General features: G+C 35.5%; 5 protein-coding genes, 1 long non-coding RNA gene, 3 other non-coding genes and 1 pseudogene across 12 annotated transcripts in view; 2 read left to right on the top strand and 8 right to left on the bottom strand.

The window, feature by feature from the left end:
* The window catches only part of LOC109076995 (S-arrestin-like), a 12,072-nt gene extending 3,602 nt beyond the window's left edge, over positions 1-8,470 (bottom strand). Inside the window, 10 exon segments of the mRNA XM_042771846.1 lie at positions 1,145-1,217; positions 1,302-1,386; positions 1,527-1,662; positions 2,745-2,812; positions 3,606-3,665; positions 3,750-3,949; positions 4,023-4,067; positions 6,334-6,394; positions 6,498-6,553; positions 7,809-8,470. Coding sequence (XP_042627780.1) covers positions 1,145-1,217; positions 1,302-1,386; positions 1,527-1,662; positions 2,745-2,812; positions 3,606-3,665; positions 3,750-3,949; positions 4,023-4,067; positions 6,334-6,394; positions 6,498-6,545 — 776 coding nt within the window. The 5' untranslated portion in view covers positions 6,546-6,553; positions 7,809-8,470.
* A 6,109-nt stretch (positions 8,471-14,579) lies between these two features.
* On the bottom strand, positions 14,580-27,862 carry LOC109076966 (autophagy-related protein 16-like). Its single transcript, XM_042771748.1, has 15 exons — positions 27,800-27,862; positions 25,698-25,741; positions 25,306-25,605; positions 23,932-24,018; positions 23,797-23,859; positions 23,465-23,509; positions 21,922-22,024; positions 19,145-19,250; positions 18,614-18,684; positions 17,239-17,310; positions 16,701-16,725; positions 16,571-16,663; positions 15,353-15,458; positions 15,128-15,277; positions 14,580-14,969 (listed from the first exon to the last, which is right to left on the bottom strand). Exons 1-15 carry the CDS (start codon positions 27,860-27,862, stop codon positions 14,918-14,920), a joined length of 1,380 nt encoding a protein of 459 aa, XP_042627682.1. The 3' UTR covers positions 14,580-14,917.
* On the bottom strand, positions 16,851-17,111 carry LOC122147873. Its single transcript, XR_006161872.1, has one exon.
* LOC122147872 lies at positions 18,819-19,098 on the bottom strand. The gene has a single exon (XR_006161871.1).
* Positions 21,571-21,852, bottom strand: LOC122147871. Its single transcript, XR_006161870.1, has one exon.
* A 277-nt stretch (positions 27,863-28,139) lies between the features above and the next one.
* LOC122147841 lies at positions 28,140-30,789 on the bottom strand. Its single transcript, XR_006161846.1, has 3 exons — positions 30,551-30,789; positions 28,476-28,587; positions 28,140-28,266 (listed from the first exon to the last, which is right to left on the bottom strand). It is a non-coding gene; the product is annotated as an uncharacterized LOC122147841 (long non-coding RNA).
* Positions 30,790-31,472: 683 nt separating this feature from the next.
* Positions 31,473-38,815, bottom strand: LOC109076982 (claudin-15-like). Of its 2 annotated transcripts, XM_019092628.2 has the most exons (6): positions 38,667-38,815; positions 36,589-36,822; positions 33,494-33,658; positions 33,339-33,420; positions 32,347-32,457; positions 31,473-32,257 (listed from the first exon to the last, which is right to left on the bottom strand). In XM_019092628.2, exons 2-6 carry the CDS (start codon positions 36,806-36,808, stop codon positions 32,167-32,169), a joined length of 669 nt encoding a protein of 222 aa, XP_018948173.2. In that variant the 5' UTR covers positions 36,809-36,822; positions 38,667-38,815; the 3' UTR covers positions 31,473-32,166. The 2 variants fall into 2 exon arrangements, with proteins under 2 accessions (XP_018948173.2, XP_042627768.1); XM_042771834.1 differs by lacking the exons at positions 36,589-36,822; positions 38,667-38,815 and adding an exon at positions 34,892-35,224.
* Positions 38,816-40,054: 1,239 nt separating this feature from the next.
* LOC109076985 (presenilins-associated rhomboid-like protein, mitochondrial) lies at positions 40,055-46,676 on the bottom strand. The gene is made up of 10 exons (XM_042771816.1): positions 46,568-46,676; positions 43,852-44,053; positions 43,547-43,687; positions 43,430-43,478; positions 43,205-43,300; positions 41,976-42,125; positions 41,805-41,875; positions 41,620-41,721; positions 41,414-41,511; positions 40,055-40,544 (listed from the first exon to the last, which is right to left on the bottom strand). The coding sequence occupies exons 1-10, from the start codon at positions 46,666-46,668 to the stop codon at positions 40,430-40,432; spliced, it is 1,125 nt and encodes a 374-aa protein (XP_042627750.1). The 5' UTR covers positions 46,669-46,676; the 3' UTR covers positions 40,055-40,429.
* A 3,039-nt stretch (positions 46,677-49,715) lies between these two features.
* Positions 49,716-53,321, top strand: LOC122147820 (annotated as a pseudogene).
* A 4,978-nt stretch (positions 53,322-58,299) lies between these two features.
* Positions 58,300-72,089, top strand: part of LOC109104178 (fibroblast growth factor 12) — a 39,136-nt gene continuing 25,346 nt past the window's right edge. Inside the window, exon 1 of one of the 3 annotated variants that reach the window (XM_042771833.1) lies at positions 58,300-58,519. In XM_042771833.1, the coding sequence (XP_042627767.1) occupies positions 58,495-58,519 (25 nt within the window). In that variant the 5' untranslated portion in view covers positions 58,300-58,494. Of the gene's footprint in view, positions 58,520-66,894; positions 67,075-70,926; positions 71,329-72,089 lie in introns of those variants that run through there. The other 2 variants (XM_042771831.1, XM_042771832.1) reach the window with 2 other exon arrangements.

Raw genomic sequence — 72,089 nt, 5'->3', positions numbered from 1 at the left:
ACATCAGGTATGTGCTTCACAACATAAAACAGCTTCAAAATATTCCTAATCCTATTTGAGGAATCAGAATAATACAGAATTATAATAATATGCCTCATTTCAACCAGAAACTTAAGTAGTGCGTAATCTTCAAATTTCAGAATGCATTGCGCCAAACCAAATGAACCTTTTCAAATGTCCAAGTAAACTTCTATCAAAGTCCACGGGAGATTATTTCATATCATTTTTGCTTTCCCATTTACTCCAACAGTGAAAAAGCATTCCCACGACTTTCCAGAACAGGAAGAAAATGCGGAGGGATGGATTACAGCAGTTACAGTAAAGAATGATGTCAGATTTACAGTCACTTCCTCAGAAACTCTATTAGAAATCCTATCACAGCAAGGCTGACCCTTTCTTGGTAATTAAATGCCAGGGTAATATTACACTGGGTAATATTAATGATGTACAGTGATATATAATATGGTAAGTAACGTGATATACACTACCTTTTGGGGTCAGTAAGATTTTTTCCTTTTTATGTTTTCATTTATTTGACCAACAAAACTGTAATACTGTGAAACATATTGAAACAAGAACTATTTTCTGTGTGAATCTCTGTTAACTGTAATTTATTTCTGTGATGTGCAGCTGTATTTTCAGCATCATTACTCCAGTCTTCAGTGTCACATGATCTTCAGAAATCATTCTAATATGATGATTTGCTGCTCGAGAAACATTTCTGATTATTATCAATGTTGGAAACAGTTCATATTTTTGTGGAAACTGTGATACATTTAATTTTTCAGGATTCACAGATGAACAGAAAGTTCAAAAGAACAGCATCTGTTTGAAATAGAAATCTTCTGTGAAATTATAAATGTCTTTACTGTCCATTTTGATCAGTTTAATGTGTCCTACTGACCCCTTTTGAATGGTAGTATAAATATACAGTATATGTACATATATACATATTCATATATATTTGATCTGAAACAAAAAAGTGCAATATTGTGAATTTTTTGAATATATTTCTTTAAATCTCATTTAATTTTTTTTTTGCTTACACTATGGATTCAACATGAGCTCATTTATTATGTCATAAGAGCACGTGACATCACAGACTCCGCCTCTAAGCATAATACAGGTGTGTGTTTGTACTCACGTGGTCTCCTCGTAGGCCACAGTTTTGACGTACTTGTCGTTAGAGTAAAGCACCACGTTAGTGACCTGCTCCACTGTCACAGACAAAAAGAAAACACTCAGAAACACACCGAAAACACACTTTCTTACCAGTTTTACAGTGAAAAGTGTTTCTGTACCTGAGACAGACAAGTCCTTCAAGTTCCTGTTGGAGCTGTTGTCGATGTCCACGCTGATGTTGATCTCCTCTCCGTGGTAATACGTCTGAAAAACCCACAATCTCAGATTTCAGCAGATTTATTCATCTTTAGTTAAGGATTAACCAACATGTCTGAATATGTCTCATGTCAAACAGATCAAAAAAGAGGCGCAGAAGTCTCTAGATGTGATGCAGGACGTCTCACCTCTTTCTCCAGACTGACACGCATGTGCAGCGGTTTATCAGACATGATGAATTCACAGGTGGTTTCGGCCGATGGAGCCGCGCCGCCTTTATCTGGAGCGTACTGGATCTTTCTGATGGCCAACCGGACCGAGCTCCTGCAGAAAGGCAGAGATGGATAAACAGAGCGCATCGTGCAAACAGCTGGAGTCTAGATCCTGGGATCGTGGTCTCAGGGCCCTCGAGAACACATGAACACGGTCTGGGGCTTTACAGAAAATCACAATGTTAATGTTTATAATATCCTAATATCTTCATGCTTTAGAGTTGCATCCAGCAGATTAGATCTGGGCGATAATAGAGTTTATATTTTGCGACAATTTAAACAATCAAGCAGTTGAGATTTGCTATATAGTAAATAATGCATTACATGAGTGTACAGCTGTATGCATGCATGCATATTTATATAAAAAGATTACACTGCACTGCATCATATTTGCTGAATGAAATCCAATGCTTGTTTCTTACTAATTGTGAAATACTGTTTAAAAAAAGAAATAGTGCCTATTTTGCTCAAGCATGTCACACTTTCTCATTAAATATGATTAATATCATAGCATTTTGGCTTACGCCATTTATAAGGTGAAGAAGTATAGTATTTTCCTTTAAACAGAAAAAAAAACTTCCCCTGAGCCACATTACAACTTTTTGTTCAATTCTCAGCCCTTTTTCACATGTGACATTATTGTATGCCTAATCCTGAATTCAAGGTTAGAATTATGGCCGGGGAAAGAAGAAAATGCAAACATGAGCCAGATGTTTTCTGCTGCATCCAATCAGACACAGATAACTATAGGTTTTGTGGAAAACTGTTTTTTTTTGTCTTTAAATTGAGTATTTGAACCTTTTTTTACTCCATATTTATCACTCCACTCCATATAAGTTAAATGATACATTTTAAATACTTCTTTTTCTTTAAAACTGACTGCTTTTGTTATTTTGATGAGTGCATCAGAACTGATGCATATAATTAAACATATGTACATGTATAAAATCTGAAAAATTTTCATTCTTATTTTGTGAAAAAACTACACGAAAGTACTTTTGAATTCATCATCTTCAAATTAGTTAGATGACATATTTTGGTGAAAGTTTTCAAGATGCAGGGCCTGGTTGTGATCTTTTAGGGGGTCTTATGTTTGTCTGGTAATGAACACTGCTCGATTTGGACTTTTCTTACCTCTTTTGGGCTTTTTCATCTTGATTTTCTGCACAGAATGCCTTCACCTCAAACTCCACTGCACAATGCTGCACAAACCACAGTTATTATAGATAACTAAAACCAAAAGCATGAAAAAACTCCCTTTACTTTAAATAAACTTTAACTGAAAAAAATCTAAATACATATACATAAATAAAATATGTGTATATATATATATTAACACACACACACATATATATATAAACACACACACACACACATATACACACACACACACATATATATATACACATACACGCACGCACAAACACACACACACACTCACACAAACGCTCACACACACACGCACACACACACACACACATATAAACACACACACACACACACACAACCACACACACACATATAAACACACACACATATATATATACATACACACACGCAACACACACACACATATATATATAACACACACACACAACACATATACACACACACACACACATATAATATATACACATACACGCACACACACACACACACAAACACACACACATATACACTCATACATATATATATATATATATATATATACACATACACGCACACACACACACACATTCACACACACACACACACACACATATAAACACACACACACATATATATACATACACACACGCACACACACACACTTATATACACACATATTATTTTGAAAATAATAATAATAAAAATGATGATAATAATAATAATAATAATAATAATAATAATAATATGTTGTTGTTTTTTTCAAATAAAAACAAAAATCTAAAATCTAAAAGAATATAATAGTCACTCAGAGTTCTGAATCTGAATGTGTATGATTCTGGTGTGTACCTTTCCTACATCTGTGGGCCCCGGCTGCAGACACACTGAACACGGCAGGTTATCTGGAAACTGAGAGAAAACACTACACTTAAAATAAAAGTTTGTGTCTGTCATGAATAAAACAGAATTAAAGCTTTGCAGAAAGACTCTCACCTCGAAGAAGAAGGGGTATGCGTTGTCTCCGAGTTTGCGCAGGATCTTCTCCTGTACTTTGGTATGAACGCTGCGTTCCTTGTCCTGCAGAGGAGGGTAGACCTGTCGAGAGCACAGGAAGATGTCCCTGCGAAACGCCATCCCCATCACGTCCATATCGTCCCGACCGTACCGGAACGTACAGGACAGCATGACGTAGACTAGAGCAGACAACACAGGCTTGAACTCATCCACACAGCTCCGCACTGCCATCTGTCTGTGAACGTGTCTCACCTTTCTTTCCTTTCACCTGCTCGGGGTCGACCAGCACAACACCATCTGACACACACACACACACACACACACGAGACACAGAGAGATTATCAGTAGTTCAGATTCATTTAACCCTATAAAGTCTATTCTATCATGCAAATGAAGGCCTCTAAATGATCAACATGATCAAACTTTACTGTTAAACCTGCATCTCTTCTGTCGTCTGATTGATAGTTTAGAGTTTTGCATCCAGTCAAAGCTCTTTTAGTGTAATTGTACAATATATATTGTGCTTCTGGTGTCAAATCTGGACTGATTTTGATCAGAATAATATCTCCAGATGAACTCTTACTGGACTGAAGCAGCTCAGCTTTACTTGATTCTCCATCAATCATGTTTTAGAGTCTCAAATCTGATCATCAGGATCTTTTGAGGAGTGTTTGTTTCCAGAAGCTTTACTTTCACTGTTCCTCAGCGGAGGAATGATCTTCACAAGCCTCCAGAACATCTCACATCTTCTGAGGAGCCTTTATTTCTTCATCTCTCAGTCACTGCATTATATGTTTGGATCATTTACATCTCATCTTATTACTGGAGATATAGAGCCACGATTGATATTTAGATCATTTTATGTCAGTATCTGCTCTACTGTTATAAAGATCTCATTCATTTACATCACAAGCATCAATATTTCATCATATAAATATCAGCATCTGCACCATTTTTGCTCAGTTTGACTCTCTTTTTTCTCTATATTCTCATTCTTTCAGACTGTATGAGCCATTGAAGCTTGATGGATCAAATATGATTCTCAACAAAAAACATATTTTATTTTGTCTAAAGGTTCAATAACTTCCTCCATATTTAAAAAATTAGATTATTTCATATCTTAGGCTTCACGGTGTTAAAAAAAAACTCACAAAGTCTTGCAGTGGAATAAATGGTTTTGATTAGATGATTTTATTATTTATTTCTTAAAACATGTTTTAAAAAACTGGGCATTTATGAGTTAATGAAAAGCTAATAATTGACTGTAAAAAATAAAATGAATAAAGAAATAAATCTTATATATATATATATATATATATACAGTACAGGTCAAAAGTTTGGAAACATTACTATTTTTAATGTTTTTAAAAGAAGTTTCTTCTGCTCATCAAGCCTGCATTTATTTGATCAAAAATACAGAAAAAAAATGTAATATTGTGATATATTATTACAATTTAAAATAATTGTTTTTAAATTTATTATACTTTAAATTATCATTTATTTCTGTGATGCAAAGCTGAATTTTTAGGATCATTATCACATGATCCTTTAGAAATCATTCTAATATGATGATTCATTATCAAAGTTGGAAACAGTTCTGCTGCTTAATATTTTTTCAGAACATGTGATACTTTTTTAGGATACTTTGATGAATAAAAAGTAAAAAAAAAAAAAAAAAAAGAAGCTATGTTTTTAAAATATAAATATTTTGTAATAACAATATACACACTACTGGTCAGTAATTTGGGGTCAGTAATTTTTTTTCTTTCTTTTTTTAAATAAAATCAATACTTTTATTCAGCAAGGATGTGTTAAATTGATAAAAAGTGATAGTAAAGAAAATATATTATTAGAATATATATTATTAGAATTTTTTTTTTTTTTTGAATAAATGCAGTTCTTTTTAACCTTTTATTCATCAAATATATTAGACAGCAGAACTGTTTCCAACACTCATAATAAATCAGAATATTAGAATGATTTCTAAATGATCATGTGATAGACTGGATGTTACATGTGACACTGAAGGCTGGAGTAATGATGCTGAAAAATTCAGCTTTGCATCACAGGAATAAATTATTATTTTTAAAGTATATTCAAATAGAAAACTATTATTTTAAGTTGTAATAATATTTCACAATATTACTGTTTTTTTTCTGTATGTTTTGATCAAATAAATGCAGGCTTGATGAGCAGAAGAGACTTCTTTCAAAAAACATTAAAAATAGTAATGTTTCCAAACTTTTGACCTGTACTGTATGTATATATATATATATATATATAAATATTAATATTTATATATTTTTGTATTTTAATTTATGTTTATATTTATATATATATTTGTTGGTTTGTAAATTTATGGACATGAGAGAACCACAAATATGCAAATTTGTTGTTAAATTATTGAAATATTAAGTTCAAATTTCAGCTGGCAACAGAAGTTGAAAAAAAAAAAAAAAACATGACATCATATCCTGTTGCCCAGAGTCACTTTGCATTGTTACTATCAAAGTCTGATGTGGACGTGATTTGCATGTGAGCTGTGATTGGCTGTTTAACTCACCGACAGGATCAACAAACTCGCAGTGATCCACAAAATCCCGTTTCCCCATGTAAACGCCCACCTATGACATCACACACCGTTAACCAATCACTGATGACACTGATGTACACAACACAGACACGTAATAATAACACAAAACAGAAGTGAAGGACACAGACACTCACAGACTTGTCTCTGGAGAGCTTCTTGTAGATGACGTGTTTGGGACTCATTCTGTCTGCTGAAGCGGGAACTCAAACAAATTATGATCAAAACATACTTCCTACGTTTCTGCATTTGGCAGACCCTTTTATCCAAAGTGACTTTCATTGTATTCAAAACATGCATCTGATCAGTTCTTGTTTTCTCTGCATGGAACCCTGTGTGTATTCATATTCCTTATCAGCAGTTATTATTCTAAACACTGAAATCATAATATTATGATTAGTGAATATGTCTCTGTATCACACACTCATCAGCAGTTTCAGCTCTGAGCCGATGACTCACGACACTAATCTAGAACAACAGCTCAACACAAACACAACAACATGTTTGCTTGCCTGTTACTATATTAATTATTACTCGAATATTCATTATTAATAATCATCTATTACTGTGTTATTATTATCAGATTATTGCTAAATATATTTGTTATTTATAAGGTGTCTAATGTCCACTTTTAATAACATTTCTAATGTTGACTGCATTATTAAAAACTATAATAAAAATAAATGAATAAATATAATAATAATAATATCTAGCTACTATGTAAATAATTACTGTATATTTGTTATAAGATTTTAATACAAATTCTAATTCTCTCTATTAAAAACTAATAATAATCATAACAAAAATAAATAAAAATATAATTACTACTAAATACTTGTTATTTATATGATGCCTAATTTTACAATTTGATAAAAAAAAATTCTAATACTGACTGCAAATTCACTTTATAAAAAGCTATAATAATAATAATAATAATAATCTTCATGATTACTACTATATATATTTTTTATTTATAAGATTTCTAAAATCTAATTTTAATTCAAATATTGGCTGCAGACTCATGTGATTATAAACTATAATAATAATAATAATAATAATAATAATAATAATATCTAATTACTACTGTATATTTATTTTTATATAAACATTTATTTGTCTTATCTCCATAAATACTATTATATATTAATTATAGGATTTAATAAAAATTCTAACAGACAGCAGACTCACTTTATTCAAAATAATAATAATAATAATATCTTTGACCAGTTACTACTATACTGTATATCTGTTATAAGATGTCTAATGTCCTATTTTAATAAACTGCAGACTCACTTGATTAAAAACTATAATGATAATAATAATATCTATCACCATAATACCTATATATATATATATATATATATATAGATAATTTATAATTTATTTATTTAAATGTATATCTGACCTCTGTGTCTGAGCGGTGATGTGGTGGTGCTGCAGTAACTCACCCGTCTGTGGTCAGATGCAGGTAATGCTGTGTGTTCAGTTAAAGTGTGAGTGGACGCTGGTTTTCAGGGCCAGTTTTTGTAAGCTGTGACTCCGCCCACCGCTAGCCGTTCATTCCCCGCGGCGGCTCGGCTCTTTTCCGTCAGCGAGATTAGCATCACTGGCTTGCAGAAGTAATGAAGATGCACAGCTAATCCAATCACATGCGTATAAAGACACTGATAGGCATGCAGGAATATCATTCTTATATCACACACATTAAATAAGGAATAAGAAAGCTTATTTAGTATAATAATAACCTTGCACAGGGGCTCTGAGGACTGAAGGAGGTTTCTTCAGAGGTGAAGGGTTAACAAATATAGAGCTGGTTCTGAATGTGCATTCCAACCTTACCTTAGTTTATAAGACTAGTTTGACCACAAATAACAGCTCTGTGGTCATTTACTCACCCTTGTGTTATTCAAACCAGTGCAACTTTCTGTGCATCACAAAAGCAGGTGGATGTCAGGCTCCAGAAAAGCATCCATACAAATCATTTTTTACTTTCAAAGTCTTCTGAAAAAGTCTTAATATAGTTTGCATGACACCTAAATGTAATTCTTTGAGACACTAAAAATCTCGACTTTCAAATGTCAGATGCAGCTTAGATTTCAGTCTGTTTGTGACAAAAAAAAATTATAATATGTGGGAAAGAAAAAAAAAATCAGAAGGTAATCCATTTGTTAATGCATTAAGTAAAGTTAATTAATGAGAAATACATTTTGTTAAAAATAATAAAATAAAAACACATTAATAAAAATATGACAATTCATTATTAGACTTATATAATTAAATACAATAATTAATGTTAAATTAAATATATATCATTTTTATTTGATTCATTTAAAAATATATTTTTTATATTTAATATTTAATGATTAATAAAAAATTATAAAATGCATAAAAAATCATAAAATATGAACTTTTGCTCTTTAATAATACATATTATTATTTGATTAATTAAAGAATTTGCTTTATTTTTTATAATTTTACAACAACAAATTTTATTAATAAGTAGTTAAATAAAAAATAATAATTATTATATGATTCTTATTTTTTTTAATTGGTTTTTTAATAGAATTTTTAATTTAAAATGTATTTTTTCATTCATAATTTATGTTAACTAATGTAAATCTTTACCAGTATGTTTTCTGAAGACTAAGTCAATGTTACTGAACATTATAAAAACTTAATTTTTCTTTTTTTTTATTATTGTTATGATACTAAAGGTTATTAGTTGGTCTCTTTCTGGAACACTGGATTGGAACGATCTATTACACAATGCATGCTTGTGGGTGATTAAAGAAAGAGGACGAGAGCTGAACGATCATCAGCAGGTGGTTGTAGGTCGATAAAGCCTGCGATTTAAGACCGTGTTGTCAATCTCAGCAGTCTGAGTGCTGATGTCAGCTCATGGGATTATACACCCAGAGAAAAGACCCTCTTATCGTTCTCATCTCATTTACACGAACTGTCTGATGTCCACACAGAAACACTACACAGATAAATACAACTCCATCACTCATGCGTGAATTTCCCTTTAAAAAAAAATTCAGAGAAAAGACCAAGCAAAGGCGAGCATCGTCCCACACATTTTATGGTGTGCAAACATTAAGCAGACATATACAGAGACCTCATATACATCAGCAACAATTATCTCCCACAGTCTGTTTAAGCCGGCCCACTCTCAGCCCCACCCACAAATGCATCAGAGAGGGCGGAGCTAAACACAAGCCACACCCACAAGTCATCATAAAGTGTGCAGTCCTCTCCATCTGAAACCAAGTGCACTTGCTAGGCACCTCGACAGGCTCCAGCGTTGATCACGAGGGGACGCGAGTGTCTTAAAATCAACCAGATGCATCAGTTATAGTGTTCAGTTTTATTTTAAATGCAAGCGTCACGGCGAACCACAAGTGCACTTGTTTTCCTTTGAAAAGTAACTCAAGGAGAGTGTCTGCTTAGAGTTTGATACAGTATGAGAAACAGATGTCATGCTTGGAGGACATGAGCTTGTGTGCATGAAATAAAAATGAAATAAAAATAAGAGCAGAGCAGAGCTTTCTCCACTAAAACACACACACTCTCACACACACACACTGCATGCATCGTACACCCGTTCACCACACGCACACGCTCATCTGGGATCTGAGGGGAGGGGCTTAGGGCAAAGAGCGCTGTGATTGGCCGAAATAATAAGTGACAGTCTCGTTTTCAATTGTGTCAAATTAAATATGTTGTCTGGAAATAACTATGGTTTATAAAACATGTCAACCATAGGAAGGAATTGTGGGAGAATTATTTTTGAATCTCATGCACGGCAAAAAAAAAAAATTTTTTAAAGTGACAAATAATCAGAGCATCAAAATCAACATAAAAAAAAAAGTTTATGGGTAAATCTCACAAAATTAAGTGATACTTTACCTCTAAAATTCAAATAAAGAAAGTAATTTTGCATAAAGAAATTTATGCCTGTTTTAAGAATTTTTTACAGTAAAAATGTTTATTTTTATTTCAGATTTTTAATATTATTTTATGCCATGTACATTGCTTTTTTTTTTTTTATTCAAACATTTTCACCCAAAATGTTTGGCAATCTAATACAACTTATGTTTTACATAAAGAAAATAAAGCCTATTTTTTGAATTCAGAATTATATTTCAGATTTATTTCAGAATTTTTACTTTTATTTTAAATATTTATTATTATTTTATACATGGACATTATTTTTTTTATTCATATTTTCCCACAAAATTTTCATTACTACAATCCAAAATAATTTGGGTCTGATGTAAAATTACTTTTATCTGGAAAGAAATATATAAAATTAATTATAATAATATATTTCTTATAACTATATAATAATGGCAGCCGTACTGGCTTTAATTAATGCAGATTTTAATAAATAAATTAAACACTTTATGGACAGGATGATCATTACTGTATAACAGTATGAGAATTCATTTTTCATTCATTTTTTGCAATACAGAATACGAGGGTAAAATGTGTTTAAATTCCACCAAAATGTCAATGCAAATGATCATAAAAACAGAATGCCTCCATTTTCTTTGAGCAAAATGTTCTTTTGATTTTAGGAGAAAACAGAAATTTCTTTGTGAGACTCACCCTCAAGAGAATTGGGTCACCGTTCAATACATGAGTTTTATTCAAGACTAAAAAGGAGATATGTGATTTCTGCTCTAGGAAAAATATTTTGGGAACAGTGCCATCCATAGAGTTCAACTGGAACTGCATCCAACACACACACACACAGCCACACACACCCCAGACACACACACACACACACACACACACACACACACACACACACTCACACACACACACACACACCCCCAGACACACGCACACACACCCCCAGACACACACACACACACACACACACAACCCCAGACACACACACACACCCCAGACACACACACCCCAGACACACACACACACACACACACACACACACACACACACGCACACACCACACAACCCCAGAACACACACACTCACACACACACACACAACCCCAGAACACACACACACACACACACCACACACCCCACACACACACACACCACCACTCACACACACAGACACGCACTCACACACACAGACAATTGATTGAAATACACACACAAACCCATACACACACACACACCTCACACACAAAATCAGAGACTGACAACCACAGACACACACACACACACACAACAGACATGCACTCACACACACACACCACCTCACACACACACACAACGCACACACACTCCCACAAACAGAGCCACACAACACACACCCCTAGACACACACACTCACAGACACACACCACACACCCCAGACACACACAGACAGAGACACAGGCACACACACACACACACACACAACACACACACACACACACAAACCACAAACAGAGACACAGACACACACCCCAGACACACACACCCAGACACAATTAACACACACACACACACAACCCCAGACACAATTCACACACACACACACACACACAGACATGACACACACACACAACTCACTCCCACACACACACACCGCACACACACTCCCACAAACAGAGACACAGACACACACCCCTAGACACACACACTCCCCAGACACAATTACACACACACAACCCCAGACACACACAGACAGAGACACAGGCAGACACACACACACACACACACACACACACACACACACACACACACTCCCACAAACAGAGACACAGACACACTCCCCAGACACAATTACACACACACACACAAGCCCAGACACACACAGACAGAGACACAGGCAGACACACACACACTCCCACAAACAGAGACACAGACACACACCCCTAGACACACACACACACACTCCCCAGACACAATTACACACACACACACACAAGCCCAGACACACACAGACAGAGACACAGGCAGACACACACACACACACACACACACACTCCCACAAACAGAGACACAGACACACACCCCTAGACACACACACACACACACACACTCCCCAGACACAATTACACACACACACACAGACACACCCCCACACACACAGTTTGATGGCCTGTATCTGTAAAAGGCAGAGCATAAACTCTGACCGTAAACACACACAAACACACACTATTTTAAAGGCGTGTTAAAATGAGCAGTAAGAGTCGTGTAGGACAGAGAGAGTCACAGTGATCTCCATCAACTCACGTCGAGTGTGTGTGAGACAGACAGTACATGAAAGCTGATAGAAACATGTATAACACGTGTACGGTGCTGTCTGATCACACATACACAGACAGCCAAACAGAGGGCATTGTGGGAAAGGTAGTTCAAGAGGCCAGTGGGACGTGAGGGTGGGCTCACTTTCCTTCTGTCTTTACAGTCCGTTTCATCCAATCACTGCGGAGGAACAGAGCGGCCGCTCACATGTCAGACCAGAGCACGGCCTTGCTTCCTTTCTCAACGCTGGCCACGTACGCACCCGACGGAGACCAGGACACCGAGTTTATGGCAGAACTACAAACAGGACGGAAAGACCAAGTTTAGCCAAAATGCATTTGTACAGCTGTAAATTATTCACAAACACAAGTATGTTCAGAATGGCATACGATGCACACTATTTTTGCAGCGTGCATATACACAAAACGTTAATAAAGTCTCTAGATGTAAATGTCCTGTATTAGCAAGACTTCAGCGTTTGAAAATACAACATCCAACCAATCTCTATTACTATTTAATTAATTTTACAAAAAAAAACCAGAAAAATTGTTGAATAAAATCATTACTTTTGTTTTCTTTGTGCACAAATAGTATTCGATGAACGAAGGTCTAACGGGTTGGGAACGACATGAGGGTGAATAATTAATAACAGAAATTTCATTTTAGGGTGAACTATCCCTTTAAATGGCAGAAGGGTGAATTTAAACTAAGGCCTTTTTGTCTGTCTGTGTGTGTGCGTGTGTGTGTGTGTTTGTGCATGTGTTGTGTGTGTGTGTTTGTGTGTGTGTGTTTGTGCATGTGTGTGTGAGTGTGTGTTTGTGCATGTATTGTGTGTGTGTGTGTGTGTGTGTGAGATTGTGAGAGTGTGTGAGTGAGAGAGTGTATGTGTGTGTTTGTGTGTGTGTGTGTGATTGTGCATGTATTGTGTGTGTGTGTGTGTGTGTGATTGTGCATGTATTGTGTGTGTGTGTGTGATTGTGAGAGTGTGTGTGTGAGTGAGAGAGTGTGTGTGTGTGTGTGTGTGTGTGTGTGTGTGTGTGTGTGTGTGTGTGTGTGTGTGTGTCTGTTTGTACATGAGGTGTGTGTGTGTGTCTGTGTGTGTTTGTGCATGTATTGTATGCGTGTGATTGTGAGAGTGTGTGATAGTGAGAATGTGTGAGTGTGAGAGTGTGTGTGTTTGTGTGAGATTGTTTGTGCAACTATTGTGTGTGCGTGTGATTGTGAGTGTGATTGTGAGTGTGTGTGTGTGTGTGAGTGAGATAGTGTGTGTGTGTGTGTGTGTGATTATGCAATTATTTTGTGTGCGTGTTGATTGCGATGTGTGTGTGTGTGTGTGTGTGTGTGAGTGTGTGTGTTTGTGCATGTGTTGTGTGTGCGTGTGAGTGTGTGTGTGTGTGAGAGAGAGTGTGTGGGATTGAGAGTATGTGTGTGATTGTGAATGTGTGTGTGTGTATGTGTGTGTGTGTGTCCTGCTCACCTGTGTCCCTTATCAAGGGTTTTGTCTAGTTTCCCCGTCAGAACGTTCCAAATGTACAGAACACCGTCTGCAGAACCAGCCCCGCCACATAACTCCCATCAGACTGAAAACACACACCACTCAGAGCTCATACACGCGCACCACAGATGCAGTCAGGTGATGATGAACCAGCCTTCCGAGCTGATGAGAGCTAACTAATTCAACCAAATGATAAATAACCAACAATCTGGCTAAAATAAAAGCTCGTGGATTTGAATGTTTGAAAGTAAAGAATTTAAAACATAAATACTTTATCTATACTTTATTAACTATATCATTAAAATATCATACTGTCATATTTTCATTTGTTTAAAGTACAACTGTAACTGACATCACATTTATATAATTAGAGCACTTAACTAATAAATTGTAATAATATAATAATAATAATAACAGTTCAAATCGCAATATTTGACAAAGTAATTATTTTTATGCCAGTTGTGTAGCCATATATATACACATATAAAAATAAAAACAATTTAAAAATATATTTTATCTGTTTACTTGCATGTAATGTGACCATTATTAAAATATTAATTTACATTTTTAGGGGGCTTCGAGTAAATATTTTACATCTATGGCCTTCAGCTGACAAAAAGTTTGGGAACCCCAGACCTACACTATAAACAACCGTTTTAATGCCTTTAGCCTAATTATTAATTGAATATGTATTAATAATTGAGGATTTGTGCCTAGCATCCATATAGAAGTCATTAGAAACACACCTGTATAGTTCAAATGACCCAAACCAGCCTAATTAGACAGGATTTCCTCAAGCTGCTTACTAACTAGTCAATTTTAAAAGGGTGCATAAACGATATGAAAAACAAACTCACCTGAACGTGACCCTGGTGAAGTCTGAACCGCACTTGAACCCTTGAGCACTGCAGAAACACAGGAGAATCTCCATGCATTTTAAGTTGGAATACCAAACATTTAGTCATTTAGTCACAGCGACTTACAAATGAGGACAACAGAAGCACTAAGAGTAACAAACAACAGACAGAAAACAATCACACAGTAAAGAGTCAGAGCAACGCACTTAAACGTCTGTCGCACTGCAATACTGCGCAGGTCGATGATCTTCACCAGATCGTCACGAGAGCAGCTCAGCAGCTCGGTCCGGTCGTGATTGAGGTCCAAAGATGTAACGCGTCCCAGCAGCTCCAGCTCACGCACGATACTCTCCGACCTAAGCACCAGAAACATTAGTGATCTGAGCACTGCATCCTAACTCCACGTCTCCTCCAGACAGATCACGACTCACCTGATGTCCCAGAAACGAATTTTCTTATCAAAGTGTCCGCTCATCACACACTGCTCCGTGCAGACGATGTCATTACAGCTCGAACCAGCGAACACCGTCTTCATGCCTGAGAGAAAGACAGCCTTATTAGAAACTTCAAGACAGTTAAGAGCAACCAGCAATTCTCACCAACAAAATGTGTACAAATTCTACCATAAAACTACTGTTTCACATTTTAGTTTTGTCTGTTTCTGCAGGAAATAAACAACTAAACTAATATTAAACATAAATGTAGTTAAAATGAACTTAAACGTGAATTAATATTAAGTAATTTGTACAATGCTCATTTGAAATTATGATGCATTTAAAGCTGAAACCTGTTGAAAAGTTGAAAAACAAACTAATAATTTAATGTTAATTAAATCTGAATCAAGTATTCATGTAATATTAAACTAAATTTATATTAATTTAAAAATAATTTAATAAATTAAAACAAAATGAACTAATATTTAATATTAATTAAATATTAATTAAATAAATATTTAAAATTAATTAAAATTAATATGTTGTTCGTCATTTTTAAAATTCTTATTAGAAATTCTGATGCATTTAAAGTTTAAACCTGTTGAAAAGTTGAAAATGAACTAATATTTAATCAAGTATTAACGTAATATTAAACTAAATTGATATTAATTTAAAAATAATTAAAACAATAATAATAATAATGTAATTAATATTAATATTTGCCTTTTTTTACAATTCTTATTAGAAATTCTAATGCATTTAAAGTTGAAACCTGTTGAAAACTTGAAATTAACTAATATTTAATGTTAATTAAATGTTAATCAAACATTAATGTAATATTAAATTATTATAATATTTAAAATATAATGTAATATAATATTAAAAAATAAAAAATATTTTGTCTATTATTTTTACAATATTCACTAGAAATCCTGCTGAATTTAAAATTAAAACCTGTTAAAAAGTTTTTAAAAATATTATATAAATAAATATTAAAATTAAAAATATTTTAAAAAAGAATTAATTAAAAAATGAATAATGAATATTTAATTTAATTAACATTAATTCAACAGTTAATATTTAGTTTGCAACACAGAAATGGACAAACAAAAGGACAAAAGGACAAAAACCCAACATCATTTTCAAGCACTGTTTTGCATCTTACTCTCAGACAGCGGCACTTAAGAAGAAGTATAACTACTAAGAGTCTCTTACAGACTTTGCTGCGTAAGTCCCAGAGCTTGAGCGTTCGATCGTAGCTGCCGGAGACGATCCGAGTGTTATCGAGGAGAAAACCGAGCAGCACATGGGTAATAAAACCGAATTCCTCCGCTGTGCCCTCACATCCCGCTGTGCCCTGTGAGCGTGTGCTTCGGGAAGAGACAAATACAATGAATTAAACACTTAAAGTGTGTGGCTTCTAGTAGCAAACACACAGATTCAGGTCTCAGATGATAAAACACCACAAACCAGCTAACCAACAACACACCAAAACGGTCTCAGAATGATTTTTGAGATCAGCTGACCAGCCTCCTTCAGTCCAGCCCTCCTGTGTGTCAAGTTTCTGTGGGATGCTTCTGTCAGAGTCTCAATGGATTCTCTAAAACAAGAGAGAAACATCCATAATATCAGCCGCCACATTAAACCAGGACTGCACAACTAGAGCATGCTGGGAAAATTAATAGGGCCGGCTGGGAGGGACGAGGAGACTGGAGGAAGAGCTGGACATCAGACCTTTTACATCACATCACTGACCTTTGAGCCGACAACGATGCAGCTGCCTTATTTTTTTAAAGCAAGCCAAACTAAAAACTGCACATGTGCTCAGACTAAAACAACTGCTCAAGTCTTTGGTTATATGCTAGCGTGCGTGTATGGCTCACCCGCAGTCTGAGGTCATCCACGGTCCAGATTCTGCTGGCGAAATCATTCGACGCAGCCAGTAGATACGAGCCCTGCGGAGCACAAGCACACTGCTGTCAGACTCGCTTTCATCTGTGTTCATCACTGGCTGAACACATGCATTACATCTCACTCATGTTATGGGATTTTGTGGCTTTTTATCTATATATGACAATGAGCTCCTAACATTTAGCAGATACATGCATTATTTTAAATGGATTCATAGCATTTTGTTGTGTGCAAGCATCTGCTGAATGAACAAAACTAAATAAAAATGCTCGTTGAATGAAAATGTCCCGTAGCGCCCCCGTTAGCCGATATTATAAACAATGACTGTATCCAATGAGTTATATTAAGTAGCAAATTGTGTTGTGAATTGAAATGAAAAATTACAATGTTAAAAAAATAAACGTATGCATCACAATTAGATCAATAACATGCATTTGCTAAAAAGACCTACAGAATTTTCACTTCATGCTGACTTTAAGGATATTTTCCAGTAACAATATTTGAAAATATGCAGAATTTGCATTTGTTAAATCATTTCATGAGGTCTTTATGGCCTTATTAAATACATTTTTATTTTCCCCCTAATTCTGTGTTTTCTATTTTATTTTTCTGGGTTCTGTTTTAAAGAGTCACATTATTTTTAATAAATCAAATATCACGTCTAATAGGTGAATTCATAAAACTTTAATTTAATATTCTAAAATGTAATCAAATGAAAATTAAAAAAATTATTTTAAGACAGAATATTGTTTTTTTTTTTTTTTTTTTTTTTTTAAGTGAAATATCTGGCATAAAGTTAAACCAAACTTTTAATTTGCTGGCTTGCAGTGAAGAACTAAAGAGTTAAATATTAAACATTAATGTATTAATAATAATGTAATTAATATTTAATTAAATAAATAATTTAATTTGTCATTTTTTACAATTCTCAAAAAAAATCCTGATGCATTTAAAAGTTGAAACCTGTTTGAAAAGTAAGTTGAAAATAAACTAACATACAGTTAATTAAACTTTAATCAAATATTAAATGAATTAATATTAATTGAAAAAAAAAATAGTAAAAAATATTTAGTTTGTATATTTTCTACAATAATCAATCTTGCAGTGAAGAATTTAAGAGTTTTAGTGTGTATTTGATGATAATTTGTATTAAATAAAATGGTGAAATTGATTTATTCATCCAAAAATTGGCCAAAAATCCAGCAATTATATAGTAAGTTTCATCAGTAAATGATTCTGTCTGTGTTTTCTGCATTGGGGACACATCAGAGATTCTTCTCTTTTATAAGCAGCTGTATCCTTATTAAAAGATGTAATGTTAATAATAATGTAGACAGAATAACTCACCGCACTATCAAACTCTATGCTGGTGATTCCAGCATTACTCCCCGTCAGCGCACCTTTAGGTTCACATCGGCCTGGAGAAGCAAAACAAGCTTTTAAAACCTCACATCTACTGAATCTTTGCTTCAGCAGGAAACAGAATCTCTGCAGTCGTTTCATTAAACCTTGTGAAACTGAGCTGGCATGATTTCTCTTTGAAACGAGTGAAGGTCTCAGCTTGAAAACTTGAGATCACGAGCCTGTCAGGCGTTCTCCTTCAGTCCGGCCCTCCTGTGTGTCGTGCTTCTGTTTGACGCGGCTGCTATCAAGTCTTCTTATTCTCTAAAAGACTCTACATATACAGCAGAAACGTCCAGAATATCAGCCGCCTCCTGAAACCAGCGATGCACGACTAGAGCACGCTGGACCACATGAAGAGAGGCTGCTGGGAGGGACGGGAGGACTGAAGGAGACGGAGGCTTCAGACCTTTTACATCTCATCACTGACCTCTGAACCCTGATGAAACTGTGAGTGATAATACAGGAGTACAGTACCAGAAACGACCTCCCAGAGCTTCACTCTGCGGTCCATTCCTCCCGTGGCAAGCAGACGGGAACCTGGACTAAACCTCACCGCGTTCACTTCTCCATCGTGGGCGTCCTACACACAAACACAATCAGTTTTGAGTTTTACGGTTCTGCTTTTAGAGACTCGTATTAAACGTTTGAAATTCAGAAAATGTGGGTTTTGTGTTGATCTCCATGCAATTCATCCAAAAACTAAATAAACTGACAACAGATTCATGCAAAAACAGAAAACTTTTATTGTAACCTGCCAGAGACTAAAAAACGAAATATGAGAAATAAAAGGATACATAATACCCTTACGGTTGTGAATTTTGGTCGATTATTTTTTTTTGTTGTTGTTGAAAAAAAACTTCAAAATGTAATGTGTGTGCAAAATACTACGGAAGAGGATTAGGGCCAAGCATTAATAAAAAAATAAAACCATCTCGAGATTAAAGTCATTATATTGCGAGATTAAACTCATTAAATTTCGACAAAAAAAAAGTCGAAAATACAATCTTGAGAATAAACTCATTAAATATCGAGGAATAAAGTCGTTGTGTTTCGAGAAAAAAAAACCTCGTTAAATTTCGAGAGAAAAAGTCGAAAGCAATATTGAGACATAAACTCATTAAATTTCGAGAATAAAAGTCGTTGTGTTTCGAGAAAAAAAGTGCGAAATGAAATGTAGAGAATAACGCATTCGATCAGTGTTCATTGCATAGCCTATAGAGGACATGGCAGAGTTGGATCACTTAGTCCAAGCTATATTTTAGACTTTCTTCCAGTTACAAAGAAATACTGCAACTTTAGCTATTATGACACAAAGAGAATTGCAAGCGGTCCAGGTCTTTTTAGAAGAAAAAAAAATCAGGTCCAATTTGCGCGATGTAGGTACTCGCTTTTGTCCAACGATGAAAGGTTATCGCTGGCTTCACCCACAACTGCACTCTGGCACCCCTTGGACAGCTATGATAAATTAAACCGTACGGCATGTGCCATTAATGGCGTGTAAGGTAATGAGTTTATCCTCAAGATTGTATTTCTCACCTTTTTTTTCTCGAAATTTAAAGAGTTTAATCTCGAAACACAACGACTTTATTCTCGATATTTAATGAGATTTTATTTCAGGCTAAGATGAGTATTTAGACTTTTTTTTCCTCGAAATTTAACGATAGTTTGTTACGATCATATCTCGCAAATATAATGACTTTAATGCTCGAGAATGATTTTATTTTTTTTATTATGCTTGGCCCTAATCCTCGTTCCGTAAAATACAGGAGCGCGAAAAATGCAAATCCTATAGAAACTTATAAATAAGTGACATCAATCATTATTTGGAGAAATGTGATTTAAAAAATTTTTTTTGGATGGTATGTAACTTGCAGTTAATTTTAAAAATCAAAATAATCCCACACAGATATTACAATGTATATGACAACTTAGTAGAAATTTGCTGATACTAAGTTTGTCACTCTTTTATTTGATTGATTTGCCACGTTTTCAAATTTCACTAAATTCTATAGCGTCAATCTGACCCCCTATTTTTATGTTTATTAATTATCTGCAACACACAAAAAATACAAATACTTCTTATTTTTGTGAGATGGATTTTGGCAAATTGCATGGAAACCAATGGCGGGAGTCAATATGAGCCCACATTAAAGGTCCAAAAAACACACCCGGACCCTGGACCTAACAAAAACCAGTTATAACGGTCAATATTTTTCAATAATTTTTTAGATCTTTCCATAGATGTATGGTTTGTTAGGAGGACAATATTGTCTGAGATACAATATTTGAAAATACTGGAATCTGAGGGAGCAAAAAAATCTAAATATTGAGAAAAATCAGCTTTAAAGTTGTCCAAATTAAGTTCTTAGCATGCATATCACTAATTCAAAAATTAAGTTTTTGATATATTTACAGTAGGGGAAATTTACAAATATCTTCAGGATACTGATCTTTATTAATATCCTAATGCATTTTTGGCATAAAATAAAATCTATAATTTTGACCCATACAATGTATTGTTGGCTGTTGCTATAAATATACCCCAGAGACTTAAGACTGCTTTTGTGTGTTGAAACTTTCCAATCACATTAATGACTCTAAATGAGAAATATTCATAAAACTGGAAAAAGAAATAAATAGTTCAAGCAGTCTGAAAATCAAGTGTGGGTCAAACTGACCTGCAACACAATAGAAGGATTCAATTTAATTTGATTAAATTACATTTACAGTGTTATTAGTGCACTGATATGTAGTGGGGCTTCCTGGTTTGTTGCTTTTAAAACTTGTAGCATTCAGACTCACCAAACTCTGACTGAAAATGAAATGGAAATTCAACCAAATCACTTGCTCCGAGTCTAAAGCAAAATGACAGCTTTCTCCCGTTTTGAGCTTGTTTTAAAGGTCTCAGCTTGAAAACTTGAGATCATGCACCAGTGTAACGTTCTCCTCCCGTCTGGCCCTCCTTTGTGTCGTCGTTCTGTTGGACGCTGCTGTCGAGGTCACAATCGGTTCTCTAAAAGACTCGTATTCAGCAAAAACGTCCAAAGTATCAGCCGCCACCTCGAACCAGCAATGCACGACTAGAGCATGCTGGGAAATAATTAAGAGGGGGTGCTGGGAGGGGCGGACGGACTGGGAGGAGACCTGGGATATCAGACACCTTTTACATCACATCACTGACCTTTAAAACCCACCTCAGCAGATCAGACGTGAAGGATGCATGAAAGAGAAAGAATGAAAGTGACACTCACAAAGACGTGGAGCGCAGTGGAGGGAACTCGGACATCAGCGCAGGCCGAAGGCACCTCTGCGCCTTCAGGAGACGAGCTGAACGAATTCACCGAGCGACGCCTTCTGAGAAAAAAAAAAAAAAAGCATGTGTCCGCACTGGGCTGAGCTGAAGTCATCCTGGAGGTAAGTCATAAGAGGGTCATTCACGGGACTGAAGCGCTTATAACTGCATCTGTAACACTGATTATAGCACGGCAATGTTTGAGGCGGAATATAAAACTCGCCTCTTTGACTCACAAACAAAACTGATGCAAATAAGACGCTTCAAAGCAAACTCAAATCTATGCAGCCAATTTGGGTGGGTGATGATTTTGATATTTAAAACCATATTTAATTTTTATAGATTAGAATGTGTGTAAAATACAAACTAAAAAATGCTTATGTCTATATTTAAAAAATATATTTAAGTTTTATAAATTATTATACGTGTGTAAAATTTTCATAAAAAATTGCGATGTCCATTTATTTTGATGTGCTTTATAAATAATTAGAAGGAAAACGCCAAACTCAAGTAAATTGCAATTTAATTCAGACATCTAAAATAAATCCTAACTACAAATATTTTTAATGCCATAAATGCACAGAAATATTTTTACAATTTGATTATGTGATTTAATAAAACATGTAAAAGGCTAAAACATTGGTTTTAAAAAAAAAAAAAAAAAACTTTATATATATATATATAATATATATATATATTTATTCTATATATATATATATATATATATATATGTATATATATAAATAAAGATATCTAATGTTAGATATTATTAATGTTTTATAATTTATTAATTATATATTTATTAATGTTTTTATATTTTGATTTTTGCTATATTTAATATATAATATATAATATATCTATATATATTATATATATATATATATAGATATATATATATATATATATATATATATTTTATGTTTTATTTGGCATTGATTGTAAAGCAATATATATATATAATATATATTATCTATATCTAATATATATATATATATATATATATAATTACGTACGATAAATGCACAATTAAACCAGACATTATCAGATCATTCCTAATATAATTCCCGTCAGATCACTGAATGCAAAACCAATATAAAATCATAGAGGATGTCTCTCCCAGCCTCATAGTTTCTTCTGGCAAATCACCCACCCAGCCAAAACTCACACACAACTACACACAGAGCAGCGGGCAGCCTGCAAACATCACAGATATCTCCAAAAAACACAGCAGCATCCTGCAGGAAATGACACGTATACGAGGAATGGGGAGCATTCAGAGCAGTTACCCACAATCCCTTTCACAGCCCTTCTGAAATATAATTCTGTTAGCATGCTTCTGGGTTCACATCAGCACAGAGTCCCTCTCACACACAAACACACACACACACACACACACACACACACACACACACACACACACACACCACACACACACACCAGCCACACACCACACACACACACACACACACACACACACACATCCTGACACCACAGTGCATCACCTGGAGTCCGATGGGACGAAACCAGGTTGGACAGAATCAGACAAGCTGCAGACACAGAGAGAGTGTAGGAATCAGTACACACACACACACACACAACACCACCACACACACCACACATTCACACTCCTCACACACACAAACAAAAGAGTGTTACAAAAACATGTCCAGGCCAAAATAAGAAACGTTTTTGGCACATTTTAGGATCATTACGACAAGTCTTGCTTTAGATTTTGAGCTTAAATATGAGCTGGAGATGTTCTAGACAAGTTTTGTGGACAAAATGAAGAAGGAAAGAAACTGCTTGTGTCCATACACACAGACTGAGACGTAACCCAAAGATAGTAGAGATGGAATCCAGCAGTCCAGCAGGAGGAGGAGGCTGAGACGCTCGTCTGCTGAGAAACACACACACAGCATCAGTTCCTGCATTCAGTCGTGTGTGTGTGTGTGTGTGTGTGTGTGTTTACCTGGGTGTGCGACTGGTCTGTCTGCCCGGTGACGTTTCACCCGTTCCCTTCCCAGCATCCTCTGAGAGAACTTCGATGTCATCATCTCTAGACCAATCAGAAAACAGCATCCAGAGGATTTAACAGGATTCCCAAAAGCTACAGAAATTAACCAGGCCTTGAACTCATACATATTAAAAAAAAGAGTTGACATAAAAGGATGATGTGTTGTATTTCGATATGGTTATAAACAGTATGCCCTCATAAAAGGCAAAAACTACCCCCAAAAAATCCCAAATCAACGAGCACAATATTAATGGAAATTATAATATCTATGACTTTGGCAGGTATTTGACTACTAGACCTGTGTTATTAATGTTTACTAAAACTATTTAATAAATGGTAATTGAAATAAAGCTAAAATAAAATAAAATATAAATATTGGATGAAAAACTTAAACGTAAAACACTTAAATTAAAAATGCTGCCTTGGCATATAACTTAAATGAAAAACTTAAACTTAAAACACTTAAATTAAAAATGCTGCCTTGGCAAATAAATTATTGTGTAATAGAAAGCGAATAGCTAAATGAAAACAAAACAAAAAATTAAATTATGATGAAAGCTGAAAAGCACTTAAATGAAAATGAAAATGCTGCTTTGACAACTAATGGAAATAAATCAGTTTAAGTACTAATATTATAACAATCGAAACTGAAAAGAAAAAATATTTATAAAGCTAAATGCTAAATAGAAATATTTTTTAAAAGTTACCTAAAACTAAAAAGTATTTTATTTTGTATATACAAAATTACTAAATACTACAATAGTATCCAAATAACACTGTATACTTGTATAGATACAATTGTTTATAATTTTAAAAAAGTGTGCTCAAAAAGAGTGTTTTCACTATGACTGTAAATCAACTGTAACAGTATTACAACCAACCCTTAAATTCTCACTGGAGCTTTTAGACATATTTCAAACCCCAGACTCCTAAAACCTCAGACAAACTCACTGAACTCAGAAGAAATGCTTCTAAACACAAACGTTAAAACCTCAGTCTGAATGGATGTCAGTGTGTTAAACACTACACACACACACATTTAAACTCTACTGAACCCTACCAGCCTGTTTCAAACAACCAATCAGGACGAGAATCACAATTGAGCTCATTTCTGCATGGAAGTCAGGAAACGAGCCCCTTTTTTTTTCAGCATAGATGGTCAGAAAACTGATGTGTGGCGGCCAATCACACATTTCCATTGTTTTTAAACGACCCTTAACGACCGATCACTCAATCAATCAGCGAGATGGAAGAGTGTTCGGCTCACACACATATACGAGCCGTTAACGACGTCGTTTAACCAAAACACGATGAACTTAAAGCGTGTACAAAAAGAAAGCGTATTTTAGAAGCATCCAGATTGAATGTGTTTGTGACCTGGAGTCCTTCTCGTTCTCAGCGTTGAGTTTGTTGGCCTCCTGCGCTTTCTCGGCCATCCAGCGTGTCACCAGCTCCTGATTGTCCTCTGTGGTTTTCCGTAGTTTCTCCTCCAGGGCGCTGAACGTGATCTGCAGGGCGTCGTACTCATCTCGCAGCGTCTGATTGGCTCGTTCCAGATCGGCCAGAGAGTTGCGGAGCTCGCGACCCTCTCCTTCCAGATGAGAGACCTGCTGCTGATACTCCAGCATCCTGACACACACACACACACACACACACACGTGAAGCCTTCACACGCCGCTGATCTCAGTCAGATTCATAAAGCATCACTTCACTGAACTCACTTGGCTTCATTACTCTGGATCTCTTTGTCTTTCTTCTGCTGAATCTGGTTGTTTAGTTCAATTCACGCTCTGATGGCCCAACTACAAAAACACAAAACAAGTTATTCTCATTGCCAGTTTTTCCCACCAGTGCTATTTTTACTATCACTGAGACTATAGTTATTTCTTTTTTTTCATATTTTGAATTCAATTTTTATATGTCCTGTTTTCACTATATTTGAGTTAAAGTTTTTAGTAATTGTTGTATGTTTGTAATCTTTTATTAGTTTTTTATTTTAAATAAAACAAATAAAGCTAAACAGAAATATAAAAAACTAAAACTGAATAAAAATGACAAAAGCACATAAAATTATAAATTTAAACTAAACTAACATCAAAAACTGAAAATATCAATAGAAATCACTAAAATAACAAGTGCCAATTGCGTGTACAGGGGGTTGTTTAGTTTCAATTTAATAATTTGGAAAAAACTATATATATTTTCTGTTTACACTTAATTTGATCTAAAGTTTTTGTAATTTTGTCAAGTGTTTTTTTTGTCATTTTATAAGTATTTTTTAAATGTGTGTACACAATTTTTTTTATTTATTAATTTTAGTTATTTTAGTATCATTGACACTATAATTTGTTCTTTTTTTCATATTTTGAATTCAATTTTAGTTTTATATTTCCTGTTTTCACTATATTTTGAGTTAAAGCTGTAGTAATTGTGTCATGTGTTTTGTAATTTTTTTTAAATGTGTGTGTAAAAAAATTTTTTATACTATGTTTAAATTTAGTTATTTTAGTATCCACTGATACTACAGTTTTTCATTTTTTTCATATTTTGAATTCAGTTTTATTTTTTATATTTCCTGAGTTAAAAGTTTTAGTAATTTTGTTGTGTTTGTCATTTTTATAAGTTTTTATTTTAAATAAAAACAAATAAAGCTAAAAAGAAATATAAAAAACTAAAACCAAATAAAAATGACAAAAGCACATACAATTATTAATTTAAACTAAATTACCTTAAAAACTGATGATATGAAAATATCAATATAATACTAAAATAACAGTGGCCTATTGCTTGTACAGTTATAGTTTTCTTTACTGAATTTGGAAAAAGAATATATTTTATATTTTCACTTTAAATTTTGATCTAAAGTTTAAGTAATTTTTGTCAAGTGTTTTTTTGTCATTTTTATAAGCATTTTTTAAATGTGTGTACACAAATTTAGTTTTTATGAATATTAATTTTAGTTATTTTTAGTATCACTGATACGATAGATTGTTCTTTTTTTCATATTTTTTATTCAATTTAAATTTTTTATATTTCCTGTTTTCACTATATTTTGAAATATGAAAAAAAACTAATAAAAATGACAAAAGCACATAAAATTATAATTTTAACCAAACGTAAACCACAAAACTAAAAAATATAGATATATATACTAAAAATAGCATTGGCCTACTTGTTTGTACAGTTATAGTTTCCTTTAATAATGTGGAAAGAAAAGATATATAAGAAAATATATCTATAGTTTTAGTAATTTTGTCAGTGTTTTTTTGTCATTTTATAAGCATTTTTTAAAAATGGTGTACACAAATTTTTATTTTTTTATTTATTCATTTTAGTTATTTTAGCACTTCAAAGTCAACTAAATTAAATTAGAAATATCAACTAAGTTTTTACAATTTTATTTTAAGTTAAAAATGCATTTCAAATTAAATAAACTGTATTATTTTAAGTAACAATTTTTTTTTTAATGCTTTTAATTAATTATAACAACCTGCTTCCCACACAGATTTGTTTTTTAAAAACATTTATATACATATAATAAGCCAGGCAATATTTACCTAAATAAAGTTTTTTTACTAAAACAGTTAAAAATAAAAAAATGCCACACAGGGAAAATGTTTGTGTGATAACTCAAATGAATCTTTAAAATATGAGTACTTAATTGATTTTCATGAAATGCACAGTTTTAAACTGATTTACATGAGTATAAAGGTACTGATTCTAATGCTATTATTGCTGTCGAAGTTTAAGCAGTGAGCTATCAAGATGCTACTACTATTGAAATGTAAATGTAAGTCTAAGTGCTGTTATAACAGACGTTCACCTCTCCTCGTTTCTTGTGCAGCTCCGTCAGCTCCTCTTGATGTTTGATTCTCATCTGAGCCATTTCCTGCTGCAGGGAGTCACTGCGGCCCGACCGGGGCCCTCGACGCCCAGGACTAACACACACACACACACACCACACACACACACACACACACACACCACACACACACACACACACACACACACACACACACACACCACCATGTTACTTTTTTTTGTATTCATAATGCAATAATTCATAAACGGATTCCTCTTCACGTAATGTTCTTCTTCGTACACGTTATTTAATGTTACAACGGATTACAAAAGATATCACACATTCAGAGATCTAGATTACATGGTATAAAGTCTGTAAGTGTTCCCATGAGCACCTGAGGTCGTGTCTGTTCTGTTGCTCATATTTCTCGGTCTGGAGATGTTCAGAAAAAACAACCCGAAGATCAGACTTCTCTAACAGCCGGTTATCTGCAGACGGAGAGAAATTCATTTATTATCAGTTTGCAATCAATGCAATAACGTGTCAGCAACAAACAAACGTAAGTTAAAATAATTTATTATTAGTATTATTATTAATGACAATAATAAGTAAATCAATTCCAGCTCACATAACAATACCCTAACTAAATAAAAAAAAAACACAAATAAATAAGTTAATAAATGTGTGTGTGTCTTACACTGGTGTATGATCTCCTCAAAGGCCTGACGCTGAACTCTGTCTCTCTGCTTCAGCTGCTCCACGACGTGATGTTTCCACAAACACTCGACTCTACGGCCCGCCATCTCCTCCTGCACACACACACACAGAGACAGACACACACACACACACACACACACACACACACAGACACACACACACACACACACACAGAGAGACACACGCACACACACACAGAGACACACACACACACGCACAGAGACAGAGAGACACACGTACACACAGACACACAGACACACACACACACACACAGAGACAGAGACACACACGCACACACACACACACACAGAGACACACACACACACAGACAAAACGCACACACACACACGCAGAGACACACACAACAGACACAACGCACACACACACACATCACACCAGACACACACACACACACCACACACAGACAGAGACACACACGCACACACACACACAGAGACACACACAAACACAGACACACCGCCACACACAGACACACACAGAGACAGAGACGCACACACAGAGACACACACACACACACACAGAGACACACGCACACACACACAAAAACAGAGACCACACGCACACAGAGACACACCACACACATACACAGCCACACAAACACACACACACACACAGCACAGAACACACACGCACACACACACACACAGAGACACACGCACACACACAGAGACACACGCACACAGAGACACACGCACACACACACACGCACAGAGACAGAGACACACACACACCACACACACACACAGAGACAGACACACAGACGCACACACACAGAGACAGACACACACACAACGCACACACACACAGAGACACACGCACGCACACACACACACAGAGACACACACACCACACACGCACGCACACACAGACACACACAGACACACACACACACAGACACACACAGACACACACACACACAACACAGAGACAGGAGACGCACACACAGAGACACACACACACACACACACACACAGAGACACACACACACGGAGATACACGCACACAGAGAGAGACACACGCACACAGAGACACACACACACACACACACACACAGAGACACACACACCGTACACACACACAGAGACACACACACACACACACAGAGACACACACACACACACAGAGACACACGCACACACACACACAGAGACACACGCACACACACAGACACACACGCACACACACAGAGACACACGCACACAGAGACACACGCACACACACACACGCACAGAGACAGAGAGACACACGCACACACACACAGAGACAGAGACACACACACACACGCACAGAGACAGAGACACACACGCACACACACAGAGTTAGGTACACTGACACAGTTAATATTCCAGTGAACCAGTTTCCTAAAGCAAATACAATTAAGCAGGAGTAGAGTGTTTCTGAATTCAGAGCAGGTTCAGCTCGCGGGAAAAGAGGAACATCTGTCCCTCACACAGGAAGTGACTCGAGACCAGACACAGAAACAGACACACCGAAGACAGAGAATTACTCGAAACCATTCGAAAAAGCAGGTTAATGTCATTAACATCTGACAGCTCACGAATATACACTCAGAGTGTCAGAAATCACATCTATTTAATACATATTTGTACTAATGATCTTCCTGAATGTATCACACGTGATCAATAATAATCAATAACACGGTGTATATGACTCAGATCTGCCGTGTCATTCAAGCTCTGGGATGGAAATAAACCTGCCGTGATGCTGAATCACGTGTGCTGAAGACATCCAAGACACAAAAAACACGATTCAAACAGGTTAGATGGAAAATATCGGCGATAAAACCTGACAGATCTCAGACAGACAGATTAAACTGATCATTTGAGACAGTTACGTACAAGAAGACACCGAATAAACAGCACGAGGTGTGATCTGATTATAAATAGCGTCGTTATTAATGAACAATGTGTAGTTGTTGTGGTTTGTTGATATGTTAAAAGCGATTAATCAGATCTGCACCGGCTAATCGCTGCACTGGACTTTCACTTTCGAAAAACAGCAGGTTTACTTTACCTCACAGCATCCAAACGCGTCTCCGATAGTTTAGATGGACTCTTCTTGGTGCTAAAAATAATTATTCCGAGTAATAAGAGCCGAAACCGTGTCATAAGAGGTTTAATCGGATAGGTTTCATGCTAACCCACTCCGGACTGAAGGAGCGCGGGCGCCATGTTGGCTCAACCGACGTTTGTTTCCTGCTACGACGTCGCGTGAGTTCTACGTCACGACCGCGTGCTTCCTTCCCGCGTTTCCCCTTCCAAACTTCTTTAAATCACCCCCTAGGTTTATAGTATTTTAAGAATTATTTGAGACATATTTAAAAACTTTATCGAAAACAAAAAATAAAAAAGCTGGAATCCTGTTAGATTTATTTGATAATTATAATTATTATAAATTTTTTTTTCAACCCCGTCTTAATCTGTATATTAATACTGATAAAAATGAATGTTTTTTTTTTATTATTGTTTTTTTTTTAATAAACTTTAGCCCCTTTCAAAATTGATGTTGTTGAATGTAAATTGTATGCCAGTTTGTTCTGTAAAGTTGTTGTTTTTTTTTTGTTATGCTTAAAATTAAAATTGTATGCCAATTTTTTCTGTAAACTTGTATTTTTTCCCCTTCCAGACTTTATTTGAAGCCTTTAAGGATACGAGTTATAAAAGTATTGTTTTATGAAACTTTATAGTCATATGCAATTCAAGATCTACCCAAAAGGCTCGAGAGAACTACTATATGTTTATTTAAAGGGACAAAGTACACAGGTTTGTTGGCGAAAGGAAAGGCAGTTCAGCACACACTAACAGTTCTAGCTACGCCATTTTCAACGAAACAATACAGTCTCGAACACAATTAAAGATGAAGAAGAAAGAAACCTCAGAGGTTTGGCTGATAAATGCAGTAAAACATTAAAAAACACACAGTTTGCACAAATGCACAACTTCACAAAATTGTTTTATTCACAGAAACACTGACAAAACTAGCAATTTCAGAAAATAACGAGCTTTTCAAAACAGCAGACAATGTAACATTTAAAAAACATACTAAAATGATCCATACGTCTGACATAAAAGTATTAAAGCCAACATGAGATTTAAAGAGAAACAAATGTACAGAACTGATGTGATGCTGTAAAGCAGTGTTATTAGTTTGAATTTGTGAGTTTTAGTCATTTTGTTGTGTCACTTTTATTAGATTCTGTTCATTTTTAATCATTTTTTATTTCAGTTTTAGTTATTTTACTACATAAAGTTAAACTAAATGAAAAAGAAATATCTTTATTTCAGTTAAAGCTTATTTTATTCCATGTAACAAAAGTTTTTTCAAAGGTTTTGGTTTTAGTACAGAGTTAGAATTAGATACAGCATTAGTTCACTAGTGTAAAGTGAGTGTTTCATATCAGAATTGAGTCAAAGCTGAATGAAATGCAAACTGAACTGTCTTTTTATATGAGCTGGGGACGTTATTTTACGCTTTGATGCTAGATTATGACATAAGAGCTCGTTACGAAATCAACACTGATGAATCATGCAAAGTAAGTCAATTAAATAAGCTCAATTCGTTGACTTCTAAAATGCAAGTATACAAAAAAAAATACACACATCATGTACAAAAAAAGGCAAGCCAAACACTCAGACGTAAGCTTTGGAGACGCTGTTTTCTGACGGGGCTGATCTGTAGATCTTCTGCGGCTGTGAAGCGCTGTAGTTATAGTTGAGACTCCTGAGAAGCAGAGAGAGTAACAGAAGACGTGACTTGTGCTCGTCTCAGATGAGTTCTTATATCCGGCTCGGACGCAGGTGGAGACTTACCGTGTCTTGGCAGGTCTTGAGCTTTTAAAGGAAGTGCAGAGGATTGCTCCACCTAATATATCCAGAGCTGCTGCCGCCCATCCCAGATACAGACCGGCTCCCAGTTCATACCTCAAATATCAGCACACCAGCGTGTTTAGTCATATATAATGGCATTTACATCAGACTACAAGGTGCTTCATGTCCAAAAGTGTGCCTTAACCCTATAAAACCTTCTGTGTCATGTTTAATACACAAGTTTCTAAAGCCTCTAAATGATGACCGAGATTAAAACTTTGCTGAAAAAACACAATCTCCTGATTGATTTAGTTTTTTATCAAGTCAAAGCTCTTTTAGTGTAATTGTACAATATATATTGTGCTCCACGTGTCAAATCTGGACTGATTTTGATCAGAATAATATCTCCAGATGAACTCTTACTGGACTGAAGCAGCTCAGCTTTACTTGATTCTCCATCAATCATGTTTTAGAGTCTCAAATCTGATCCTCAGGATCTTTTGAGGAGCGTTTGTTTCCAGAAGCTTTACTTTCACTGTTCCTCAGCGGAGGAATGATCTTCACAAGCCTCCAGAAACATCTCACATCTTCTGAGGAGCCTTTATTTCTTCATCTCTCAATCACTGCATTATATGTTTGGATCATTTACATCTCATCGTATTATTGGAGATATAGAGCCACGACTGATATTTAGATCATTTTATGTCAGTATCTGCTCTACTGTTATAAAGTTCTCATCACAAGCATCAGCATTTCATCATATAAATGTCAGCATCTGCAGCAAATTGCATCTTTTTGCTCATTTTGAGTCTCTGAATAAAACTGAGCTGTTTTTCCTCCATATTCTCAGACTATATGAGCCATAAAAGCATGATGGATTAAACAAAAACAAACAAATGCACACTCTTTTTTTATATTTTGTCTGAAGGTTCAATAAACGCTTCAATTTCAAAACCTTATTATTTCATGTCTTTTTTTTATTGTCTTTTACTCACTTTGTTCCTCCGTAGAAAGGGTCATTAAACTCCTGAACGACTCGAGCGGCGTACCACGACACGGCTACCATAACACACACACCTGACGGAGAGAACAGGCAGAACATGTGAACATGCTCAGATCATTCAGTCCGAGTGTGTGTTATGATCCTGACCTGACAGGATGAACAAGACTCCGGCTGTGAGGCTGATCTTGCCCTTCGACTCCTCAGACGTGCTGCCCAGTTTAGTGCACTTGAGTCCCATCGCGGCCAGAATAACAGCCAGCAAACCCAGAATGAGAGCGATTATCATCAGAGCTCGACAGGCCTGGATGTATCCTGCAATACACACACAACATATACTCAACAATCACATCATAAACACACTCTATAAGCTTCAGTATATCTTTACAAATGACTAAGTGTGCATGTACAACGGTAGTATCAATAACGTCGTATCTGAACATTACCATGAGGGAAATATTATAGTATTCTCTCAGAAAAAAAGGTTCCCCTTTCAAAAGGTACCATTAAGATACAAATATGTACCATTTAGATGTTAATAAGGTACAAAAATGTCATATTTCACCCCAAAAGCAAAAGAAAAAAATATTATTTACAATTAATTCCATAATTAATTATATTTTGCATGAAAATGAAGCATGTTCTTGAGACCATTATGATTATTTAAATTATGTTAAATAATTTTCAATTTATTATTACCTTTCAATTATTCTGATTTATGTTAATATGTTATCGTTGTAAACTTAATTTTTTTATTATGCAAAATTTTTTACATTTTTCTTTGATTTTGAAAAACACTACCGTTCAAAAGTTTGGGGTCAGAAATTAATATTTTTATTCAGTGAGGATGCATTAAATCGATCAAAAGTGACAGTAAGGCATTTCTAATGTTACAAAAAGATTTCAAATTCAAATAAATGCTGTTCTTTTGAACTTTCTATTCATCTCTGAATGAACGGCACAACTGTTTTGAACATTGATAATAATCAGAAATGTTTCTTGAGGAGCAAATCATCATATTAGAATGATTTCTGAAGATCATGTGACACTGAAGACTGGAGTAATGATGCTGAAAATTCAGCTGCGCATCACAGAAATAAATTACACTTTAATATAGATTCACATAGAAAACAGTTATTTTAAATTGTAATAATATTTCACATTTTCTACTGTATTTTTGATCAAATAAATCCAGCCTTGCTGAGCAGAAGATACTTTTTTTTTCAAAAAGATTACAAATCTCACTCAAAACTAATAAATGATATAAGTTCAAGTGATATGGTATGATGCAGTACTACAGTAAATATCAAAAGCAAAACAAATACATTTTTTTTATTTAAATTTAAGATAAATTTTACTAAATTAAATATTTATGTCATGGTAATATTTATAAATAAAATTAATATTAAATATAATTTTTTCATTGTACATTTTTTTAAATATTGTCAACTATGTAGAAAACTGACAAATCACGTGACCTCTAGTTAGTGTGTGTGTGTGTGTGTGTTTGTGTGTGTGTGTGTGTGTGTGTGTGTGCGTGTGTGTTACCAGCCAGAGAAAGCATGGACTCAAACTGCTTGCAGTTTGTGACGCCGGTGCTTCCCTCGGCACACGACTGCCACAGGTTCTGATAGTACCACACCGACGTGATCACCTGATCCGAAAACGTCGACGTGCGCCACGAATCATTCACCAACGACACGAAGGAGAGCAGCCAGCCTCCCAAACACATCAAGAACCCCAGCATCTGAACCCCAGTCGACATGATCGACTAACACAGCTCAAATCCACACAATATCCAAGAAAACACTGTTATGAATCCACAGCTCCACCGGCAGACAGACTCCCCACGACCCGAGCGCCGAACCAGGATGAGATGTGTTTCAGTCGACATGATCGACTATGACTGTGTCACTGTGTTATAGATTCAAGAGTCATAAAACCATAAACTCTGCTCCCTCCTTTATGACTTTAGCTAGATAACACCGTGGAAGTCAATACAGGAAGTGTCATGTGACTTAAGAGAGAAAGGTTTGAGTGTGACCTCTATAATAGAAGGCCTTGACCTTTAATGAGGTCAAACTGGGGTCGCGGTGTGTGTGTGTGTGTCTTTAAGAACGGGAGGGTCAAACTAAATAAACTGTGACCGTTTGATTCTAAATGAACTAGATTTTGTCTTTGCCTGAACACATTTTATATAAATCTTACACAGTAGATGAAATATCATATTTAACTAGAAAAGAAAGGTTTATGAGTTTGTGATGAACTTTGAATGATGGCTTAACAAAGTCTCGTCTGAAAGATTAATACGTTTTGAAACCAGATCAGTTTGTACTTCATTTTTTTCATATGTAAGTGTTATTTTTGTATTATGTATATACTATTGTTATTTTAGTATCATTGATATACCATTCTAGCTTTTGTTAAAATTTAGAATTTTGTTACAGTTTAGTATTTTTTTTTTTTTTGGAAAATATGTCTTTATAGTTTTTCATATTCTTTATGTATGACTTTTAGTTCATTTAATTTGAGTAATTTTAGTTATTTGAAGAAAAACCCAACAAAAATGAGAAATGTTGCTTTGGCAACTAATTCAAAGAAAGTAAGATATTTTATTTTTTTGTAATGCTTTAGTTTAGTTTTGTTTAACTATAATCCTGATTATAATATGCATTAATATTTTGAATGATTTTTATATTTTCAATTTTCATTTTAGTTTAAGTTTTAGTAATTTTGTTAAATTGCTTTTATATTTTTTTTTTAGTTTTTTAAAACACATTTATTTATCATATTTCAGTTTTATTATTTTAATACTTGAACATTAACTTATGTATTTCATGACACCATTTTTATTTTTTATTTTTTTTAATTTTATTTTAACTTTGATTTAATTAATGAAAACCTTTTTAGCTTCAAGTAATTTTTATTTATTTAAATCTACTTCCTGTAATTCAAATTTCAGTTCAAATTTAACACATAAATGGAAAATAATTAAATTTTTAAATTCTGAATTCTGCCCAAGAGTGAAACTGCAGTCAGGGTACATTTGAAACACATCTGGAGAAAAACTGCAGTGTAAAAATTCTGGAGTAAAGGTGTGTGTGAGGGTTTTATGAGTTTTTATGACTAGTATAACCTTGTTTTGTCACAGGATTGAGCCTCAGAGATCCAGTAAAACCGTGATGATACTGTATCACTGAAACCAACATGCATTATGACGTAATGTGAGCGAAGGTGTGTCTCACCTGGAAGGCCCAGAACGGTCTTGAATCTCTGGCAGTGTATGGCTCCGAGCGAGTTAGACGCACACGACAGCCACAGGCCTTCAAACCGAGAGCTGGCCGTCACCACTGCCTCCCCGTGACTGGCTTTCCTCCACACGGCTGAGTTTGTGGAGCTGGACTCCAAACACCAGCCAACGATTCCCAGAAACATTCCCATCAGCTGAAACACCATCGACGCCATCCTGAACGAGCAGACTATGCACAAACAAGCTCAGTTCGGACAGACAAACATGTTGTGGTCTTCACCAAAATAAGATGGATCATACAAAATGCATGTTATTTTTTTATTTACTACTGTCCTGAATAAGATATTTTACATAAAAGTTGTTTATACTAAAGGTTCAAAAGGTCATTGATGCTCCAGAAGGAAACCTGATGCATTAAGAGCCAGGGGGTGAAAACTTTTGAATAGGATAAAGATGTGTACATTTTTCTCATTTTGTTCATATATCATATCGCCCTTTAGAAGTTATAGTTAAATGTTTCCCGGAAGACAAAATAAGTAAAACTTACCCTGTTGTTCAAATTTCAAAGTGTGTTTGAACTTATTTTGGCAAAATATTTAACATTTTGCAGATTCTGCAAGGTTTATGCAAACTTTTGACCACAACTGTTGATTTTTTTATTGGATTTAATAATTTTTTTTTTTTTGAAGCACCAGAACACAAATAGAACTAGAAAAGAAGGCCGAAAAACTCTATTTGTAAAGCTTTGTAACCCAAGACACCACAGGTAAAAATGGTAAAAGTTTAAACTAACAGAAATCACCACACTTTCACAGATGATTCATCACGGAACATTACGACAACACATTTTGTATTATAAGATATTATAACGTTTCTGAAAAATATGCAAATAAGCAAATTTTCTAATTAAAAAAAAAATGCATTTATTTGCATGTTTCCTGAAAACGAATCTATTCATTGGATAAAGCCAGGTTCAAAATTCAGATTTTGTGGATATTTTAGAGTTAAAGGCTTTTGGATTTCTTTTTTTTTTAATCGCTCCATAAATCAGAATATACTGTCAACAGACAGAAAATGTTAGGAATGAAATGATGTATAAATCAGTCATTTATGAACAAACCCCTCTATAAAAACCTTCAGAATATAGATAGGAATAAAACTTCTAAGTTTGGTGTATTTTGGTGCATGCAGTGGTTTCGCATTAACTGTAGTACTGCCTTCAATTGTGATAAACATCTATCACCATTTAGATATCATCCTAACACATCACAATTCTGTGAAATATCTTCAACGTTGGTTTTTAAACTGGAAAAAATAAACACTTTCTCAATAATAACATCCAGGGTTTCAATACCCTTCTAAGTTTAATAAAGAACCATAAATCTCTTGCAAAAAACTAGGTTCTTCAGGCAGATGTGATTCTAAATGTAAATATTAATATCATTAAAGATCATTCAAGCATTTCTAGAGTGCAGACGTGTTCTATTCATGATTGATCAGACATTGGACTTCAAACTCTTGTGAAGAAAAATCAAATCATGTGGTGATTAATTTATTAATTCATCTATCTAGTAATATATAGAAAGGCTATTAAAATCTCACTCATAATAACGAATAAAGCCATTTAAGAACCAATATTATTTTATAATATCATTGAGATTTTTATTCACATTTCGAATACATTTTTATGTTTGTTTTCATTTTAATTTTTGGATAAGTTTTAGTAATTTTCTTGTGATTTTGACATTTAAAGAAAAAATTATCCACTTTTATTGCAGTTTAAGTTATTGCATCAGGTTAAACTAAATGAATTTTTTAAATATTTTATTTCAGGTAACAAAGGTTTTTATGGTTTTAATATTATTTTAGTTTACTATTTAACTACAATTAGAACACAGAAGATACACTGATGTGAAGACTAAAAACATATTAGCAACATATTAGGGCATTGATTAACAAGTGAAGTTAACATGGACTGCTTCAGCATAATTCAGTTTGACCTCAGTTTAAACCTAAAGTACATTCATAACTTCTACTGATCATTATCTTGATGAAAATGAATATTATACGCACCTGTGTGGCTCCCGGTGGACTATGACCTAATAATGAAGAATAATTTGAAGTTTCCTCTGAAATTGTGACTTGTGAACAGGGTTTTCAGTCTATTTGAAAGACAGGCGAGTGTCACTGTGTTAATATTGGCTTTAGGTCAATAACCCTGAAAAATCAAACCCTCTTCAAAACAGAAAAAGGGGACAAAGAGAGAGAGAGAGAGAGATGGACAGATGGCCTTCTTTCCAGATGAGACTCATCTCTTGATTCAGGGTCATCTGAGTGTTTCACACACTTCACACGACACGGATTACAGCATTATCAACCGCAAGCAAACACAAACTGAGGCTTTATTCCACTCAAGTGCTTAAAAATGCATTTAGAAACGTATACTACTTTTTAAAAGTTTGGGGTGTTTTTGAAAGAAGTCTCTTCTGCTCACCAAGACCGAAACCTAAGTTAAAAAAAATAAATATTATTACAATTTAAAACAGCTGTTTTCTGTGTGAATCTCTGTTAAACTGTAATTTATTTCTGTGATGTGCAGCTGTATTTTCAGCATCATTACTGCAGTCTTCAGTGTCACATGATCTTCAGAAATCATTCTAATATGATGATTTGCTGCTCAAGAAACATTTCTGATTATTATCAATGTTAAAAACAGCTGTGCCGCACGATATTTTTGTGGAAACCAGATTTTTATGATCGTTTGCTGCATATAAAGTTCTAAAGAATAACATTTTTGTAACAAATGTCATTACAGTCACTTTTCATCAATTTGTAATGTATCCTTGTTGAAAAGTATTAATTTCTTTCACAAAAGAAAAGAAAAAATCTTACTGACCACAAACCTTTGAACGTTTAATCGGACCTTTATACAAAAGGAAATGAGCCAATTTGTCAACAAAAGCCTAATATACTTACATTAGGCTTCACTTTATTTTTGCTAAATATATTGGTTTCTTTTGAATTTTGGGAAAAAATATGACCTGGACATTTCTCCATGAAACCCAAACTGTGTAATTAATTAAACAAAAACCAGATGATGACAAAACGTGTGTGACTCAGAATGATGCGATGGAAGCTAACGAGTGATAACTGGGAAACAGGAAGAGACGAGCGATACAGTGACTTCATGAAAACATGAGGAAGTGAAAAACAGACTCATTGTTCAAGAGCCATTATGATACCATGACTGTTACTGAACTTTGGTCGATCTGAGAAAACAACACTGAAATGGTTTCTATACTGACGTATAGCGCAGGTGTGTGTGTGTGTGTGTTATAGATGGTTAATCATTCACATTTAACAAGGACCAAAGTCTCGTCTGAAACTTAGAAAATAAACAATGCAAGCAGAACATATTACACGCAATTATAGGAAATAAAACAAAAGCTGACACCTGATCATTCCTAACAACAGATTTGTAAATAATTTTATTTTTCAAAATGACAGTCACGGACTATTTTAAACATTTAAGTTTCTGTACACTGTGTCAAATGTCACTGAAAACGTATAGCGACCTTAAAACTGTGTGCTGAAGCTCCGCCCCTTTAGATGCATTTCTAGCCAAGAGGGCGGAGCTACTTGGACTCAAATTTAAAATCGGAGGCGGAGCATAATGACATCACAGTAGTACCACTGTTACTCACTGAACTCTCTCACAGAATAATCAACACAATATGAGCTTCGAGTGCATGAATATCTCAATCTGTGTCCATTTCTCAATCTTGTTTTTTTTTTCTCCATGTCACCTGCTCAGCGTTTACTCATAATGCATGGCTCTACATCGAGCCGTTGCCACCAGCGCCCGGTCCTCTCGTTCTGAAGTCATGCCACATCTTCACCAGCGGCTCTCTGTTCTTCCATATGAGCTCGTGACCGTAAATTATGTACCAGCTAGAGGAAGAAAGAGAGAGAACTATTCACACATTAAGCACAGAGAGAGTGAATGCTTGTCTTTGCATGTTTACAGCTGGAATAAGATCCATTAAGAGGTCAACCGAGACACATAACCATTCACACTTGCTGCTAAAAATGCATCTCAGATATATCCCATTTCAAGGCAAGGGTCCCTGATTTATTATATTTAACTAAAATTAATACCATAAAAAATATATTTTAGTTAACTTCAATAAAATAAACATCAACTGAAATAAAATATAATTGAAATTTATTATAATATGCAACATTTCTCTCTCTCTCTCTTTTTTTTTTTTTTTTACTTTTTTTAAGTTTAGCTTTAAATACTAAACAAAATAAACTAAAAAGAATGAATGAAATTTAATTAAGACTATATAGACATATTTAAAAAAAGGATAAACACACAACATGATTACTAAAACTTTAACTAAAATTAAAGTGAAAACAGAAAATTGAAAAATAATATTAAATATCATAAATATTAACTATATATATTCATGTATATATAATATATTATATCATGATACTTTTGTCATTTTTATTATTTTTTGTTTGTTTTTTAATATTTCTATTTAGCTTTTTTTTTTTTTTTTTTTTTTAAGTTTTAGTGATTTTACTACTTCATCTTAAACTTTTTTTTAGTTAGTTGCCAAGGCAACATATCTAATTTTCACTTCAGTTTTTTTTTTTTTTTTTTAGGTTTTTCATCTAATGTTAAAATTTAATTTTCGCTTTAATTCTTTTAACAAAAAACATAATTAATAGTTCTAGTTAACAATAACTTTACTTTCTCCTTTCAGCTAGACAGATGTAAATATAAGTGAAAGCAGAGACATGTTACTCACATGCCGAATAAAGCTCCGCCTAAATGAGCAGCGTGATCGAAAAAACGCCATCCCAGAATCAAGCCTGTGGTATCCAAGGCGACAATGGCCTTAAGAGCCTATTGGCAGGAGAAGATCATGAGAATGTGGCCATCATTGCTAAACAAAAACTCTCTCTTACACACACTTACATACACACACTTACACACACACACACACAGACTCACGTTTCCGGCGGTGAAGGTGTACATGGGGAGGAAGATGATGGCCAGTTTGGCTTCAGGCATTTTGGTGCAAACAGCTGCTAGGACAGTCATAATGGCCCCTGACTGACACAACACAACAATCTGTTTAAGACATTCACATGAACACTGATAAAAACCTGAAATGTTTAATCTGAAAACACACTCACCGCCCCCAGTGATGGACCAAACCGACCCATCGCTGTTTTACTCACATAACTGACAAACGTAGAAATCACACCTGAGAACATGGGCACAGAAAGATGAAATCCAAATACACAGATGAATTTATAGGAAGTAGGATGATTTTGGAAATCTGAAAACTCGTAAATGATACAGACCTGCGGAGAGGTAGAGCGCCATGAACTGCTCTTTGCCCATCATGTTGACGATGCTCGAAGAGAAACTCCACAGCACGTACATGTTGGCAGCCATGTGAAAGAGAGAATAGTGACTGAACGTGGACAGCAGCATGGGCCAACACAGAGACTCTGAAATCAGATCACAATCCAGATTAAATTACTGCATAAACTAGATCACAATCCAGATTAAATTACTGCATAAACTAGATCACGATCCAGATTAAATTACTGCATATACTAGATCAGAATTCAGATTAAATCACTGCATAAACAAGATCAGAATTCAGATTAAATTACTGTGCAAATCAGATCACAATCCAGATTAAATTACTGCATAAACCAGAACACAATCCAGATTAAATTACTCCATAAACCACAACACAACCCAGATTAAATTACTGCATAAACAAGAGCATAATCCAGATTAAATTACTGCATAACAACCAGAAACACAATCCAGATTAAATTACTCCATAACCACAACACAAACCAGATTAAATTACTGCATAAACAAGATCAGAATCCAGATTAAATTACTGCATAAACAAGATCAGAATCCAGATTAAATTACTGCATAAACCAGAACGCAATCCAGATTAAATTACTGCATAAACAAGATCAGAATCCAGATTAAATTACTCCATAATCCAGAACACAAACCAGATTAAAGTACTCCATAAACCAGAACACAATTCAGATTAAATTACTGCATAAACCACAACACAAACCAGATTAAATTACTGCATAAACCAGATTGCAATCCAGATTATATAACAGTGCAAACCAGATCAAAATGCAGACTAAATTCCTGCATAAACCAGATCAGAATCTAGATTAAATCTAATGGCAACTGTCATGATGATGCCATCAAAACCTCTTACTATTTATATACTATCACTGTATTTATTAATATTTTGATTTAGCTTGTTATATTTTTCATTTCAATTGTAAGTAATTTTGCTATGTGCTTTTGTAATTTTTATTAGTTGTTTTTCTATTATATTTAATTTCTATTTAATATTTCTATTTAGTTTAGTTATTTCCTGTTAATAATTTTAATCCTTCAATTTAACATGCTAGTCTTTACAATAAAATGTAAATCAGACTTTAATCCTAATCAATCCTACACAAAATTCCTAATTTTGAGGCGACGTAAACAAGAGTCAGATGCAGCACATTATTAAAGCCAAACGGATGAGTGGACTCACTGGAGGAGGGGTTAGATGTGAAGTACTTGACCATGGTGCGCTGCAGAGAAGGAACTCTCCAACAACAAAACACCAACGCGTTCGCTGCAATGATGCCTGGCAGAGAGAGATTTGTTCAGAGGCAACAGTGCACACTGCAGCATCTGTTTACTTAATAAAATTACATTAAATACATAGTCTCCACAATCTATACTGCTCATCTGTGTCCGTGTCATTCAGACTAACCTGTGACTGTTTTCTGTCCATCACTTAAACTGTTCCACCACTGGTTCACCTGCAGAACAACATACGTCTATTAAACACCAATCGAAAAACATAAATGTCCAATAAACGGACACACACCTGCTTGCCCAAACCCGCTTGTTTCTGAGGCCGTTTTTTCTCCAACCAATCCGCTTTGACATCATCAAAGTAACTCTGTACTCTTGATTTCAGACTTTCGTACTGCCATATCGCCGCTCCGCCGAACGAGCAACCTGTAAACTGAGCTGGAGTTACTACGATATTCTAAAAGATCATAATCCACACACATATTGGACCTTATTCTTGTAATACAGATATTTTAATTGTCTCACCGAACTGAACAGTTAAAGTATAATGACAAAATGTTTATGCACATTTCATGAGGCTCAGTTAAATTTACCTACCCCTATAGTGAAGACCAATGGTTTGACCAGTCTGCCAAATGACCTGGCGGGAATGCGTGGGGTGGGCGGGTCTGGAGCAGGAGCCTCGCCCTTCTTGTGGAGGATTTCAGTTTGCTCCGCCTCTTCTGCCACACCCTTCTTTGGCTCCACCCTCTTTGCTACTTTGCGGAAGCCACACCTCTGCTGTGTCTGCAGAGTGAATCTATTTGGAGCAAAACCATGATAAAATATTGCATTTATATCGATTTTTCAATGGATGGGATGAGGAAAAAATAAAAACAGTTAACCAAAAATGTTATCTTAATTTATAAAGACTTGTTTGATAAAATTAACCTTGAGAGAACTTATAAACAATATATTTAATACATTTATTTTATATAATATAATGTGGGAGGGACTTGATTTGACTGGATCATTCAATGTATAATATAAGATGTAATGTTTAATATATAATAATAACAACATCGCCTGCAGGGCCTTGGTTACATTATTAGGGGTTCAAGAGCGTAGCGCTGAAACCTTGCTGTAATCGTTAGAATGGCCAAGGATCAGTAATCTCCACCTAAAACTGGTCAAGCAGACCAAACCGTAAGTCGTAGAGACTTGAAACTTGGACGGATGGTAGTACTCACACCATCTACAACGTTACCAAGGCTCGTCCCAATCGGCCTGAAGGGGGCGCTACAGCGATCAAAAGTACAAAATCACTCATAACTCCTAAACCGTTATTCGCAGGCTCAAGTGCCTCATGTCGCTGGAATTTTTGGAAAAATCTACTTTTTGCGAACTAGTCCTAGGTTTTTCGCCCGATCGGACCAAACCAGTGCAGGAAGATTCTCTCGAGACTGAATATCAATATCACTCCTGTGATTAGTAGTATATCTCCAGCACGTGCGTTCAGATCAGGATTGCCCGGTTTTCCAAACAAAACCTGCCCAATTGCTTCTCAAAACTAGTCCAATCCCGTTTCGTTCCGGGCAATAAAAATACACGTTTTGGCAGGGTTTCCTTGGTAATATTCACAACTTTAGGGGCTAAATATCACGTTATTGGTATTGGGGTCGTTTCAACCTGCGAACATGGAAAACAACCACAGACTACAGCTCTGTGTAGTAAATGCCACTCCACCTGAACCAGTGTTGCCAAGTCTGCGGTTGTTTTTCATGTTCGCGGGTTGAAGCGACCCCAATACCAATAACGTGATATTTAGCCCCTAAAATGCGAATTTTACCAAGGCAACCCTGCCAAAAAACGTATATTTTAACCCCGGGATGCAATTTTTATCGGGGAACCTCCTAGGAACGTGATTGGGCTAGTTTTGGACTAGTTTTGAGAAGCAACTGGGCAGGATTTGTTGTGAAAACCTGGCAACCCTGATCTGAACGCACGTGCTGGAGATATACTACTAATCACAGGAGCGCCTTTCACTGAGGAGATGCGCATGAAAATCGCATTCGATTTTTTTGCACAGCCCTAGTAAGAGCTCAATCTGAGGTCACATGAAAAAAAATGGCCGAGCTTGCCACATGGTGGCGCTATAAGAGGGAAAAAACATTAAAATGGCTGTAACTACACAACCATTCATCTGATCAACATGGAAATTGGTATTCAGTGTCTTTGTCCAAAGTGCTACAGGTGTCCTTAACAATTTTACGACTTAACGACCATTTGCGTATCTCAAAAAACATGGCCGCCATTGGCCAATGGAGTTTGAGCACCTATTAGAAAAGGTTAACGAGGTCGATCGGAACGAAACTTAGTGGGAACGTTTGACTCTTAAAGGTCTGTGAGAAATTTGAAAGAAATCAGCCACTGGGGGGGTGCTTGAAATATGTTTATGGCATTTTTCAAGCACGTAAATGATTGTAAATACTTAATACTACGACTTTGCCTCTAGAACCACTGCTGTCAATCAAATCTCTGTTAAATAATTGAGAATATATAAAAAAATACTTTTGCGAACTAGTCCTGGGCTTTTCACGCAATCTCGAGAAAAAAAAAACACTGCAGTACAATTCTCTGGAGTCTCTAGGACAATAATTATCAAACAAATGTTGAACTTTACCATTTGGGTAACTATAACAGGGTCGTTTAGGGAAAAGGGGCGTGGCCAAATGCACCCAAAAGTCTATAAATCCTAAACGGAAACTCAAAAGTTAACAAAACTAGGTGAGCACATGCAAAAAGTGATTCTTAACAAGCATGCAAAGTTTCATTGAAACTGGACCACAGCTAGTGATATAACATTTATCATAACAATAAAAAAAACGTCATATTTCAATGGCAAATTAACAAAAATGCATTTTAAATCATTGATTTAGGAGGTTACAGGCTGGCTATATAATATAAAACGTCTTTTTTCATATGTGCTTAAATGCCTTGAAGCGCTCGAACCCCGAGGATTATTAGAAAAGTTGTTTCTGCAACAAATTATTACATTTTGCCAAAGTTATTACTCATATTTTTTATTTATTACAATACATAAGGTCCATTCTTATTTCTAGCTCTGCTTAAATCATGTTTACATCTACAAATGCTTTACAATAGAACGCTTTTATAAGCGAAGAGTTGATCATTATCGTTATGTCTCTAATGACATTCATTCTGTTCAGATATGTGAACACTTTAAAGCTGAAGCTTTAATGTCTGAGCTGATTAAAGCCACTGAAGCTGCTGTGAGGGGCGTGAGGCGCTCAGTCAGAGGACTGTCTGTTACCTGTTGGTCAGGTAGTGTGTGCTGCTTATGTCCTCTGAAACCCATCTGAACACTGAAGCCCTCAACGCCATCATCACTGCTGCGACGCCACTGCTGCTCATGCAGCGGCTGCTTCGCTTCCGGCTCAGAGCGCGCGCGCACAGCTCCCTGCTGGAGGGGGACGCGCCCTGCACTGACAGAGACCTATTTTAAAATAAAAGAAACCGTTCACTTTAAATCTAATCATATAAATTTACAATCAAGATTTAAAATTTTACAAAGTTTATAAAAATCACGTTTTTGATTTATTTGCAAGCTTACATATTTGTTATTTTTTTATTAATCTGTTAATTGGGTAAGCTTTGATCGTTTTGATTTTGTTTTTATTAATTTAGTCAGAGTTATATAACTAACTAATTAATTTATTTGCACGTTTGCACATTTGTTTATTTTATTAATTCATTTATTTCACTCATTTGCAGCACAGCTGAATTTAATTATTTATTATTTTTATTGATTTTAATATATTTTGCTTGTTTTTTTGTTTATTAAATAACTTATTTTATTTGCAGCTTGGCTGATTTGTTTATTTTTTTGGAAGAGTTTGTATATTTATTCATTAAATTATTTATCTGCATGCTTTCACATTTCTTTATTTTTATTAATTTTGTTTATTAATTAGTAGTAAGTTGTTTTTATTTTTTTTTATTATTATTTGTTTTGGTTTATTTATAAATTGATTTTATTTATTATTAAGTTTGCGATTTTTTTAAAATTCATTTAATTAGGCTATGTGGCAGAGTTTTCACATTTGTTTTTTTTATTATATTTTTATAATTGTATTAATTTCTATTTGTGTTCGAGGTAATTAATTTATGTGCATGCTTGCACAGTTGTTTATTTCACTCATTTATTATTGTATGCACGTTCTGCGCTTTTGATCTCTTAAATGCAATTGTGTTTATTTTACGATTTTTTTAGTTTATCTATCAATGTAATTATTTCTATATTTGTTGCGAATTTGTTCATTTTTTTTATTCATTAATTATGTGGCAGAGTATTGACATTATTTTTAATATTTTTAATTGTATTAATCCTTGAGTTTATTTACAATGCTTGCATATTTGTTTATTTTACTCATTTTATTATTGTATAAGGTTTTGCACTGGTTTTTAAAATGTTATTTGTATTATGTTTATTATTATTTTTTTTAATTAAAAGGTCTAAGTGTAGCAGGTTCTTTCATTTTGCATTCTTCATTTGCCTTAACGTTTTCTGTGAGTTTCAGGTTTCAAGATTTGTGGATAGTACTATTTTACATCTTTATGGCACAAGAGGCCGGTGTTCCAAACCGGTGCATCAAATACGCCAACAAAAACAATCTTCGTCTGTCTGCAGGTGGGCCGTTTTTCATATTTGATGCTTCTACAAGTTCAACCCTGGCTCAGCAGATGCGGTCTGTCCACACGTGTCTCTCCTCGCGAACTAAAGAAAAGCGCCCCTGCGTGCGGTCCCGGCCAGCTGGCGGGTCCAGCGTGCAGCAGCATCACAGTACAGCGCCTGCGCTCCGCTTGCTTTCACGGTTCCACGAGATCTCCTTCCGTCGCGGACATGGCGGCGACGGCGCTCGTACCGCCGGGCTGAATTCAAGCTGGACAAACAGCCCCAGTACGCCACCCCGAGCACAACACCAAAGCAAACGCTCGCCCCCGCATCTTCCCCCGAACCTGGACTTCAGGTTTTCCGGAACCTCGGATCACAAGCAGCAGCAACGCAGGCACATGCATGCCATGCATCTGAAAGGGAAGTGCGCTTTTGCGCCATTTAGTGCGTTTTTGACTGCGCGTTCATGCGTTCTGTTTGTGCTTTGTCAAGCGCTTCGGTCTGGGTGTGTTTGCAGCTTCAACACCCTCAACTCGGGTTTGCACTGTTATTCAGGATGCTTTATGTGCATGACCGCTGACAAGTCCAGGGTAATCTGGCAATTGCTGTTACAGTAAAGCAACAAAAATTATATTCTTGCCATTATTTTACTGCCATCATTTACTCATGGCTGTATGACTTTCTGTAATCACTGGAAAACAGGGAAATGCACCAATTTCCAAGCCTCTCTGTAGCTCCATTCATGTGAAAGTGGAAGGAGTCAGTAAGCTCCCAGAAAGAGCAAAAATGCACTTTTGAAGCCATTAAAAGAAACATTCAACTTAAAGCTGATACATTTTCTCCTTAAATGGCAGGTAGCTTGCTTTCATTTGATTAGCGGAAGGCTCACAACCATTTGTTCCTATTTGCGACTACCGTCGGCTTCAAGACGTAAGCTTACGAGACCATCAAAAAGCAAATTGAAACGAGCCCTAAGAATAAAGAATAGAATGAAAATGAAAAAATGATTTCAAATATGATAAATGATTAAAAACGTAAACAAAATCACAAACATGCAAATAAATAATTAGATAAATAAGTTGATAACAAACGGGCCAAACACTGAATAACATATAAGCAAACCTGCACACCCCTAAATAATTATGAATAAAATAAAAATAATAAAAAAATGTGAATGACCCAAAATAAGATGCATAATAAATGTAAAATAAAACATATAAAAATAATTAATGCGCACAACCCGGCCAAAAATATGAACACACATTAATAAAAAATAAAATAAATAAATAAACAAGCTTAAGCATGCAAAATAAACACAAGCACTCGAATGTTGTTTATTTGAATACCTCGGATAGTGTTGAATCGACGTATGAACCATATCATATATATATATAAAAAAAGACCAACTTTTTAAGGGCCCCGTAAGGGGGAACCCCAAATATAGCGGCCTGCTGACTGACCTGTGTTCATACTGATATATGACTAAGAAATATGCATTCACCATTTAAGTTCAATAATTGTTTATGTTACAAAACTCTATCCAAATGCCCATGAAAAAAGTTGTATAGCAGTTCAAATACAGAAATCTTGATATAAAAATGCGTTGCTGAATTATTGCGTTTGTTAAACAGTTATAAATGTGTAACCAAGACCGCAGCAGGATACTAGTGGCACCGCAATTAGTGGTGGCTCGTTAGATAGAAAAGAGCATCTGCTGCATTGAAAAAATAGCTCATAAAAGCGGTGAATTTATTCCTTAAAGAGTTAAAATTCGCTCCGAGTCGACATGCTGAACCAGCGACAGCAGTTGCACTGTGAAGCAGAAGATCTCAGCAGCAGAGATCTGTCCAGGCGCGAGAGTGTGTGCGAGCGTGAGATTCGTCAGTGGGCGTGCACTGCACTGCTTTGTCTCACGCGGGTCTACCCTCAGCAACGCACCATGATGATGTCACACCAACAGCGCGAGGTGACTGCAGACTGCAAACGGAGAAACAGTTTGAGGAAAGGATTGAATTCCACAAAACTGACAGGTTTACTGACAGTGACAGTCACATTATGAAAGCTAAAATGGGTTTGCGATCGCTGCTGGGTCATTCTAGGGTCGAATCAAAACGAAGATTCAAGGAAACGTCACCCTGCCGAAATTTTTGAATCGATTATGTATTTTATTTTTTTTTTGAAAGAAAAAAAAAATAATATGATGAAAGCCCAAAGTATTAAATGCCATTGATTAATACTTTACTGTAGAGTCCGAATGGGTCAAAAATGTTGATTTTCACCTGAGATTTACAGCCAAATTACCATGACTGGGTAACAGAAGATGGCCGATTGTTGCCTCATTATGCTATTTTTACAAAAGAGGCTTGTTAAGGTCTATGAAATGTGTTGACGGTTAGAAAATATTTGGTGGCATTATCTTGCCCCTGCAAAGGTAAAGATGTCCTGGTCATGCGGGTAACAAAGCACTTTTCTTCCAAAAAAAGGCAGTTCCCCCCCCCTTCAACAGTTTAGCATGCCTGTAGCTCAAGAATTATTACAGATGTCTAAATATCTTTCAAATTTTAGTTCTTACACACATTTTTCTTTTGGTGTCGTTCATTTTAAGCCCCAAACAATGATTCAGTTTCAGAGATCTGGGAGAATTCACTGTGGGATTCTCAGGGTAGTGAATGTTAAATTGTGACACGTTTTCAGTGGTCAGTAACACCAAGGTGCGTACCAACTGGTTCCACACAAACTTATGCTTAGTTTGCTTTTAAAAAAGGAGATGTCTGAAGAAACAAATATGTTGAAACTAGGAATGTGTCTTGTCCATCGAGAACATGCCTATCCGAGGTGCCCAAAACTTAGTTTTGTGACGTTTGCGCGCACTCTAACTCAAGCATGTATGAACGGTATCCTCACCAATATTATGTATATCACAGATGATTAGATATCGATACTTGGAGAAGCCGTTTGCGATATCCTCCAGTTTTAGGGTCCTCATATATGGTTCAAATCCGTCATTACGAGATACAAGAAAATGGGGAGTCTCATGCAAGTTACCACATATGTTGCAAAATTGTGTCATTGTGGATTTGTGCCACTTTCTACAAAATCGTCGGTCACGGGCGTAAAGCAATACTCCATAGATATTTAATAATTGTTGGATTTCATCTTTATTTATGTATTTCTGTCACCAGAAAAAAAAAAAATGATCAAAAATCCAACATGTTAATAGCCGGGGACCTTACGGTAGAGTCGACACAGAATGACCCGTTAGCATGCCTGACTTGGTATTTACTTTCGTCACTCTTATTATGAGAGGTGCTCAAACGTTTGTCCGGGCCATGCAAGGTGTATTTCTGCAATGTTGAAACTCCACTGTGGCCTTTCAGATGTGAAAGGCACACACACACTAATCAATAAGGTGTTTTGGTTTTTTCTGAGCGTCTCTGGAGGTTCTGTCTGCTGCTGACGGGAGATTTAATACCCCTGAGTCACTGGCTGGCACATGTACACTTCATCATGAGCTTGAGCTCCGGTGCCCCCTATGACTGGGGACTTAATTTTCTTCAGGAGTCTGTGGGCTGTTTGTCTGGGTCTGGAATGTTGTCTTGTGTTTGTGTAGGAAATAGTTTTATAGACTCTATTGCATTGTGCTCTGTTGCTCTTCTGGGTTATTGATTAAGCTTTGTGCCAATTGCTTTTATTAGTGAAATTTTGTTCTGTGAAGCAACGCACTTGTTCCCTTAGATTTAGCGATTTTGTAATCTACTTTTCACATTGTTTAATGAGAATTGATGTGTAATAAATGATACTAAAGTAGGCCTTTTAAGAGGGTTTCCTGGGATTCAACCCTTTAAAAAAAACTAATATATTAATTAGATATATAATACTTCAATATTTGAGTAATTCTGATCATAATGTGATGTGTTTTGTAACTGGTAACGTAAACTTTGTACGTTCAACAAAGGACATGAATGTTTTCTTTTTCTTTTATTGTTATAAACTACAATATTAGTTGGCACGCACGTAATGATTTTATGCAAGCTCTTTAAATTCATTAAGTTATTTCAAAATGCAAAATGGTGTAAGGCAACACCCAAGCCCATTCTTGAATTAAACTTCTTTAGGATAGCATTCCAATAAAAAATGAAAAGATGTCATGAAAGACTGTCCATTCTTTTGTGGTTAAAAATATTCCCTTTTACACGGAAAGATAGGTCTGTTTTATCTACTTTGTCGAAGTACACAAAAATCTGTCCTTCTCTAATGCTTAGTCATTTCCTGTTTTCAGCGCATGGTGCAGAAGTTGGACCAGAAGCTTTCCCGGTTGCCAACGAGTACCTGCTGTGGTGCCGGCGGGTCCGGGAAGGTGCCCGTGATAGACATGGGATCTGGACGAAGTTGACGGTGTCCGCAGCGGGGAGGCTGTATTTACGACATGGACTTCACGTTACTGGTTCCTAGCGCTCAAACTCCCGACACCGAAAACCAGCCGGTCACGCTAGATCAGGTGCGGTCACTATGGCGCTCTGCCACTCCTGGTACTCAGGCCTGAGTTCGTCTGTGCTTTCGACCGAGGAAACCAGACAACAAGTGGAAGGACTGGTGTGGCAACTGTTGTTAGACATGTTAACTATGGCCGCCACCAATTTTTACTTTTTCTCACCCCGCTGGTGGTCCGCCGCTGTGTTCTTCGAATCCATTAGGCATGGTTCTGGCAGAGATTCAGAAGCAAGCAGCAGCGCGGTCGGTCCCGCGGGTTGAGAAGGTCGAGAGCGCAATGCAACCGTCATCTCCATCATTTTGGGCCTCGGAGGCCAGTCGGGAGTGCTGTACGATGGAGGTTCCAGTAGTCTCATTCAAAGGCTGGCCAGCAGTCGCCCAAAGCTGGCTAATGGAGAGAACCCACCCCCCCCCATTTTGGGACGGGGAAAATCACGAGAGGGGAAAGTGGATTAGCGGGTTTATGGCTGCCTGCCTGCGTCCGCTCTTCTACAGGCCAGAAGGAAAACGCAATGGCGCTTTTCAGTTTGCGCGCAGCGAGGTCCAGCTGAAGAAGTGCATCTCTGCGAGTCTCATTGCAGGCGTACCAGTGCTTGTTAAAGCGCAGGATGAATTATCGCTTCTCTCTTCGACACCAAAGCCAATCAGTCCGAGATCACCGTCCGCGCTCACTCTGCTTTGGGGCCTTGCGACCGCCTGCCACATCATACTTGGCACAGGGAAGATTACGCGGCCACCACTGTTTGGCGCTCGGGTTGATCGATGACTTGCAGCACTGACTTGGTGAATAAGACCCTGTTCGCGAATTACTTTATCCCACAATGCACACACCCCCCCCATGCTAGAGCACTATCTCACGCGACGTGCGGCCATGCTGCATGCACGCAAGTTGTGTCCGTAAACGTCGTTCGGACCCAGCGGAAACAGCTTGCGGAGCGCGACTCCCCCCAGAACACGGCAAAAGCGCGCGTCACGACTCACGCATGAAGCTCCTGTGGCGTGGACGGAAGCTCAAAATCTGTCATTCTCCACCCTACTCCGACACCGGAGTTTGCCGATCAGACGCAACCGGAACGATCGTTCAGTCACTCCCGAAGAAAACTCCAGCAAGCTGTGTCACAGAGAATCCTGGGAAAGTCCATCTCAGTCTCAGCAACCCTAAGATCTCTTATTGTCACTGCAGACCAAATCGCCTTTCGCATTGATGACAAATTCTTTTGAACGACCACGCCTCTATTGATCGACTGGGAAACAAGCTTAACTCTTTTTTGCAGTGCAATGAGGCATCATTTTTTCTGAAGCCACGGCCCTCACTGATCTGATTGGGGGCTGTGCTGCAGACCAACCCTCATGCAACCTAAATTCTTGCATTGTGATAATTTTTTTTTCTCAAACCACGCTCCCTGATTTGATTGAGTGCTTACTGGGGTTGAGTATCCTTTTAGCGCGAGCATTGATGACATTCCTTTGAAGGTCCACACCGGCCTGGATTCTGATTGGGTGCTTACTGCATAGATTGGTCCTGTCCCACATGACCCTCAACAATTTGCACTCATGACTAAAGTCCTTCGTGAAACCATTGCACCATTGATCTGATTGGACGATGGCTGACCGACCGCGCCTCAAGTATTATGCATCATTAATGAATCAATTCTTCTCAAGTCCACGCCCCTAATCTGATTGGGCGCTGAGGCACGAAGACCTCACTTTCACATTTGCATGACACATCACTTTACTCTTCTGAAGCCACGCCCCCTATGATAGATTGTTCGGCGACGGTTTTAGTGTTGTTTTTCTTTCGTGTTTTTTAATGATCCCAGAAGTCAGGAAAGCCGTGGTGTTTTGCACAGCGCCAGAGATGTTAAACACTTCAGGCTCTGAAATGATTGTTAAAAATGGAATGATCCTGTTTCACTGCTGCCAGTTTGGAAGTCGTGTCCTATCTGTTCCTCCTCATTATGGACGCCCAGCTTTACGGGACGGATAGAGAGAGAGCAGGACCCCCCCCCCCCGATTTATGGAAGGATGTGGGGGGAGGAGTTCTGGCATGGATCGTGTGGAAAACAGGAAGCCTAACTCACTCAGAAGTGCAATTAGACAACATGGTTTATACGCTTTACTGTAAGTAACTGTACTGATACTGTAAACACGCTATTTTAGACACCATCGTCTCACAGTCACACTCACAGAAGAACTTTAGTTCACAAACTGCACTTAAGGAGAACAAAAATACACCAACAAACCCACTCCCTGTGATATGGCCGTTTGTTCTCTTGGTTTCTTGTTTGTCTCTTGGGGTGAATCTCATGAAACCATTTCCGTGTGACATTTACCCCCCCCCCCCCAAAAAAAAATGTATAATTATATTTTGCATTAAGATTTTAAACACATTTTAACCCTAAATTGCTTTTTTTTTGTTTAGTTTAGTTTAGCTTTAGTTTAGCCTAAATTAAAGATAATACATCAAATAATACTGCAGTTTAATTTTTTATTTTTTTTGCATTGCATTGCATTAATTAGAATTGCAAGGGAAAATGTGCTTGATTCTATAGGCTTTTAGATTGCTTTCATGAGATTCACTCCTTGAAAAAAATCTTAACAGAAAATGTATTTGTCTGTGTTTTTATATATATATATACTGTATGCTGCTAAACATGATAGGTGCATTGGATAATTTGTTTTTGTAATAATTTTGAGTATTTTGATCATTATGTGATGTGCTCTGTAACTGCTGTAATTCACCTGCCCACTTTTCCCAGTTTGACCAATCAGCCTCAGCCAATCATGTGATCTCTGCATGTGATTGGTGGGAGGGACGGATCAGAACAGACCAAACATGAATCGTCAAGCTCTACAGGGACCAATCGTAATGCCTTATCACAGAAATCAACCAATGGGGTGTTTTTATTCCGATTAAGTGGATCCTAAAGACTCTTTTACAGCCCCAACTTGTATTTCTTTTTATATCTGAATCAGGACATATCAGAACTAAACAGAACGTGTTAATTTATTTTAACTGTCGTCATTATGCTAATGTCCACGAGAATTGTGTGTACATGTTATTCTTATGCTTGATAAATATCTAACATGCCAGTGGGCTTATAGACACCTCAGCAAAATAACAAAATAACATATCTGCTCTGGATCAGTGTTGCATTGCATTTTAAACTTGTGTTTGGTAAATAAAGCTGTACAGAAACGCAAAAGTGTAAGCCTTTGATTATTCTGTTTCGCAACTCCAAAATGTTTATTTATTCATTTTTTTCAGTATACAAATACAAATTCACTTCCTACATTAGAGATTCAAAAGTTTTCGTTTTTGAATGTTTCTGGAAGAAGTCTATTCTGTTCATTTATTTGACCAAAACTGTAAATACAGCAATATTGTGAAATATTATTACAATTTAAAATAGCAAATTTCTATGTAAATATATAAAATGTAATTTATTCTTGTGATCTGCAGCTGAATTTCCAGCATCATTACTCCAGTCTTCAGTGTCACATGATCTTCAGAAATCATTCTAATATGCTGATTTGCTGCTCAAGAAACATCTCTGACTATTATCAATGTTGAAAACAGTTGTGCTGCACAATATTATTATGGAAACTGTGATGCATTTTATTTTTCAGGATTCACAGATGAATAGAAAGTTTTTTTGAAATAGAAATATTTTGTGGCATTACAATGCTCATTACTGTCACTTTTGATCAATTTAATGCATCCTTGCTTAATAAAATAATTAATTTCTCGCAAAAAAAAAAACAAAACAAAAAAAAAATTGTGAGATTAATAGACTTCAATATCAACTGATTTAGTTCCTTTCTTTAACTCATTATGTAATCAGTCTGCCAGAAGCTGCTGTATTTATGCACAAAATTGGATTGCAAGTATGACATCAGTGTTGCATGCAACCATCTGAAGCATTTAACCTCCTGTTATTTGAACAGTTATATGAGCAATCGCAGTGTTTGATTATAACTGATTCAAAAAATATATCGCTATATTACTGCTTCTCCAGCAACTCGTGTAGTTAGAGAGCATCGTCAGGGATCATAACCCACACACTGTCAGCGAAATGCTCTTTTACTACTGCATTAAAAGCACTGACGCTGCTGTAGAAGAAACATTTGGATGGAGTTCTTCCTCCAGAAGCTCAGCTCAGCTAAAGTGCTGGGACGGAGAATTACAGATGTGTGTTAGAAAGGTAAATGCTGAGAAGTTTATCAGTACAACAGAATGCCTCTTTGTAAAGTAATGGCTCAGGATGATGTGTGTGTGTGTGTGTGTGTGTGTAAATGCTGAGAGCTGTTGTTATATCCTGCTGACCTGAAGAAGGTGGAGTTTCAAACTCTTTTGCGCACATTTAGGTGTGACACACCTGCTTATTCAGTTTTGCTTAAGCAGCTGAATACCAAAATAATCCAGTGCAGTTTTATATATGAATGTGAGTTTGAGTGGGCCATGCCAGGTTATTTTTGTTTCCTGCTGTCTCAGCACTTGTCTGCCCACCTGCGACTTACCCATCATTGTGTGTGTGTGTGTGTGTGTGTGTGTGTGTGTGTTTGAGAGAGAGAGAGGATTTCAGTTTGTTGACACAAAGATTTTTTAACATAAGAGCAGTGCGGTCATTTGTAATTGTTGATGTGCCATGCTTTTGCATCCATATGGGGAAAAAATATTTTAAAATATATATTTTCTTTTCTGTACATATTTCAAAAGATGTTTTAAGGTATATTTTTGGGCATTTTTGTTTAATTTTAAAATATATTTTTTATAATTTTTAAAAAGCATTTAAATTTATTTTGTCCTCCATATATTTTCAATCCAAGAAAATACATTCATGTTTGAAGAAGAAAAATGTTTTCATTATTAAAAAGAAATAAAACATTATTAAATCATCCATCCACATTTTACGTTGTTTGTTTGCATTTAGCCAAAATAGTGGAAATTACCTCTCTAGTCTTACAAGATGCTGCTCCTTCATGCAACCATTAATGCCAATAATTTATATTTTTGTTGAAAGTAGTGACTTAAACCAATTTACTATGGTGTTACTCTCATTTTACTGTAAAATAAAAAAGTAAAATCGTAATAAATAAAATAAATAAACAAACAAATAAATAAATCCCATTTTATTTTGGATCACGGTTAAATGGTAATATGGTAATATTTTGAACCTTATGATATGGTTGTATTTGCAGATCTGATTAAAGGGCAAAGGCTTATACTAAACATGGAAATCATCAATTATAATCATTTTTTTTTAAAGTCTCTAAAAATCTCATTTTACAAATTTGCATTTACCAGCATCTGAGAAATTGAACTGTTTTAACCCTGTAGGCTGTTTTTATGGACTTTTATTATATTTTTTAGTATTTTTAAGCTTTATTTGCTTATTTGTTATATTGGTGTTTTATTAGTAAATATTTATTAGGATATGTATTTTATAATATGCCTACATTTTTTATATAGCAAACATAAGCGTAAAAGTAAATAGATATAAGCTATATGCATACTTTTGCAGTATTTAATAATAATAATAATAATAATAATGTATTTGATGCTACTTGAAGTTATATTTTATTATTATGTAAATTTTAATCTTTATTATCCATTCTCATGGAAAATATGTCAACAGTGGGGCAGTGGGGCATAGGATCTCTTAAAATATTTTTAATTGCTCTATATTAATTAATAGATTATTAATATTAATGTAGGGAGTAGCCTATTCCGTGAGAATACAATCTGACATCGTTTGTATCATTTGGTGAAGTTGATGCGTCACATGACACCTGCGCCGACGTCACGCCCGTGTGAGCTGCGGCAGCTCCCGTTAACGGCGCGCGGAACGAGCCCCGGTCAGACACACACACTCGCGCGCTGCAGCATCAACACACACACCACGCCGTCTGTGATTCCGCCGCCGCCTCAGCACCGGACAGCGCGTGAAGTGATCGACAGCTGCTCTCACGTGAGAGTCGCGCCCCGCGCGAGCCAGGAACCGACGCAGCGAACAACGTGTCTTCATCATCGGCATCTTCATCCTCCGTGACCGACAGCAGCGCGACGGGAGATGGAGAGCAAAGACAAGAGCGCCGGTGAGCGACTCGAGAGCAAAGACAAGGATCATTACACGTAGGTACAGGGAGTACTGAGTCGTGAAGTTGGAGCGCGTGTGTACATGAGTGTAAGTGTGTGTGTGTGTGTGTGTGTGTGTGTACACTGCGGTATCAGGTCTGCTGTCCTGACGGGGTTTTGGGTGGTGTGTGTGTGTGTGTGTGTGTGTGTGTTGTGTACATGAGTGTAAGCCGCCGCTCATCATGATGGATCACAGGTGTGTGTGTGTGTGTGTGTTGTTCATCTGCAGATCTTGTGTTAAAACATCCTGATGCAGCAGAAATGCCTCGCCAATGGGGTTCGTCCAGCGAAGGGTGGACTTCCTCCACACATCACATCCATCACAGTCCTGGGCGTGTGTGTGTGTGTGTGGGGCAGCGAGCTGTCATACATGGAGTTTCTTCACATGTCGAGACACCTGTCTTCATCATACAACATGATTTCATGAGCGTTTTGGGTGTAGCTGTGATCGTTTTCATCTGTTAACATCAGTTTCTTGATTTCAGCAGAAGTACAGATGGCATGTGATGATGTTCTTCCATGCAATTATCAACATTCAGGATCTTGATTTCAGCAGAAGTACAGATGGCATGTGATGATGTTCTTCGTGATATATGGAGTGTGTTTAGGAAAATTCCCTGATGCATTCTCTGTCCATTGCATTACTCTCTGTCACTCTAGTGTTACTGCACCTGAGTGTGTTGCAGTGTTTTAAATTATAGCCCAGCATCCAGAACTAATAAAATGATTTGGGCCAAATCTCGAAATCTGATATATGTAGCTGTTTGTTCTCAGATGTGCTGTCAATACAGCTGGACCCCCAAAACACCATATATAGACTCTCTCAACAGCTTCTTTAGTGGCGTCTGTGGTTCTGGGTGGAGGAGCCTTTGGAAATTTGCATTGCACAGAAGGCTCTTTATAGTGGAATAAAGTTCTTGCGATTTTCTAAGAACTGTTCTTTTGAAATGGTTGTTGCACTCTAAAAAATCTGTGCTGGTTCTGCATTCTGAATATTCGCCCAGATCAACTTTTTGGTTGCATTTTCGCCAAATATATAAAGTGCTGTGGCATTGATTGTAAGCGAATGTACAAAGCAATTCATACAAGTGCATGAACACAAGTTTGTTTTCAAGAGTTGTTGCTTATTTTTTAACATGAAGCAAGCTAAACAGGCTCTTTATAGGCATTGATGGTTCCATGAAGAACCTTTATCATCCGTGGGAGCTTACCGTTGCATGAAGAAGGCTCTTTATAGTGGAAAAATGTTCTTCACCAAGGAAGCAATGGTTCTCCTACGAACTGTTTAATTGAAGCTTCTTTGTGGAGCCCAAAATGGTTCTTACACTCTTAAAACTGCAAGTCACACTCAAAAATGCTTGAATGTCTAGGGCAGGCTATAATTAGATGCAAAATATCAAATGTGCAACCAAATGCTGCAGGATCTTTTCTCAGAGCTATTTTTTTGCATTGACTTTTTCAGAATAATTAATTGGCATGGCAGTGTTTTTAGATGCATGAAACATAAGTGCATGAACATAAGTTTGTTTCACTTTATGTTTTTAATGTTCAGGCTAGCTACACTTTTAAAAAATCAGATTCTTTATTTGCATTAATGGTTCCGTGGAGAAACTTTAACATCTAGAAGCTTTCCATTTCACAAAAGGTTCTTTATAATAGAAAAATGTTCTTCAAAAAGTTTTTCACTGGTTCTTGTTAGAACTGATCACTTTAAGGTTTGTGGTGGAACCCAAAATGGGTTTTATGACTCCCCGTTAAAATTGCAAGTCACAAGAACGACTCAAAATGCTTGAATGTCTATATATTAGATCCGGAATAAACAAGCATTCAAACAAGATGCTGCAGCTCACATCAAAACACCAGAACTATCTTTTTTGCATTTCTTACTTGTGTTAGCTAGCTGTTAAGTGATTTTTAGTGTCATTCAGATGGGGGGGGGTATTCCTCATTTATGACCAGAACATGAAAGTATGTGGAACCAAGTTTTAGTTCCCCAAAGAACCTTGAAGTGATCAGTTCGTAAAAGAAAAAAGAGAATTGAAGTGATCAGTTCGTAAAAGAAACGTTTTTATAACATTGACCTTTTCCACTATAAATAACCTTTTGTGAAATGGAAAGATTCCATGGATGTTAAAGGTAGTTCATGGACAAAAGGCTTTTTATAGTAGAAAACGATCACACCAGAAAAAATGGCGCTTTTTTTAAGAATGTTCAAATATTGTTGTTCTTTTGTTTTGTTTGATTAATATTTTTTATTATGAATTTTTATTTTTAAAGATTTTTTGTGTGTGAATACCTTGTCAGTATCTATAACACAAGCATATACCCTTAACAGTGCACTGAGAGGGAAGGTCGGATGGCGATTGTATATGTTGATCTGTGTGTTTGTAAACTGATAGTTAGTCGGGTGATACTTGACTCAGCGTCATTTTAAGGTCAGAGGGTGAATGTTATATTTAGACTTGATAAATAAAGTCTGGTCCACATCACAGCTTGTTCTAGCCAAAAACGCCTTACTATAGGACAGGAAGAGTCTCAGATCATGTGCATGCAACGCAGCATCACCACATGAAATCTTATGTTTGAATGCACTTAGTAGTAATCAAACCTAGATATCCGGCTATGTCAGACAGAAAAAAAAATACTCTGGTTGGTCACTTTACATGTGTGTTCTTGATCCAAATAAGCTCCGAAGTGGACCAGAATTTATTTATTGTCAGAAACGTGGCTAAGCAAGACAAAAGATGGGTATGTACAGGGTAACGTGTGCTGCTGTTAATTCGAGTCACTTTTGATCAGTTTAATGCATCCTTTAATGAATAAAGGTATGGATTTCTCTAAAAAATATATGGTTTTGAATGGTAGTGTATGTAAGAGATGGCTCATTTTAGACAGTGTTGGTGTTGTACAGTAGTGAGGTGTGTCTGGGTGTTTGTTGTGTTTTTTTTGGTTTGTTTTAGTGATTCTAGCAGCAGGTGGCGGTATACAGAGAGAGAGAGGAGCAGAGAGAGAGAGAGAAGAGAGAGAGAGAGCCTCCATCACATTTACTGCTGCGGGAACCACACGCAGTAAAAAAAACTAAGCAGTAAAAATCTAATTATTAAATCACAGAAACACATTCCAAGTATGGGGGGGGGGGGGAGCTGTGTTTCTTTTTATCTTCCCTGTCGCCAGATGAAACTACTTGATTTGTGTGTGTGTGGGTGTGTGTGGTATGTGTGTGTGTGTGTGTTGTGGCCTCCTGACCTTGGATAGATGGAAGTGTGTTTAGTTTAGGCCCTGTCCACTTGGCACATGACCTCATGTCACCTTTGGCCTGTCGCCTCACTCTCTCTCTTGTCTCTCTCTCTCAAACACATCTCTCTATTGTTCTGATATTGTCCTTTCTCTGTAACTTATTACAAATTAATACTAGCATTGCAATATCACTTTTTATCAGTAGTGGCCTTGTGCTCAAATCACTCATTCATTTTTCGCTACAACTGCATCATTTGATTCACTTTGCCCGATAATATGTAGTGCATTCAACTGCCATTGCAGTCACATTGGCAAGACTGCACATTGCATGTCAGATTTGTTGGTAGTATTCGTTGGGTTTCTGTGTTTATTGTATTATTTGGGTTAGTTTGTGTGTTTCAGTTTGGATTGTCGGATTTTGTGGCTGTCAGTCGGATTGACGAAATCTGCAGTGTAAACTTCTGCTGACAATTCAAACAAGCCGATGCGCGCATTTTAACCCTTCAAACAGATGAAATGGTACTGTGTGTGAGAGAAAAACCTCGGTTCCTATTTGGAATGCATTACGAGAAATGTGTGCAAATGGCTCATGGATTCGTTTTTTTTTTTTTGTTTTTTTTATTTCCGGTTTGTGGGTTTAAACAAACCTGTTTTTCCGTTTAGTTTAACAAACGGAAAATTAGATTTTGGCTTGATTTCTCATTTTTCGTTTGGGGTTTACAAATCAGTTTATGGCTTCAATATTTCCTTTCGCACTTGTGGGCGGCGCTGAAACGCTCCTTTCATCTGATTGGTCGAATTTCTCCGCCTGCGGCACTATAATGTCTGAAACCACCACTCACTGCTTAATTTAGCCGTATATTGGAATACAGCTGTTTGCTGTGCCACATATATGTGTGCTGCTCTGTGACTTGCAGTGACCCCTTTAAATTATTTCTTTATCTCAGTTTATAGTATTGTATGATTATTGTCCAATTGATACAATAGCAGAGCACATAGTAGTTCCGTTTCTTTGGATAAAAGTGAAGTGGAAATTAAAAATCAATAATAGAGCTGAACCAAAACAGTTTCCATGATAACATAATATGTCTGTAACGATTTACCATTCTTTTCTTTTAAGTCAAAAAGGTGCACTAGGCTAGGTGTGTGACATGAATAAATAAGTGTGAAAATTAATAAAGGTAAATTTATGAATAAATTGAAAATAAAAGTTTTAAATTTATTGAATGTAAGCATGTGTAGCTAACTCAGTTCAAATGAAAAGAATGAGATAGAAAAGAGAGAAGGTAGAATCAGTGAACGCATCTTAATACTGACAAAAATGAACAGGGTTTAGGGCAAATAAAATCCCTATTTTTCATGCCTTAGAATTTTATTAGTTTTATTACATACTAAATTGGTTGATGTTTCTCTTCTTAGTCTTAATCTTTGTTTTATATTTATAAACATTAATTTCAACATTATTATTATTTATTATGAGAGTAATTGACTCTTACTAGAACATTAATGTTTCACCAAATTCAGCTTTACTTACTGACGTACACCTCTGCATGCAGACACCCTGATTCAATCCTGACACCATGCAACATCTGATTCAAATATTACGCTAATTAACAGTGAGTGGTGGTTTCAGACATTATAGTGCCGCAGGCAGAGAAATTCAACCAATCAGATGAAAGGAGCGGAAAAACGAATAAACGAGCCATTTCCCCATTTCTCGTTATTGCATTCCAAATAGGAAATGAAATGATCAAAACGTACACGCACCAACCTCACAATAGGAAATGAAATGATCAAAACGTACACGCACCAACCTCACAGTTGCTGGTTTGTCCCACAAGTAGATTGGTCAGAAAATCCTCCAGTAATATTAAACATCAGATATGTTGCTGATTGGATCTACGATTGACCCACAGTGGAGAGAAAAACTAGCTTACTCGCTTTACAAACGCTGGTTATCTCACACTGTGTTGCTCCTGTAAACCAGTCCTGTATGTTGGGTTTACAGCCGTGTGTCCCAGAATGTATCCTGCTTGTGTGTTTGTGTAATATTCCTGAAGAAAGCACGGCTGCATGCAGGTCTCGTTCTTCTGAGGGCCGTCGAGATGAATGGGAATGATGGAGAACTCCACAATGTAAAAACAGAATTACTGAGATCTTAAAAATTCAATGCAGCTTGATACATCAACATACATTCGTTTCTGATCTCGGATATCTTTGGTTTTTTTGTCAAATGAATGCGCCTTCACGGAAAACAAATATAGCATTGGAGTCCTATAAAAAATACATTATTCATTATTATTTAATTTTTAAATTAAATTTCCAGATTATTTCCTTCATGTGTTTGACTCCGCTGTTTCTTTGTCATGTTTTTTTTGTGTTTTTATTTGTTGTTCTTTGTATTTTTTAACTGGATTTTTGATTGATTTTTTTATGTGTGTTTTTTTTTGATTTTTTTATTTTTGAGTTTTGATTTATTTTCTTTTTTTTTGTAGATATTTTATTTTATTACAATATTATTTTATAGTTTAATTTATAATTTTTAAATAATAATTAAAACATTATATGTGTGATTTAAAAAATTTTTTGTGTTTTAATTGATTATTTTTTTAGATAATTTAAATTTGTGTTGATATTACTTAAACTTTCTAGCACTTTCTGCTTCTGCGTGAATCTAACCGAAATGTCATATTTTAATGATTTCCCTCCTTTTCTCACTGCGTGAATCTAACAAAAATGTCATATTTTAATAAGAAAATTTGCATAATATTTAGCTTTTTATTTTAAAGTTTTTTTTTTTTTAAATAGCAACACAAAATATTAACGCAATTTGTATTAGCCCCATAAAGCCTATTATATCCTATTTGATACACAAATTAAGGCCTCTAAATGATAAAAATTTGCTGATAAACCTGTTTCACACAATCTAATGCATGTCTTCTGTCATCTGATTGATAGTTTAGAGTTTTATATCAAGTCAAAGCTCTTTTAGTGTTAATTGGACGAACGTCCACCTTCAGCTGGAGCTTCACGTGTCTTTTTGCTGTCAAATCTCGAATGATTTTTATAAAGGAAGCGTAAGAATAACTTTAGTGATATTTCCAGATGAACACTTACTGAAGCAACGTAGGTCAAAAATCATTTTAACAGTGTATTTGTGACTCAAAAGGTCACACAATCTGGTAAATATGTAGTTTTTTTCTTCAGTTCAAATATTTTAGATCCCCCTGCTGGTCAACAACAGCATCACAAGCTTTTATTAGAGGTTTGACACAATTACAAACTCTGTTCCATGACGACACACATTCTCCCACAAACACACGTTTACAGCTGCGTTTAACCCTGCCCTTCTTATGCAGTTGAGCTCTGTGTGTGTGTGTTATGAAGAAGAATCCTAATGCTCAGCACTTTGAGTCTACAGCATTATAAATAGCTCTCACTCTCAGTAACACCAACTTACGCTCTCAGAAATAGAAGCCGGTGGCTCTATTACAAATGCGGGACGCACAGATCCTGTTTCTCACACCGGCGTTTCTTACAAACTCTCTTAATTACTTTTGATAGATCGTGGTTTGAGACAAGTGTCCGTGTGTGTTAAAAGTAGCTACAGACACCTTTATAGAGACACTGCAGATGCACATGACATTTATAAAAGATCAGCTTGTCATAATAAAAACACACACGACTAATAATGCTCACAAACTCTGCACAGAGACACTGGCTGTGTTCACAGTAGCATACTACTCATACTACGTATTTATGCAGTATGCATACTGTGCACAGAAAATGTCTAGTAGACAACATGCTCGATTTGACTTTTCACTTCCAGTGTGCTGCATTTATGCAAGATATTAACATCTTAACTGATGGAAAGTTCAGTCATTTCTACACAAAATTTCAATTTTAATCGTTAATCCTTCATATAAAATGTGAAACAAATAAAGATATGTTATTTTACTTGCAAAGTATTTATATGACATCGTCAAAGTAAGACAAATTGCACGATAAATAAATCTTAAAAATAAAACATAACATAAAATAGTCCTAAAGTAGGCAAATTATATTTGTGCTGCATTTAATTAAGGCTGATTTTACTGAAGAGAAATTGTATTAAATATTGTGTTACTGCTTAAAAATAACCCTTAGAAATAAAAAGGTTATTAAGGCTAATAATAATTTTCTTGCAATTTGACATTTAATGTTTTGTATTTTCAATTTTAATCACATTTCCCCAACACATTTCTTATTTTTTTATAATATTTATATATAATTGTATTAAATTTTGTCTTAAATTAATCTTTAAAAAAAAAAAAACTCCTAAAGTAGGCTGCATTATATATATATATATATATATATATATATATATATATAGATATATATATATATATATATATATATATACTATATATAATATATATATATATTTATTTTTAAAATATATATTTTATTATATATATATATATATCTATATATATATATATAATGTATATATTTATGTTATGTTATAATATATATATAACACTTAATGTTTTGTGAGATTCCTCCAGAAAGTGACAGAAAGTTTTTATTATTATAGGTTTATTTATTATTCCATACCGTAAAATATTATTTTTCAAAGTAAAACATTATTAGAGTATGTTTTACAAGAAAAGACTATTTCAGTTTTTCTACTTTAAAATGTAATTTTAATTTAATGTTACTTGCGGTATCTTTGTGAAATTTACTAGCAAGTTCTGAGTGAAATTTTTTCAAGACCAATTTATTATTATTTTTTTCAGTTTCACAGTATTTTTATATTTAGTGCAATATATTTATATTTCATATTTAGTGCAAGTGTGCATTAAGCAGCATGCAATAAGCAGTGCATTAGTATTGCATTCTGAACCACACACAAACACACACACACACACACACACACACAGTGGTTAAACACACACACACACAAAAAAAAAAAAAAAAAAAAAAAAAAAGTCTCTGTTGTATATGGATTAATGAACTCTTAACTCTAAAAAAAAAAAAAAATAAAAAATAAAAAAAATTTTAAATTTTAAATGTCAGGTGTAAGGGGAAGGTAGATGGTTAGTTGATGGATAGAGAGAGGAGAGGACAGAGTTTGATAGATCAGACACACATTTACAGGTCTGGCAGGTTTAAACACACCGTTCACACACCATGACGCGTTACTGTAGTCTGTTCCGCCGGCTGCTGTCTCACGGCAGTAAAGGAGAGGAGGAGGATGAGGAGGAAGGCCCGGTGAAGACCGTCAGCGCTGAAGCCGGTCAGTCTCTCTGAAGTCATTAGAGCTGCATTAGTGTCAGATCGACTGACGGTAATCACTTTGTCCTGTTCTCATCCGGTTCGCAACGATTTCAGTGCAGGTTCCTCTAAAGAAGTTTGTCTATTATTATCTTCCCTCAATCTTTCCCTGCTTCTGAAATGATTTTTATTTTCTGCTGATGTGGGTGTGCATGGAGAAATAATACTAATCAATAATTTCACAGCCTTACGATCACATTCTAATCAAATCCTGCTGGATAATGTAACGTTCTGCCCACATTAGTTCCTGTTTTAATATTCTACTTCTCTTAGAAATACATTATTGTTCAAAAGTTGTTGTGATTTATTTTTTTTATTATTATTCAGCAAGGATGCATGGATTAAGAGCGGTTTGCGTCACATTTGATAAAAGGCTCTGTGAAGTGTCAGATTGGTACATCATTACTGATGTTTTTAGCAGGGATGGCATTATATTTGTGTGTTTTCTGACTGGACACATCTCTCTGTTAGTGTTGTTTTGTGTGCGTCTCAGATCCAATGCGGTAAACATGAGCACAACAGACTAATTATGGCGATGATGATGATGATGAAGAAGAGGGGATTTGTGTGTGTTTGTGTGGATTACCACGAGCGTGTGTGTGTTGCTCTCTCTGCAAAGGCCAGCAGTAAAAGAAGCTCAACAATGTATAAAAATACTCTAATAAATATATCAACTCTCCAGTTTCTCACACCATTCTTTATCTCTCTCTCTCTCTCTCTCTATTTTTTTCTATCTCTTTTTACTCTTTTTTTTCTTTGTCTTTATTTCTTTGAGTATGAACTTTCACAGGTCTGAAATAAATCTTACAAAGCCAGTCAAAACCTTGTCATATTTCACCACAAAATCAAAAGAAAGAATTGAAAATTATATTTTTACCTTAAGGCCATATAAAGGACTAGTTCACCTAAAAACAAAAATGTCTTCATTATTCTAAAATAGGCTGCATTTTTATTGCTTTGTGTGTGTGTGTGTGTTGAAATATAACATTGATATATATATATAATTTATGAAACACACTATTAGTTTTATAGTCATAAAGGAAACCGAACTCCTCCATGTGGATGCGTTGCTCCCGAAATGTGATATTGTAGTGAAACAGAGTGCACATCTTTCATCTTATCACTCAGCAGGTTATTAACTCATATTTTGTGCATGATTATCTGTGTGTCCAGCTGTGTTTTCTCATTTCAGCCCAGACACAAATATTTCATCACCTTGTAAATTACAGAGAGAGAGAGATATGTGTGGATGCATGATTATAAATCGGCGTAAATGCTTATATTGCACAAGATTTTTACATTGCACACTTTGTTTGAGCCTGTAGACAAGAAAAAAAAATGTTTTTTGTTGTAATCAGGGAATGTAACCAGATAAGATCAAAGGTAAAATCATTTTTAAATTTTTTTTAAATGTAAATAAATAAATAATCAATCGATCAATCTTAAACGAAAATCAGAATTTTTGCATTTAAATTTTTAATTACATTTTCCCTCACATTTCTCACTTGAAATGTGAAACAAATGGTGTTATTTTACTTGTAAAGTATTTGCACCATTTCCATATTTGTATTTATGCTGATTGTAATACACATAAATAATAAAAGGTTTATTTTACTGTATTTATTTTATTGTTGAAAATGATATATTTAAGTTGAATTATATTGGTAATAAAATAGGATTAAATGTAAAATCCTAAAATAAAATAAAAACAAATGGAAAAAATACAATTTCATACATTTATGCTTTCACAAATGTAAAAGAAACAATAATTATACATCTTTAAATGTGTTAAATTAAAATAATAAGATTAGATGCTTCTTAAAATCTGAATGTTTGTGTTTAAATTTGTATTCACATTTTCCCCCACGTCTCACATGAAATGGAAAACAAATGATATATTGATTTACTTGTGAAGTATTAATGCATCATCGTTTGTACAGCATTTATGCTGATTTTAATAAAGAAAGATTTATTCATGTTTATTGCACTGTAATAAAATAAACCTTAAACCGTAAAATCTAAATGGTCCTAAAATAGGATTAAATGTAAAATCCTAAAATAAAATCATAAATGGGAAAAATACAATTTCATACATTTATACTGTCACAAATGTAAAAGAAACAATAATTATACATCTTTAAATCTAAATTTGTTAAACCTAAAAATCGTAAATTAAAATGATAAAATTAGATGCATCTTAAAATCTGAATGTTTGCGTTTCAATTTTTATTCACATTTTCCCTCACGTCTTTACTTGTGAAGTATTTATGCATCATCGTTTGTACAGCATTTATGCTGATTTTAATAAAGAATTATTTATTCATGTTTTATTGCACTGTAAGAAAATAAACCTTAAACATGAAAAAAAAAATCTTAGTGGTCCTAAAAAACGGATTTCAAATGTAAAAATCATAAAATATAATTTTTTAAATGGAAAAAATACAATTTCGAACGTTTCATTCCATTTTTCACAACCTGTAAAGGTGGTTTGGGTAAATCTTTTGTTAAACCTATAATCTAAAATTAAAATGATAAAAAATTAGGCCCATCTATTAAAATCTGTGTTTGACGTTAATCAATTTGTTATTTCACATTTTCCCGTCAACCAGCTCTACCTTGTGAGTTTATTCTCGGTTGTCCAGCATTTATGCTGCCCCCACGAATTAATTTTATTCATGTGTTCTGCACCGTAAAACCTACCTTAAACGATGGAACAAAAAAAAAAACTTTGTATATATTATCACATATTGTAAAACCTATTAAACTTATGGTCCTCAAATAAACTTAAATGAAAAATCTAATTGTCAAATATAATTTTTTTTCGAAATCTTTTTACATTTTTGGTAAGGTGTATGGGTGCTTTTTTCTAACTATGGTCTATTGTGATGAAATCAGGGAATAGCTGTGAATCCACGCACATCACAGGAGAGCGAGGTGTTTCTGGTGGGTTCTGCTGCCCCCACGTGTCTCAAAGCATCCCAAACACCTACAACCGGATTACAAAGACGGAAAAATCACACATGGGGATTCATTTTGGATCAGAATGAGGAAACTCAGTCACTGAAAACTGCATGTGGTTTCCTTCAGTTCAAATGTTTTGCAGCTGAAAGATTGATAGAACTCTAGTTTAAATTCCTGTAAAGCCCTTTGCATCATATTTCATGTCATGCTTTTATGGCTCAATAAGTCTGATGTGGTGTCAAACTTGGCAAGAAATATGCAATTTGGTGCAGATGCTGATGTTTATATGGGCAAGGAGTGATGCTTGTAATCAGTGAGATCTTTACTGCAGTATTGCTGACATAAAATGATCTAAATATCGGTCATCACTCTCCATCTCCAATAATATGTCTTAGTAAGATGATATTTAAATGCTTAATTTGAAGATCAAAACATATAATGTTTTAATTTATTTAGTTTTTAGTTCTATATGTTTGAAACCAGCATGTAAACCACTGCAAGGGAAAGCAAGAATTTGTATAATTGGCCTTTTTTTTTGGATTTTGTAGATAACGCCCTCGTGACAAGCGCGTATATGATGATATTAGTTTAGCATGCACACTTGTTTTAAAAAAAAGTCATCACGTCAATATTGTGAACCTTTTGGAAAAACATGGCAAGGTGCAAGGTAGAAAAAAAAAGAAAAAAGATTCAGGGATATATATTTTAAAAAGTCAAGTATATTGTAAAACCTATTTAAAATGGTTTTGGGTGTAAAATATAATTAGCTTGATTTAAAAGCAGCGATAGATGTGAAATGTATTTTTTCTTTCAACAAGCCCCTGCACGTGACGTCAGCGAGTCCCCCGTTACGTCACCGCCCACGATTACGCACCGGTGTGGCGTTCCGCGTCTCCCCTCGCGCCCCACGCGAAGCGATGATGAATATCGGTCATTAGCTCATCACGATGCTCGCCGGAAGGATTATCGGTTACCGTGTGGAGCTCCGTGAGGATGTGTCGGATGTGCCGCTGTAGCGCGTGGAAGTCTTTTGTCTGCGGCGCGCGGAGACTGAACCGGAGCGCGTGAAACGACGATGCTGATGATGATGCTGATGCTGATGGAGCTGACGGTGAAGGCGTCTCTGTGAACGGTCGGATAGCGGGACTGTAGCGGGACTTTGCGATGAGGATTGCGCGGCTGCTCCGGCAGAAAGGAGCGCACATGCTGCGGTGTCTGTGTGCGCAGAGCACCGAACCGAACAGCACCGACACCGGTGAGACACTGCAACACACTCACACACACACACACACACACACACACACACACACACACACACACACACACACACACACACACACACACGACTGAATGAGAACATACAAACTTCTTTATTGCTTTATATTAGGCTAGTTTGTTTATTTACCTTATTTATTTTGGAAGATATAATTTAAGGAAGGGTTTGTCAGGTTTAACTAACTTCTTTTGTAAGTATGAACAGACATTCACACACACACACACACACAGACACACACACACACGCAGACACACACACACACACCACACACACCACCACAAATGGACATTCATTACACAAAACACACACACACAGACAGACACACACACACTATATGTGGGAACTTATATAGATATTATAAAAAATAAAAAGTTTTTTTGTTATTATTAATATAATATATTATATTTTGCCTTTGTGGACATCTTTTAAGGAAGGTTTTGTCTAAATGGGAAAAAATCTTGTTTTTCTAAATGTGTTTTTCTATATCAAGCTAATTAAGAACAAAAATATATGATATGTATGTATGCATGTATTTATTTTATAATAATATAGAATATAATAATACTAATAATAATATAATAATAATAATATATAGATATATATAATATATATATATATATATATTAATATATATATATATTACCTTTGTGGCCATCCTTTAAGGAAGCTTTTGTCTAAATGGGAAAAAAAAATCATGTTTTACTTAATGATTTTTTTATATCAAGCTAATCAAGAACAAA

This window comes from Cyprinus carpio, chromosome A15 (assembly GCF_018340385.1).
Source record: "Cyprinus carpio isolate SPL01 chromosome A15, ASM1834038v1, whole genome shotgun sequence".
Classification (NCBI taxonomy): Eukaryota; Metazoa; Chordata; class Actinopteri; order Cypriniformes; family Cyprinidae; genus Cyprinus; species Cyprinus carpio.
The sequence above is the reverse complement of the archived record's forward strand: the minus strand, read 5'-3'. Positions and strand labels throughout refer to the sequence as shown.

Coding starts and splice junctions, on each gene's coding strand:
- LOC109076966 (XM_042771748.1), bottom strand. CDS start 27,862: ATGGCTCAGATGAGAATCAAACATCAAGAGGAGCTGACGGAGCTGCAC. Junction 23,860..23,931: donor CAGACCAGTCGCACACCCAG/GTAAACACACAC, acceptor TGTGTTTCTCAG/CAGACGAGCGTCTCAGCCTC. Junction 19,251..21,921: donor CCACTGCGCTCCACGTCTTT/GTGAGTGTCACT, acceptor GTTTGTGTGTAG/GACGCCCACGATGGAGAAGT.
- LOC109076982 (XM_019092628.2), bottom strand. CDS start 36,808: ATGGCGTCGATGGTGTTTCAGCTGATGGGAATGTTTCTGGGAATCGTT. Junction 32,458..33,338: donor CCTTTCTACGGAGGAACAAA/GTGAGTAAAAGA, acceptor CTGATATTTGAG/GTATGAACTGGGAGCCGGTC. Junction 32,258..32,346: donor TCAAGACCTGCCAAGACACG/GTAAGTCTCCAC, acceptor TCTGCTTCTCAG/GAGTCTCAACTATAACTACA.
- LOC109076985 (XM_042771816.1), bottom strand. CDS start 46,668: ATGAGCAGCAGTGGCGTCGCAGCAGTGATGATGGCGTTGAGGGCTTCA. Junction 43,479..43,546: donor AAGCGGGTTTGGGCAAGCAG/GTGTGTGTCCGT, acceptor GTTGTTCTGCAG/GTGAACCAGTGGTGGAACAG. Junction 40,545..41,413: donor GGCGGAGCTTTATTCGGCAT/GTGAGTAACATG, acceptor TTCTTCCTCTAG/CTGGTACATAATTTACGGTC.